Here is a 66064-nt window from a genome sequence, read left to right as displayed (position 1 = left end):
AGATGAGAGTTTCTGGAACGTTGTGCGGCCCGGGGACCCAGGGGAGACCGTGAGGCCCAGGTAGGGGGGTTCCCAGAGGACGGGGGGGAGGCTGGTCTGAGAACTGCTCACCAAGATGTGCGGGGCTCAGGGGTCGGTTAGGGACAGGTTGGAGGGTCCCCACCTGCTGCTGGGGGCCAGCCGGTCTACAGTCCACGTGTGCCTGCCCCCTCTTGCAGGGCGCTCCACCTAAATGAAGTGTCATCACCCACCCAGGAGCCAGGGGGCATCCTGACAGCTCCGAGCCCACCCCGACGTCACCTTCCCCCGCTGCGCCTTCCCCTACACCCCAGCGCCTGCCCCATCCCAGCCCCTTGCCACGCCTGTGCCTTCTGCCTGCCCTGGGCCCTGGATTCTCCCCACGCCTCAGCTCATTCCCCAGGGGCCTGCGGGTCTCCGGAGGGCTCGGTCCGCCTGCTCCTCTTGCTGGACCTCCAGGGGTGAGCTGGCGGAAGTCGCTGAACGCGGGTCTGTTGGTAGGACGGAGCCCTCCTCCCAGGACCGAGCGACCCTGCGGCGCGCTTGGGGTTCTCTGGCCACCGAAGTGCCCCCTCCTGTCTCTCGCGGTTAGGACGGCTCCGAGCGCCGCGATGGGGGCGGGTCCCGGGGTGGGGAGGCGCCCAGCCAGCTGCGTCCCCGCCTGGCCCTCAGCCGCCGCGGTTCCCGGCGCAGCCGGCAGGGGGCGCGCCCGGCCTGGCGCCCGAACCCAGACCCTGGAACAGGCTTTTTTTTCTCTGCTCGGAGAGAAAAAAGTGTTGTGTTTCGGGATAAAGCAAAGAGCTTCTCCCTGGGCTCCGCATCCGAGCCGCCGCCGCCCCGCATGCCGTTCCCCGACGGAGCGCGCAGCCCGGGGGGCTCGTACAGGGGGGCGCGGCCAGCGGCGCGCGGCGGGGGCCACACCAACCGGACCTTCGTGTTCGACGACGGCCGATGCGCCCCCAGGTAGGGCCGATGCGCCTCTCCCCAGGCGGAGGGAACCCAGTCCCCGCTAGCGCCCCCTCCCAGGCCCCTCGCACCCCACAACCGCGTGCCCCGGGGCCCCTCATCTCCCAGAGCCCCACACCCCAGGTGCCCATGAGCGCACCCATGAGCGCCCTCCCCCGCACCACAGGGAACAGGAGCGCCCCACAGGACCAGCCTCCGCGGCAGGTGCCTGGGGCCGGCGTCTGTCTGTCTGCCCCCTTGGCGCGCAGGTGCCCCCAGTGCGGCCATTTTTGGGTGTGGGGCTCCGAGCAGCTCCGGGGTGCCGGGAGCCGGGCTGTGCCAGCCTCCCAGCCCCCCTCCACCCAGCCTGCAGGAAGGGCCCACTGGGGTGCTCCCGCGAGGGGGTGGCGGCGGGCACAGGGGCAAGGGCACTCCACGTGGAAGCGGGTGTTCCAGGGCCCTGACTGCGTGTGGGAGGCAGGTGGGCTGTGTCGCACAAAGGGCAGGGATTTTGGCTTTTAATGGCTTGGTATTTTTGGCTTGTCGTTTCCCTTTTGGGCGTTTCCATTTGCTCACCCCTGTGAGAAGAGGGCCAGCTGACCTGGCTTCTAGGTGACCTGGGAGTCAGTCGTGCTGGGCCACCTCTCCCTGAGCAGTGTCCCGGGATGCCATATGTCCTGTCCATCCAGGTGACTGGAGCTCTGGCGGAGCCCAGGAAGGAAAACAGACCTGACCCGCTTGTGTCCCAAACCAGGGGCAGGCATGCCGGGGTGGGGGGAAGGTCAGGCTGGATGGGAAGCCCCCCCCAGGGAAGGGTGAAGACTCACCCCCACCAGGGAAAAGGAGGCTGTGTGAGGACCCCCACCCCCACCCCCCCCCCCACCCCCGCCGCCCAGGGAAGGTCAGGGAGTGTAATTCGCCTGGGCTGGAGCGGGAGCGTCTGAGGCCAAGACCGTTAGGTTAGGGAGGCTGCCCTCGGCTGGGAGAGGGGAGACCTTTCTCCGGGCAAATGAGGGTCTGGTGGGGGTGGGGGGGACTTCTGCGGCGCCGGTTCCTACACTAGGTTTGACCGCAGGGGCAGCTCTGGAGTCTGGTGGCCCGGGTTTCCTCCTTCCCTGGAGCTTGGGCAGGCTCTGTCCTGAAAGGTGCTGGGTGATCCTAATAACGATGCTGGGGTTTCCTGCAGAGGTGAGGGTGGCCGGACACCTCTGCCTGCTGCTGGCGGGGGCAGCCCCCAGGCCGGCGGGTCAAGCACTTGGGGACCTGGGAAGGGTTCCTGGCTCTCTGGGCTGCAGGAACCTCTACCTTGGTGCCTGGGCCCTGTGCCTGTCCCCGGGGGGTGAGGCCCCAGGTCCTAGCTGCCCCCGAAGATCCCTGGGCACTGCCTTTCTTACCCTGTTCCTTCCCTGGGTGCAGATGTCGCTGCCATGCAGGTGACAGTTGTTATGGAAGGGGCAGGGGCCTAGGGAGGGCCGGGCTTGCCCCAGAGCAGGCCGGTGCTGGCCTTCTGGTCAGAGCCCTCTGGCCTTTCCCCGAACTGCCGGTTCCCCACAGCCCTGCCCCTCCCCCCCCCCCCACTGACCCCGGGGACTGGTTTGGCACCCTGCAAGCCCCGATGGCAGAGGGCACAGAGAGCTGGGGATGACGCCCTGCCAGGGTGCATGCCTGGCCGGAGGTCTCGGCCCGCCCTCTAGGCCCATATTAGGGAGCAGTGCATGCAGGGCAGCAGGAAGTGGCCCAGGCCCTGTGGGAAAGGTTCTCAGGGCCTGAGGCACAGCCCAGGCCTGGCCGGCACAGGGGTGGCTTCCCGGTCCGGGGACTGGGAGGAACTCAGAGCTCTGTTTTTGGCCGGGAGAGTCTACAGCAGCAGCTCGGAAAGACAGGGGTGAGTGGAAAGGGGAGCAGAGGTGGGGGGACCCACCTGGGGCTCCGTGTCAGAGTGCAGGTCCACGGGTGTGACCGTGTGTCCACACGTCCAGCTGGACCACAGCCTCTGAGTCCCCCAGCCAGCTTGTCCACCTGCCCGGGTCTCAGCAGCCCGTGAAGTTACTCGGGATAGTCACGGTGTGGCCGACGCCGGACTCTGTCACTTGACTTCCCCTCCCTACGGAGGGTCAGTGACCGAGTGCAGATTCTTTCCTGAGGCTTCTCTTTGGGCTCCCCGAGGACGCAGGGTTTTGTGGGCTGTTCCCAAGTGACTCCTGCCTCCAGGGGGCGGCGGTGCCTGTGTTCTCCTCCCAGACAAGCCCCCGGTTTTCTGAAACGGGGGGGGGGGGGGGGGGGGGGGGTCTGCCTGAGCGTGTCCAGACCACAGGTGGGAAGGGTGTGTACCTGACTGTGACGCGCCCCTGTGCACACCCCTGCGTTCCACGTAGGAGCGCTGTGCTGGACGGAGTGGGGGCACCCGGAGTGTGCAGGAGGGCCCTGCCCCTGCCTGGGGCTGGAGAGGGGGGCGATGGGGTGTGTGCGAGTCTCTGGGTGGAGCCCCAAGATAGGTGTTGGCCCAGGAGCAGCCTCTGATCACACAGGTATTTTTAAAGTCGGCTTGGGAATTCTTTAGTGTGCGCGCACGTGTGCGTGTACGTGTGTGTGTGTGTGTGTGTGTGTGTGTGTGTGTGTGTGTGTGTGTGTAGATGAGGCCGCCCACACTGACCCAAAATCTTTTTCTCCTCTGGAGCATGGAGATGAGCCAGGGGCCTTGCCTTGGGGCGTGAGGCCCGTACTAGCTACTGGAGAGCTTAAAATGTTTGCAAGGGGTGGAGGCAGGACCCGGCCTGGTCCCTGGGCCAGGACCTCTGGAGAGGCCTTCCAGAGAAGTCCGCCGTGCGGTTTGGTTGGACCTTCCACAGGCGTGCTCAGGGATCCACTGTGCGGTCGCTCTGGCCTGTTCTGTGCGGGGCAGTGAGGTCTGGAGCTTTGGACATGCCAGCCACCCCCGGTGCCAGCTCTTGTCGGCCTGTGACGTTGCCCCACGTATTTATGGTGACTTAATCAGAGACTCCCTGCCGGGGACCTCGGCTGGCGCTCGTCAGGAAGGGCAGCCACCGTCTCCTGGCTAGCGGAGGGGGTCCGGGAGCCCCTGGGGACCCAGCTCTGGGCTGCTGGGCAGCGAGGGAAGGGGCTGTGGCTGGGACCCAACCAGTGTGCGACAGTGGGCCAGCTGCCCGCCCCGTGGCAGAAACAAGTCCCGGTGGCTCTGGTATGTTCCTCTTGTCAGCATCACCCCTGCCGAGCAGCTGGAGCCGCCATGCCGAGACAGAACATGGAACCACGTTTCTGCCGTCGTGGCCACCACAGGAAGCTGGGGTCGGAGGGCAGGTCTAGCTCAGCCCCCTCGTGGGGCATCTGTAATCACTGTGCTGGGCGAGGCAGGGAGGCCGGCCACTGCGCTGTGGCTGCGGGCACCCGTGGTCTCGGGGCCAGCGGCTGAGGACCCAGGGGAACCCAGTGGCCCGAAGAGGTCCTCCCTGACCCTGTGGATTGTGGGGTCAGCAAGGCTCGGGGAAGTTGAACAACTTCTCTACCGTTCTCCTGACCGCCCCTGTGGAGACCTTGGTCACAGCTGGGGGTTTGCACCGGCTCTGGGCATGCAGGGGCCTGGGGTCCTGGAGAGGCCGATAGCCTGGTGTGGAGCCCTTGTGGGAGGCCTCAGGGTGCTGGTAGGGATGTGACCCCGGACGTGTTGGCAGGTGCCGGAGGTCAGAGGACGGGGAAGCCACCAAGTTGAGCTGTTTGGACACCGGGAGCACGAGGCTCTAAGGCCAAGATCTGCCAGGTAGAAGGCGTCACGTGTGGGCAGATGACATCCCACCTGGGCTTCCGTTTCCACATAAGGCCCGCAGCACCTCTGCAGGCCACGCCAGCCTTCAGAGCCATTTGGTGCGGCCAGCATGGGGAGCTGGTGCGGTTCTCGGAGGGCTGAGTAGGGGTGTGGCAGGCCGGACAGGGCAGTCTCCTCCCAGTGGAGCCCCCGTGCCCTGCTGTGACGGAGGGGACGCCGTCTGTCCTGGCAGGCTCCCAAGGGCCCCCCACCTCCATGCTGGCTCCGGCTGCCCCCAGCTGCACCTCTAAGCAGCCACCGTGTGTCCAGCCCGAAGGGGAGGGACTTGGGCGTCTTCAGCCACAGGATGGGGTGCAGCTCGTCAGCAGGACCAGCCAAGGGTCGTGGGCACCCGGGGACTGAGTCCTGGGCCTTGCAGTGGGGACACAGACCCACCGCCCAGCGGTGGGTGACCCAGACATGCCGCGTCCTTGGGGTGTGCAACGGGGGGGTTTTCCTGAGCCTTAGGTCCCAGCCCAGGTGGGCGGGGCGAGAACTGCAAATCCCTGTGGCTTCTGCCTCCCCTACGTCGTCGCGGTGGGGCTCGGGGAAGGGCGGGGGGGGGCCAGCCCTGCGTCCACACCTCTACCATCCCCTTCCTGGAACACGGGTTTGACGGGTGCACGAGAACCCCACTCCAAAGCGTCGGTTCTGATGACTCTCCAGTTTGAATCCAGCTCAACGACGGGTTCTCAGCTGTCACCTTGGAACCTGATGCATCTGGGAGACGGCGGCCAGTGGCTTCCACAGTGTGGACTCAGAGTCCCTTCCCCTGAGGGGCGGGAGGACGCTCCCCGGAGACGCCTGAGCGAGGGCAGCTGAGCAGCTCGAATGGCTCTGGCTTTTTAATTATTGTGCAAAGGAAGCACTTAGCGTTTCTGTTGTGGTCAGCAGACAGGCTGCTTTCCGCTTCCACTGGGCGCCAGGCCCGCTCTCCGCGGCCCCCCACCCCGGTGACGCTGCACTGTCTTCCGGACTCGCCTGCATGCTGAGCGGGGATGCGCGAGGGCGTGCGCACGCATGTGCTCGCCTACGTGCCCACGTGCACAGACATGCTCGCACACACGTGCGTATGTACATCCGTGCGCACGCGTGCGCACACGCGCCCCCCGTCCCCAATTCCTCTGCAAACGTGGCTCTCCAGGCTCCTTGGGAATTTAGGACTGTGAACCTTGAGGGACACCTCTTAGGAGAGGGACCGGGTCCCCTCAGTGACCTCAGGCCACGGGACGGCCAGTTTCAGCACTGCTAGCAGGTAGGGAGACGCACTGTTTTCCCAGGATGCCACACGCCCGGCCTGAGGAGACGGGGGGCCCCTCCCCAGTGGCCTGCCCAGAGGTGGGCCCAGGACGAGAGGGCTAGGAGACTGTGGTTCTGGCCTGGGGATGCCGGTGGTGGGCGTGGTCCCCTGGCCTCCTGGCCCCCAATGACGAGGCCGATGGTCTTCTCACGTGGCACCGTGGGCGACACATGGCCTTTCTCCCCTGCCGTCACCCCCAAACTGAGGTCACTGTGCAGTGGGGACAGTCCATGAGTGGCATGCAGGCTGGGTGCCCAGAGGAAACTTCCTCTCCAGAAGGGTCCTTTGGAGTGGTGCCGTGCTTGGATTTTGACACGGGACCCCACAAAGTGTGGTTCCGTGCTGGGTCACACAGATTGGCCCGTTCATAGCACAGAACTGTCCTGAGTCACTGGTGTTCGGACTGTTGGTGGCAGCGTCCTGAGGCTGGGGGGGTGGAAACCTGGGCCCGGGCGGGCTTTGGCACAGGTGAGGGTGTGCGGGTGTTGGCTGTGGGTGGGCCAGCCCTGCTGTTACTTCTCAGACCACGCGAGGCTCCCCACAGCTCCTCTCGTGTCTGTCCGGCAGACACGGACCCTGAGGCCGGATCCACGCCCTCCCTGCTCTGGGCCTTCCCAGACCACACGTGGCCACCAGCGCGCTCCCCCCCTGCTCCCTGGTGACCGGCGAGGCGGGAAGCTTTTCCTCGTCCGCGCCGGCTGGCGTGCGTGTTCTTGGACCTGCCACTCGCCCATCCTTTGCCGCTGTGTCTTTTCTACGAGACCTGCGGACATTCTTGGGGGGACCTGACCGTGGTCATCCCCGCAGGCGCCTTCTCCCTGTTGAGCGCTGTTCTGTCCTTGTCCTTGGCTCTGTTCCTTTGCATGCTCGGGTCTCTGCACATCAGATGCCTTCCTGATGCCAGATGGCTTCCCCCTGTTTCTCTCCCAGCCTTTTCCTCGGTGGGGGCTGCGAGGTGGGGGCCGGCGCTAGCCGCAGCGTAGCCTCTGAGTAGGTGGGTGTCAGCCCCGCCCAGGCCAGGCACGCGCCTCCTGTCCCGTCAGCGCGGTGGGGGGCACATGGTGCCCACCACCCCTCCCGCGCCCTCAGGTCCCTGCCGTGTGTCCGTCCTTGTGCCAAAGCCTACGCGTCCCGTGGCTGTGGCGCTTGGTGGTGACGGCGGCAGGCACGTCTTGGCTATCGTCACGTGTGTGTTTTTCAGTTTGAGTTTTGAAAACAATGTGTCGCGTTCTGAGAAAACGACGGTGTGTGCTGACGGGAGCCGATAGCCTCTGCCCTTTTGTCTGGAGAACGGACTGCTGAGCTGTGGGCGCCGTGACCTCCTCGTGCCGGTAGTGACAGCTTCCAGCCAGTGTCTGGGCACCACGCGGTCTCCCCGGTGGCCCTGTGAGCTTCGTGGCAAGGGCGGCTCGGGGCGTGGGGTTTGCACGGCTGCGGGTCTTCCCGAGGTGGGTCTTCCCCGAGGTGCTTGTGCTGTGCTCCTGCTTCTGCCCTGGCTCCTAGGGTGCGCTCAGGTGGGGCTCGCTCACTGAAGCTCTCTCGTCTCTTCTAACAGCTTTCGGTCGGTTCCCTCGGGTCTTCTAGGTGAGCGGTCACGCCGGCCGCGATCGGAGCCGAGTTGTCGATGTTCATGGCTCTCCTTCCTCTCTCTGTCTCATGTGGCGGCCGTGATGCCCATCGTGGTGGGCAGACTCACGTCCCGGGGAATGGCAACCCTATTTCGCAGATATGATGTTGGCCTAGGTTTCTGGAAGATTCCTTATGTTGTTGGTTATTAAGAAGGTGTTTTCTTGCATTTAATTTATCAACGGATCTTGAACACTAGCGAGTGCTTTATTTGCGTCTACCGGTATGATCCCGCTGGATTTCCCCCTCGAATTTCTTAGTATGATGAAGCATATCGCCCTTTTTTAAGATAAGTTTTATTCCACGTTGTATTTCGGCAACGCAGTGTTAATACACCACTGGGTCCCACCCGCCGATGGTTTCTTTGGGCTGTTTGTACTTAGAGCCACAAGGGACGTCGCCCGACGTCAGTGTTGGTTCTGTGCACATGTGATTTCAGTGACGCGTTCGGGCCGGCCTTGGGGACCAGGGAGAGCAACCCTTCTGTGCTTGGGCATCGGGTTGACCGAGGGGGCAGAACGCGAGTGTGAAAGCTCCCAGTGCCTTTGGTGGGAGGAGCGTGTCCTTGCCTATTTGCCTTCCTGAGGTCTTGCTGACTGACCCCTTGAGCACCAAGGGGGTGGTAGTGAGAGGGACAGAGAGGCACAAAGTCCTGGTTCTCACCACCCGAAGGCAGCCGGCACCGGCACATCTCGTACTCGGGACGGCTGCAGCATCAGCCCGGCCTGGCTTCCCAGCGCCCTGGGCCTCTCCTAAGCTTCAGGACCTCGTGTGGCTGCTTAGGCGCCATGAGCCCACACGTGCTCAACTCAAGTACAGGAATCGTGCGTCCTGGCTTCACCCAGCTTGTTCCCGGGATCCCGTGCCACTGTCCTGCGGCCACAGTGCCAGGCGTGCCGCTGGCACTCAGCCGTGGCTCTCCCTCCCACGGGGTTGGGGCACGTGACTGCGTGTGCACCAGACTGCCCAGGGGACTTCCCTTCGTGCGCGCCAGGCTGTGCGCTTCCTGTCATCCTTGGCCTCTCCCGCTGGATCCCGTAGGTCAGCGGCACAAATTGGAACTCCCCAGAGGGGCCTCCAGCTGACCTGGAGAGGGCTGGATGGGGACTTGGCCATCCCAGGAACTTGACACTTAGGGTCAGAGCCTTCATCCGGTGGAACGTGGCCAAATGTTGTTCAACGGCCCAGCATTAAAAGCCGATGCTGACTGAGCCCTCTTGGGCCAGGTATTATGCTGAACGTCTTGCATTTTCCCTTCTTTCACCTGCATCCAGTCTGCTCATGAGGACGGAAGGCGTCCTTGCTTACAGAGGAGGAAACTGTGGCTCAGAGACGGGAAGTGACTTCCCTGGGCCTCCGGTGTGAACTGATGGGACAGGAGCAGGCCACACTCGAGTCACCGGGACCCTCGGGTGCTGCCTGAGCCTCGTGTGTTTGTGCCGACAGGGCCTGCAAGTACCCAAGAGGAGCAGGGCCTCCCCCACCCTGCCTGGAGGCAGGGGGCCGCCCGACCCTGGCTCTGGAGGTTGGCAGGTCCCACAGATGAGGCTCCACGTCTCATCCCGAGGGTGTGAGGGCTGGGGGGGAGGGACACCTTAAGCTGCCGAAGCACTTAGTTCTCGTAGAAATCAGTTCTCTGGTGCGCCCATCACAGGAGATGTGAAAGACAATGAGTATGGTCTCAGGGGCCCCAGATTTCCTCCCCAGCCCCTCAGGTAGGCAGGGAGAAGGCGTGGGAAGGGGCATGTAGACTGTGTCTGGGCGGTTGAGCCACGGTCACGTTCTTGCCCCCCCTTGGCAGGGACTCATGCCCTGAAGCTCTCAGTGAGACACGCCTTGGGTTAGGGAGAGGTCTCGGCCAGATCCCGACGCCTCAGGGGGCATTGCTCAGCCATGTGTCTCCTACGGTGGACCCAGAGACCCTGGGGGCCCTGCCCTCAGCTAGCACAACAAACAGCGTCCCTGGGCCTTCCACGGTGCTGGGGGAGCGTGGCAGGACGCCAGGAGGCCTGCGGGGTTTCTGTTTACCACCCTGTGCTCGCTCGAGTGTCCAGTGTCACAGCAGCACCACGAGGGACGAGGGGCAGCACAGCCTTACCATTCACCCCGGGGCTGGGGCGTCGGCCTCCCACCCCCTGGTGCTCTTCCCGCCCCCGGCGTCCCCTGAAGCCGGAGGTCATCCGCAGACGCTGCCAGGTCTGAGCCTTCAGACCGCCAGAGAAAACCCAAAGCAGCTCAAACTGGGAGGGAACAGAGGCAGCCATGGTCTTGGGGTTCTGCCGTGGAAGGAGGCTTTTAGCAAGAGAGGGGCGACATGGCCCCAATCTCTGGCCACGTGGTTTCCCCTGCGTGCGCCTCCCCGCAGTCCCGCTAGCTTGTGACTAAGGAAAAACATGAGGGCACGCTGATGCAATTAGGAAAATGTTATTTTTCAAATGCTGCCAGATCCTCAGGGTTGACCCTGTAACCTGGAAAGAGACTGCACGGGCGTGTCGGGCCTGCGTCTGCAGGGACGGTCCTTACGCAGCTCAGCTCCGGAGGCTGTAGGCTCGCGGTGCGGGACCTGCCTGTTGCAGGGGCCGGGGAGCATGGGGGCTCAGGGAGGGCTCCTGCCCTTCCCAGTGTGAGAAAGGAGAGGAGGGTTTCATAGCACCTACCCCCCCCCACCTGTGTGAACCTCGAGCTCCAGGTGAGTGCCTGACCCCCGCCCCCGCCTCGTGCTCCCAGCCTCCAGGCACAGCCTGCCCTCAATTTTCCAGCTCCAGGAGCTGAGTGTGGTCAGCAGACTCCTGGCCCTGCCCGAAGGCCAAGCCCAGCTCCTCTGTCCCCCTGCTGCTCTCCTGTCAGTCAGGCTCAGCCTGGGGAACGGACCTGCTAAGGTGGAGAACGCCCTCCCTCAGTGCACACTGCTCTCCCTGCAGCAGCTTCGGAGGGGCCAGGGGGGCCCAGCGCAGGGCCCCCCCACTCTCAAGTATCAATGCGGAGGTGCTGTTCTCCTCGGGGTCTTGGCTCTCAGAGGAGCCTGGTGAGCGTGAGCCCAACAGGTGGAGAATTCCTGCCTTCTCACAAGCATGCCCTGAGGGCTGTCTGGGAAGCAACCCTGAGGGATGGCCTGGGGCTGGACGCACCTAGAAGGTTAAGTGATACCAGAGGACCAGGAGTCCAGGGTGCTGGTTGAAGTCAGGAGCCTGGGTCTCTGTCTGCACACCGGTGACATTGGCAGTCTCTGTTTGCACACCTGTGACATGGGTGGTCTCTGCGCATCTGTGACATGGGTGTGTGTGTTCCCAAGGCATTCCATTAACAGATGTGCGGTTGCCTTGCTGGGTCAGGTGCTGCCACGCTGCTGTGGGGCTCACGGGGTGGCTAGTGGCCCTATGATATGGGGAGCAGAGAGGTGCTGATGTGCTGAGGGCTTTGAGGGCTGCTGGCCCCTGCCCCACACTTGTGCATGGGTAACTAGCCAAAGTTCACTTCCATGTGGCGATGGGGGCGGGGAAGGTGCAGGAGCCCTGGAACACAAATCCTTGCCCCTCAAAAAGCGGTAGACCACCAGGGTCTCTCCTGGGGCCGGCCCCCACCCCTGGTTCCACCACTGCCGGTGTCTTTAACTCATGTGATAGGGGCAGGGGTCTCTGTGGTCTCAGAATCCTGGTGACAACAGGTAAGGGCACTCAGCCAGAGTTCAAAGAGATCCTGGCACCTGCCCCCTCCCAGGTTCTGATCTGACCCAAGCCGCTTGGCCCCAGGCAGGCCAAGGACAAGGGCCTCTTCTGAAGGCTCCTGGTCATTCACCCCCACCCGTCCCCCAAGAGCCTGAGGGTCTGGGAGGAGGCCTTTGGGTCAAAGATGGGTGTCCTGGACCCTGAGGAACCCCAAGCAGCCAGCCTTAGCAAGAACTGTGGAGGGGAAAGCAGGAAGGCTTACAGGGCCCTGAATTGGCCTTGACAAGCCTCCCGCCATGCCCTGGAGGTGCGTCGGAGTGAGCCCCAGGCAGGGGCAGTGAGTGCATCTCAGTGGCCACAGGCCTGGCGGTCTGGGTGGGGCTGCTGGGGGCAGGCCAAGGGCTGTGGGGCTTACAGTGTGTGCGTGTGTGTGTGGGGAGGGGGGGGGTTCGTGCAGGCAGGCCCTGGGGGGGGGACTGCAGGAAGCTGGGCCGGGCAGAGTGGTTTGGGGGTGCAGGCGGGAGGGGGGGGGGTGCTGGCCAGGGGCTGTGTGGGGCTGACCAGGCAGGTGGCAGGTGGGTGGGGGGCGCAAGAGTCCGGCTGGGGTGGAGTGGGGGGTGCAGGCGGGAGGGGGTGGTGCTGGCAGGGGGGTGGGTACAGCGCGGGGCTGACGGGGCGGGGGGGGGGGGGCGGCGATGGCTGCAGGAGGCGGGGCCGCGAGGGGTCCGGGAGGGGGGGCGCGGGCACAGCGCGGGCGCGGGCTGAAGGGGCGCTGGCGTGTGCCCGCAGGCAGCCCGGCGCCGGGGACGGCGTCCGCGGGGACGGCGCGTGCCTGGACACCGCCAGCCTCAAGATGAGCGACCTGGACACGGAGGTGCTGCCCTTGCCGCCGCGGTACCGCTTCCGGGACCTGCTGCTGGGAGACCCGTCCTTCCAGAACGACGACAGGTATGGTAGGGAGGGGGTCGCGCCGCGGCGCGCTCGGAGCTGTCCGCGGTGCTGAAGGCCGGTCCGCTCCGCTGCCCTTCAACTTTCCCGGGCTTCCGGACGGGAGAAGTTTCGGGTGGGGGCTGGGCGACGTGGGAAGCACCTTCCGGGAGGGGCTCCCGGAGGGGGTGACGGAGAGCTGTGCGCTGGGGAGTCTTCCCAAACACCGGTCCCGGGGCCAGGCGTCCCCGCGTCTGCGCCCAGCCCCCCGCCCCACTCGCAGCCCTGCCGATTTGGGGGACAAGCCAGCGCCGGAAGCAAGCCGGTGGTGGAGCCCCACAGCCTGGCTGAAGGCTGGTGTCCTCCAGACTCTGGCTGTGGCCATTTGTCACTAACTGAGCGAGTGCCTTTCGAGCTTATGTCGTGGGTTCTTACGGAGGGGGACAGCATTCCCTCACCTCAAATTCTCCTGGGTGGACAAAAGCAGAATGAACTGGAGTCTTTCGGTAAGAGACCAGCAGAACCTTGGGAATAATTCATGCGCCGAGGGAGCTGGCAGGAAGCTGCAAGCAATGTTGCTTTTCTCTGCCTTTTCCCCAAATAGCTGTCTTGGGTAAACAGCGGCCCTTTAGCGCTGTCAGCCTCAGGAGAGCTGCTTTCGGGCCTGCCAGTGAAGGCAAGTGCAGGGACTCACGCGGGGCTGGAGCCTGCGGGGCTTGGGAATGAGCCCGTTTCCTTGCCTTGTGTGTTGAGGGGCCTTTGGTACCTGCTGGTGCCTCCCCCCTCCCCGCCCCCTCCCAGCCCCGGACCCGGCAGAGCGAATGTGCATGCCCCCTCCCCCCAGCAGTGCAATTATTCCAGGTGGCACGTGAGGTGTCCAGGTTGAAATGGTCAGGACGCAGACTGAGCCTCCAGAGGATCAGTTGCTGGAGCCGCAGCTGGGAAAATGACATTAGTGACTGAGGTCGGTGTGTAAGGACAGTGCCCGTGAGGAGCTGCCGAAGCTCGCTGTGCCGACCCCTGAACACAGAGCTTCCTACCTGCCCACGCCACATCTGGTTGCGTCCTCCGAGCAGGGGACAGAAGACATAAACCGCCGTGTTCGCCCACTCATGGCCAAGTTTGTGGGTTCAGCAGAGGGACCTTCTGCATTCTGTGTTCTCTCTTGTCAGACTGAGTGCTGTGGTCATAAGTAAGCTCACCCAAGGGCTCACACCCGGGAAAGAGCTGAGCTTCACTCTCTGGAGAGGCAGCGGGGTCAGGAGGGTCCTGGTGTATGCGGCTGGGGGCTCGCCTGCCCTCCTGGAACGCAGGAGGCCGGGGGCTTTCCCGAGTCAAACCTGTGTGCTGAGCGTCCTCCTACGGCAGCACCAGCCCCTCAGCGCCTAGTCCCCTAGGACCTGCTTAATTCTTGAAAACAGCAGCTCTGGAGATTTTTCCAATGTGGGAAGGAATGGCGTCTGTCTCCCTGGGCAGACCCAGGGCCTCTGGACGCATCGATAAATGCCAGTGTCTGTGGTTGATAAAATTAGAGTGACGCACCCCTCCCCTCAGTTTTCAGGAGTGGATGGCACTCACCCCAGAGAGGAGGCACCGGGCCTGGGTGGACATGCCTGGCCCTTGGAGCGTCCAGGGGCCTCACAGGTGGGGAGGGGGCTGCTGGTTTGCGCGTCAAGACAGGTTCCTGGTGATGTTACCCCCGCTGGCTTGGGGGCTGGAGGGGAGCCTGTGAGGCACAGTGCTGGCTGCCCAGGGTTCCAGGAGCAGCCACCTGGGGCGGGGGTGGGGACCTGTCCCGTATCCCCTGCCAGCCACTGTATCAGGAGCCCAGTTGGAGAAGTCTCTCTGTTTTCAAGCTTCTCTGGCTCAAGTTTGGTTGGTCCCTCTCATGAACCCTCTCGTGCCCATGGACATCGGGGCAGGCAGTGCAGGAAACCAGCATGGTGTACGAAGGGTGGGGTAGGGTACTGAGATCACCGGACACCCCCTTCCATAAGGACACATACACAAGGAGGCACGCGCTGGGCTTTGAGCTGGCATCCAAGCTCAGGGAGGAGACAGTGAAAGCCTGGCTATGGGAGGCCCCCTCCTCGATATTTGTGGCCCCTCGAGCCTCTCCCTCTGTGCTTGTCTCATCCTTGATGTCTGTGCCCCTCCCTCATCACTGATTCCCAAAGTGGAAGGTGGAAGCAGGCTTCTCCCCGGCCCATCAGGACCCCTTCTGCACGTATGGGGAGCCTGTAAGGATGTTTCCGGGGGCACGGGGCCGGCAGGGGGCCTGGGCCTGTGGGCTGTCCCTCTGTGCCATGAGGTTGGGAGCTCAGGAAGACCCTGCCACCAGCACAGGGTTGGCCCCCTGCCCCCCCCCCCATCAGCAACATTCTCCCGGAACCCTTTCCGTCCCCCTGTTTTCCACCTCCAGCTCACGGGCCCCAGGGCAGGCTCTGGCGGGGGGCGGGGGGGGTACTGATGCCCTGGCGTTCGGCAGGCTGTGAGTGGGCGGCCGGGGCTGTGGGCTTCCTGCTCTCCAGAGAAATAAAGCCACGAGCAGTGAGTCACTGCAGCCTCACACTGTGGCCTTGGAGGGAGGGAGAGACTCAGCCCACGTGGGCCGTGGGCCAGGCTGCAGCGCCCTCTGGGGAGAGGGGGGAGGGGGGCAGGCGGGGGAGGAGGGCGGAGCCAGAGCTCACAGACCTTCCAGGGAGCAGCTGAGGTCTTAGGACGACCTTCACCGCTGCCTGCGGGACCAGGTCTTGGGGTCCCAGGGGGCAGGGCTCTCGGCAGAAGCGCACCTGGACCCTCCAAGGCCTGGAGCTCAGGACTCCCTGCCCCACCCTGGGACAGCCCGCTGCCCGTGTGCCCAGGGCCCAAGGAGCCGCTGAGGAGGCCCCTCCTGTCCCCTCCCAGCCCTGTCCAGGGCTGACCCTCCTGTGCTCCCGGGGTCTGAGTCACAGCTGGAGGCTGCAGGCCCCCCCACTGTGAGCCCTCCTCCTGAAAAGGTGATGACAGCCCCAGTCACCTTGAAGAGCACTGTGATGGGACCTCGCCTCGAGTGACACGAGGGGGAAGGGGCTCTGCCACTGGGCGCTTTGCCGTTAAGAGTGTTTCTCCCCCTCCTCGCCTGCAACCCGGACAGGAGGCTCTCAGCCCCACTCCCCACCCCCGGGCTCAGGATGATGCAGGTGGGCTCTGTGCACTGAGGTACAAGGGGACACGGGGGCTGTCACACCGCAGCCTTGTCCCCCACACGGGGCACAGCTGTCAAAAGGCTGGGGTGGGGAAGCCACCGGTGAGGACAAAGGGCCTGGCATGTGGCCATCTCCCCGACTGCAGGACCCGGACCGCCTGCTCTCCGCAGCTGTCCGCCAGCCAGGACTGGCCCGGCGGGGTGGCCGGAGCCACAGCTGGAGGCAGTGTCGGGGTCTGTGCCCTCCCCTCTCCCAGGCCTCTGAGTGCAGGACACGTGCACACGTAGAAGCATCCAGGGCCGAGGCTCTCGGGGGCCCTGGGGGCTGGGGATGGGGGGGACATCGGCCTGCTGCAGGAAGGAAGAGGAGGCCGGGCCTCAGGGGTCAGAACGCCACCCCCGCGGCTGTTTGCCTTGGCCCCTCTGACAACAGAGTGTGGAGCTGATGTGTCTCTGCAGTTGAGCAGCACCGGATAGTATTTCACACAACAAGCTGGGAAGTGGGGACAAGGCCAGTCCTGCGTTGCAGGGGCAGGGGGGCCTCAGACCCCTGCCGGCCTGCGGCGGGGACAGGGGACAGCCACGGCCCCCGGGGCAGGGGCTCCTCCTCGACCTCGGTCCACGGGGCCCCTCCAACCTGGACTGGGTGCAGGCAGGGCTGGGGTCTCTGCGGGAGGCGTGCCCCTTCCCTGCCCCTCCCCTCAGCCGAGCAGAAGGGGATCAGGCCCCTGGAGCGTGCGCAGTGAAGCCCCCCCAGGAGTGGGGGTCCCATGGAACGGCTCTGCCCTCAGGGCCATTCAGCTGTAACTGTTAATAAATGGACGTCACTGAGCCGCACTGGAGATGCCACCAAGCCCGTGCACGGCTCCGAGTGGGTTCTGACCCCTCAGGGTGCTCCCTCCGCTGTGCTCCTGCCCCTCCCCCAGCCCTTAGCCTCCCTCTTCCCTCCTCCCTCCCGCCACCCAGGGCTCCTGCAGATGAGGCAGGGGTAGCCTGGGAGGGCAGCACGGTGCAGAGGGCGGGACACTGTTCTTGCTCACTGGTACAGGACCCAGGACCCTCCTGAGAGCCGCAGAGGGCAAGCGTTGGCAGGGATCTCTCGTCTGGAGGGGCGTCCGGGACAGCTCGGGGGCTGTGAGGGAAGCCAGGGCCATGGGGGCCGCAGGCTGGCCCGAGCCTCGCACACGTGGGTTCCGTGCGTACCGATGAATACGGAGGGCGCTTCACGGTGGAGGGTGGCCGTGGACGCGCCCCAACCCGTGGCAGTCCGGCTGAAGCAGGGGCGGCGTGACGCCAGAGGAGCCCCACTGCTCGGCCCCGTCCGCTGGGGCCCTCCTGCGTGGGGCTGCTGGGCCCAGGCCTCCTGGGGGCCTGCCTTCTCCCTGCGGCCCGACTCCTGGACGGGGCCGACCCACAGGGTGGACAGGGTGAGGCCCCAGCTCTGCCCCGGCACCTGCTCCTTGCCCAGCCCTGGCTGGGCGCCTGTGTCCACTGCCAACCCACAGGCCTCGGAGGACACAGCCTATCAGGGAAATGGTGGAGGGCCAGGCTGGCGTGGCCCCGATCAGGTTGGGGGGTATCCCACCACCTTCAGCTCCACAAATAGCATTGGATGGTGCCCGGGCAGCGGGGACGTGGAACGAAAGCCAAGCCCCTCCTCTCCCCGCTCCCCAAGACCCCATTGGGCCCGGAACAGCCAGCTAGGTGTCCCGCCTGCTGTCACACCAGCCTGTTGGATGAGCCCCCACCCTCCTCGCTCAGGCATGGCATCCCTGTGTGTGCTGACCGCAGCGTTGTCCTGCCTGTCAAGCCCCTGCATGGTGGCTGGGTGCTTTCTGGCTTCCCGCGGAGCAGGGCCAGGGCGCGGGCGCGTGGGCTCCAGGAGCCGATGCTGGACGCCTGGAGAAGGCTGCTTCTCCAGGATTCTGCTTGGGGCTACGTGACTGAGTCAAGGAAAAGCCTCCGGTGGTGCCAGGTTCTGGGTAATTCCATGAGCTTTAAGGTGTCCTTAGGGAGTAAAATTTGTGTCTTGATTTTTCCAGTCACTTTCTGGACCCAGGGTTCCTCTGCCTGCGTCTCCCTCACTCCACTGTGGGCCGGCTTGGGCCGTCCGTTCCCTGATCCTGTTCCCCGGTCACCTGGGGCCCCCCACAGGGAACAAGGGCCTGGGGGGTGGCTGGCACAGGGCAGAGACAAGGGCGGACAACTCCCTGTGGAGGCTGGGATCCTGGGGGCAGGTCAGGCCTTCCTCCTGCTGGAGTCCCTCCCTCCAAGTTGGGGTTCTGGGGACTTGAGTCACCTCTCCCCCAAGCCCGGGAGGCCAAGAGGGGACAGGGGGAGCTGCGAGTGGATGGACAATAAAGGGACACCGCAGACAGACAGGAGAGGGGCTGGGGGTGGAGGGGCACAGGCACGCGTGTGCTGAGATGGGTCAGCCGGGCTCGGGGACCTGTGTCTGCACTTGTGAAACAGGCGAGCTGCTCAGTCTTCTGGGGGCCAAGGGTGCATCAGCATTCCTGGCTCCCCCTGCCCGTGCCCTGGGGGCATCTGGGACTCTGCATGGTGGGGAATCAGGTGTCCCCGGGAGCCCCGTTCCCCATCCTGCCCCGGGACTGTGCAGGTCAGCGTATGTCTCCGGAGACTTGTACGCGTGACTCAGAATTCAGTTCCTCCTCAACCGGTGCAGAGCACGGCACAGATGCCCAGTGAGGGGGCAGCCGGCATCCTTCGGGGTCACAAAGACCACGATCAGTTTTGGTTTCAAGTTCTAATTCCCGTTGGTCCCTTGATGTGCCACTTACTGCTGTAACGGTGTCGTGCAGGGACCATCCCGCCGCCTCCATCTGAAGCGAAGCTAGGGGGCGGCAGTGTTCAGGTTGTGCTTCAGTCAGCTGAGCTGTGTAACAAAACACCACAGCTTAAACAACACATTTATTTCCCGCGGCTCTGGAGACCGTGGGTCTGGGAGCAGGGTGTCCGCACAGCCGGTCCCGGTGACGGCCCTCTTCCCGGGTGCAGGGGTGGTGTGGGGCTGGAGGGAGCTCCCCAGTGTCTTCTCATAAGGGCACCAGCCCCATCCCCGGAGCCACCCTCATGACCTCAGCTAACCCTAATCACCCCCAAGACCCCCCACTCACAGCATCACACCGGGGGTTAGGGCCTCAACACACGGGTCCACGGCAGGCTTGGAAGGTTGAGTTGACGCCACAGAAGGAACGGCAGTTCATCCTTCCCGGGACTGAGCTGTGCTTTGACTTAAACTCCTTAAGCTTTGAGGGCGACCCAGGAGAGCCTGGAGAGAGAGCCCGCTTGGAGCCTCCTCTCCCCTCCGGGCTGGGCGTGTGCGCCGGCTGAATGGAGGCAGTTCCTGCAGCAGAGGGACCTGTCCAGGGTCACAGCGCTGCTTAAGGGGGGCTTCAGGAAGAGCGGGTCTCCAGAAAGTGCCCCAGACCCCTGTGGTGTTTTGACTGAGCCTCCACCCGGGGAGCGGGCCTACCTGGAGCCCGTGCGTGTGATCTTACTTGGAAATGGAGTCTTTGTAGCTGTGGTGAAGGTGAAGCTCTCAAGGGGAGCTCATTCCGGGTGAGGGCAGGCGCTACCCTCTGTGAAGAAGGTGTCTTACAAGAAAAGACACACAGGCAAACCCGCGTGAAGGCAAGGGCAGAGGCTGCAGGGACGCGGCCACAGGCCGGGAGCACTGGGGCCCCCAGGAGCTGGGAGAGGCAAGAAGGACCCTCCCTGGAGCTTCCGGAGGGAATGAGGTTCTGCCCACACCTCGATTTCAGACTTCTGGCCTCAGAACTGGCAGAAAATAAATTCCTGTTGTTTCGGGCCTCCCGGTTTGTGGCACTTTGTTACGGCACCCCAGGACCCTGACGTCCCCATCACAGGGTACGAGTGTGGTGGGGGCAGGCGGCCCCGAGAAGCTAGGGACCCAGGGGCCCGGCACCCGCCCCCTTCTCCGGTCTCTAAGGAAGTTTCCAGTGTGGGGTTGTGGAGCGCGTGCTGGGCCCGCAGGGTGGTCACTGCCCGTGTGGGGTGGAACCCCTGGTCTGCTGAGGCTGGACGGAGTCTGTGAATAACTTGGCCTCTCCTTCTGCTGGGGCGTTTTCCGGGGCAGGGCCTGAAGTGATATTGAAAATACACTCCCAAGCGGAAATGCCGGAAAAGAGGCCCCCTCCCACTGGGCCGCGGGAGCCAGGAGCAGACGGACACCTCCCCCCACCCCCGGACAGCAGGAACGATGGCTCCGGGCCCTGAGGACTCCAGAGGAGGGGCTGTGGGGGCGCTGCCTCCTTCGTGACCTTGACCCCCACGATAGCCCAGGGAGGAGGCTGCTCCTATGGGGCAGCAGGAGCAGGGAAAAGGCCTAGGGGTCGGGTCGTGGGGAGGGGACGGGCGGAGCCAGGAAGGTGCCTGGACTGGGCGGGGGCTCGGGTTCTGGTGCAGGTGTGTGTGTGGGGGGGGGGGAGTCTGAGGGAGCAGACGTGGGTGCCCCCAGCCTCTCTTCACAGCTGTGTGGTGGGCAAGGGCAGCTCCCCAAGCATGGCAAGGCCCTGGCCAACCCCACCGCATCTCTGTCCCTGGGTCCGGGGACAGGAGGCCCCTCTGGGGGCTGAGCCGGCAGCACCCTCCTCCCCAGGCCCACGGGGTAGGGGGGCCGGGTCCTGGCTCCTTCCCTCCTCCCTGCCCGCATTCTGAGCCTTTGTGGGCTCCTCACCACGTGCCCGCTTCGGGGGTCCGGGGGTCCAGAGGGGCTAAAGAAGCGAGGCCATCTTGGGAAAGCCCCTCCCATCCAGCCCCTGGAGCCCAGGCCCTGCCCCTGCCCGCATCTCGCTAATTAGCAGCTCATTCTCTCTGTGTCTTTGTCTTTCTCTGCCTCTCTGGCAGGTTTTCCTGTGTTTTGGGCCCCCTTTCAGAGCACTTAACCAGGGCCCAGGAGCAGGGAGAAGGGCCCTGACCCTGTGTCCCCTTCTGGAGGGGAGGGTGGGCAGGGACTCCAGCTGAGTCTGGCCGTGGCTGTAATGCCCGTGTGTGGGGAGATGTGGCACCAGGGCAGGGTCGGCCCCCCCAGGCCAGCCGTCTCACATCCTTCTGCATCCTCTGGGCAGGAGTGGACACAGATGGGCTGTCTGGAGCTGCCCCAGAAAGACAGCCAGACTGTGACTCTTTGCGGGGGTCCAAAGGATTTTAAGATGGGGAGAGTACCCTGGTAGCCCCAGGTGCCATCGAAGTGCCCTCAAAAGAAGGAGGCAAAAAATGGTTAAAATGCTAAGCTGTGTTATGTATACTTTACCCCAAGTTGAAAAAGAGAGAGAGGCGAAGGGAGATTTAACACAGACTGAGGAGCCCACTTCAGGACAGGGGCAGAGATCCGAGGGACGAGGCCACAAGCCGGGGGACACTGGAGCCACCAGAGGTGGGAGGGGTCCCCTGGAGCGTCCAGGGGACGGCAGCCCAGCCGTACCGACCGTGGACTTCTGGGCTCAGAACTGGCGGGACCGTTTCTGCTGTTGGACCACCCAGCGTGCGGTCCCCATTAGGGCAGCAGCGGGACCCTCGCGCGAGCTCTCCCAGCTGTTGGGGGAGCGGAAACGTCCGGAGAGATCCTCTCACTCCCGCTGGGCGGCAGGAAAGTGCCAGCTGTCCAGCCGCCCAGGTGCCCAGGCCAGGCCCCCGTTGGGAAGTGAGTGTCTCAGGGAAGCAGATTCCGAGCGGCGTTTGTGGGGCATCTGTGACTCACGCCCTGTGCTGGGGAGGCGGCAGGGGGAGAACGGGGGAGACTCTGGTGGTGCCCAGGAATTGGTCAAGGGGCGTGGAGGTGAGTGAGGGGCCGGCGGGGTCGGGGGAGAGTGGCAGCAACCTGGCCCGGGGAGACCCCACCCGGTGGCCCCCAGCCCCTCGCAGCTGGTCTGCTCAGCCCAGGGGTGTTGTGTCCTTCTGGTTATTAGGGCTCAAACTGCTCTTGATCCAGAATGGCTCCCGCCAGGTGCGGCCCCTCGGGATCTCCAGGCTGCCCAGGACCGTGAATACGATGAGACGTCCCGGCCACGGCCAGGATCAGGATGCGTCGCACGGTGTCGGGGGCTGAGCTTCATCTCTCCTAAAGTCATGCGGTGGACTGTTGACCCCCTGAGCCTCCCCGCCCACCAGTGCCTCAGAAGTGACCTCGTCTGGAAACAGGGTCATCGCAGGTAATCAAGTGAGCATGAGGTCGTCAGCGTGGGCCCTGATCCTGTACGACTGGAGCCCTTTCGCCAAGGGGGATCTGGAGACAGGCGCAGAGAGAAGACAGCCGTGTGCGGGACGAGGAGGCGGCCTCGGGAGCACAGCCCTGCCAGCGTCGTGGTCTTGGGCGTCCGGGCTCCAGGACCGCGAGGGAACGCGTTTCTGTTGTTTGAGCCGTGCGCCTGTGTGGCGTGGCAAGGGACCGTGCGTGGTAATTCAGGTTACCGGTCATCTGAGCGGGCCCCGTCCGACCACACGAGCCCTGTGGAAGCAGAACGTTTTCTCTGGCTGGAGCCCAAGAGGCAGAGCTTTGGGGCCCGGGGGAATTTGGCGCACCGTTCCTGGCTCTGAGGACGGGGGAGCCACGCGCCAAGGCGTGCGACGGCCCTTCACAAGCGAGCCGGTGACAGCCGGCGGGAGCAGGGGCGCGTCCTGCAGCCTCCAGGAACTGAGTCCTGCCGGTGGCTGGATGAGCTGGCGGGCGGAGTCTTGCCCAGAGAGTCCGGCCCTGCCTGACACGCGTCGGCCTCGCCAGCCTCGCGAGGCCCCACGGAAAAGCCGAGCTGAGAAGAGCCAAGCTAAACCCTGCTCCGACGTGGCGCCAACAGCACCGTGAGATGATAAAGGAGTTGCTTTAAGTGGCGACGTTGGCAATGACTTGTTACACGGCAACGGCAGCCGAGACGCCTCTTTCCTGCAGAACGGTCGCCGTCTGTGTGTGTCTGGGTGCCTCTTCCAGAGCAGCTCAGTCTGCCCCTCTGCCTCCGGTGCTCCTCACGGGCTGGCTGTCGGGTCCAAGGACCGGGCAAACGATTTAGGTGAAGGGACATTTTAGGTGACATGTGGTCCCACGTCTCCTGGTTTTCCCTCCACTGCGAAGATAGCTGGGTTAGGGACAGCAGCACAGCCCTGCACATCACCCCTGCTGGCAAGAGGGACTTTGCAGATGCGATGCAGGTAAGGCTCTTCACGGGGGGCAGGGGACGCTCCTGGATGGTCGCTGTGGCCCAGTGCTGTCACAGGGTTCTCGGAAGAGGGAGGGGGAGGGGCTGAAGCAGAAGTCACAGCGGCGTGAGGAAGGGACCCCGAGAAGCTGGCAGAGGTGGGGGGTGTCCTCCCCCAGAGCCTCCAGAAGGAACCAGCCCTGCCCACACTTAGATTTTAGCCCTCTGAGCTCCGGACTACGAGACGGTAAATGTGTGTTGTTTTAAGCCACTAAATTTGGGGTGATTTGTTACAGCAGCAGCAGGAAACCCATCCACCCTGTCGTAATCATTGCCCATCCTGATGCTCAGCTGCCCCTGCTGTGTCCGCTGAGAGCCCTGCCAGCTGGGTTCTGTACCTTTCCTCCCCAACTTTTTTTTTGTGAAAAAAACACATAACGAAATTTACCACCTTTTAAAAAAAATTTTTTTAAGGTTTATTTTATTTTTGAAAGAGAGAAAAACAGAGCGTGAGCAGGGGAGAGGCAGAGAGAGAGGGAGACACAGAATCCAAAGCAGGCTCCAGGCTCCGAGCTGTCAGCACAGAGCCCGACACGGGGCTCGAACTCACAAACCGCGAGTTCGTGGCCTGAGCCGAAGTCTGACACTTAACCGACTGAGCCACCCAGGCACCCCTAAAATTAATCGTCTCAAGGGCACAGTCCAGGGGAGTCAAGTGCATTCACACTGTTGAGCAGCCGTCCCTGCTCTGTCCCCAGAACGTGTTCGTCTTCCCAGACTGGACTCTGTCCCGTTACACGTGGACCCTCCCCTCCCCCAGCCCCACCCTCCCGCTCTCGGCGTCCGTGGCTCCGACTCCTCCAGGGCCTCCGGCGAGCGTCCACTCCTACAGGACGTGTCCCCCTGTGACGGGCTGGCGTCACTCAGCACGGTGCCCTCCAGGTTCGCCCACGTGGCAGCAGGTGCCGCGATTCCCCTCCTTTTTGAGGCTGACGTTCCCTGGTGTGGGCGGACCACGTCTTACGTACCCATCCTTCTGTGGTCCATCTGATGGACCCTTGGGTTGCTTCCGTGTTTAGCTGTCGTGAGTGACGCTGCCATGAACACGGGTGTGCAAATATCCGTTCGAGACCCTATTTTCAGTTCTGCGGGCATACACCCCAAAGCGGAGCTGCTGGGTCACACGGTAACCCCGCTTCTCGGGAAGCCCCAGACCCTCCCACGATGCCTGCAGCGTCGCACGCTCCCGAAAACAGCACACGAGGCTCCCATGCCCCACACCCGTGCTGGCACATTTATTTTCCGTTGGTTCCAGAGCAGCCGTCCTGGTGAGTGCGTGCTGGTATCTCGTGGTCGTCTTGAGGAGTTTCCCCAGTGTTCGGTGGCGTTGAGCATCTCTTCACGGGCTCACAGGCCCCAGGCCGGAGCCTGGGAGGTCTAGCTGTGGTCCCGGGGACAGCCCGGGCGCCACCCCAGCCGGGCGATCAGCACACCCTGTGGCTCGCCTCTCGCGGAGCGGGGCTGCGGGTGAGGACTCCCAGGACACCGTGGGCACACACCGGTGTGGCTCGGGAGGGTGGAGGCAGGGGCCTCCCCTGGTTCCCCTGGGCACCGCTTCAGAAAGTCCGCGATGCCGGGCCTGCGCCCTAGGCCTGCTGCTTCAGGGTCGCCCCTTGCTGCCTTCTGCCGTTTCCACATCTTCCTGGGTTCCGGAGGCTCCTGGGCCAGCCTGCCCACCTGCCCTCACACCTCCAGACATCATACCCGGAACCCGTGGGCCGTACCTGCCCCGGGGCGCCCCTCCGGCCCAGCCGCCTGCGGAGTACCAGGCATGGGCGTCCAGCCCGCCCCCCGCCCCCCCCCCCCGCCACGAGACGGCGGCGTCTGGTCGGTGCGTGAAGGACGGATCGGTGACCACCCCGTCTGCTCCTCCCCGTCTCGGGTGTCACCGCCCACCCATCCCCTCAGCCTTGATTGACGCCCCCCATCCAGTCCTCCAGAAGCCTGGCTGCCTCCACCTCAGACACCCTGGACTCGGCCTGGCCTTGTACCTATCGTCACAGGGATGTGAGGTGACGCCCCCCACCCCAACCCCCCAGGACAGCCGTCCTGCAGCAGGAGCCGAGCGGCGTTTATAGCGCTCCAGGCCAGGGCGCTCGCCCTTGTCCGCCCTCCCACCACGGCCGTGGGCCGGAGGTCGCCCGACCCCAGTGGGAGTGGGCAGTCTGCGGCTCTCCTCACGGCGCGCCACGGCCGGGGAACGAGGCGCCTCGGGCCGCTGCCCGTGCCCAGGGCCGGCTCTCCTCCACGGCCAGCGGACGCGGCACCGGCCAGAGGCTAAAGTGGACGACCGTTTTCCAAACGAACCAGTCCTTATGTAAGTGACACGGCGGCCAGCTGGAAAGGCCTCCGCCACCAGCTCCCGGACGCAGCACTGACGGCTGTCTGGTGGTCCTTCCACGCACGTCAGCCGGTTTCTCTCGTTAGGGCGCGTCATACAAAATGTTGGAGAAGCCTTGCCTTGTCACCTGACACTTATCCTGGACCCCAGAAGCCATCACTACTCTCAGAGTCCAGGACTGCAGCAGCCACGGCGGACTCGGCAGACGGGCCGGCCCGAGAGGCGGGCGCCGCCACCTGGAGCCTCGGGTGGGCCGCAGCAGCCGTCGAGGAACATGAGCTCGTGTCTGTCTGGGCAGAAGTGCATCCCGAGGGCCCTGCGGCTCCCGGCACCTCCTGGGGAGCCCCGCGAGCAGCCCGGACGTCCGGCCCTTCTCCGCTACTGACCGGACCCGGGGAGCCTGGCCCTGCCCGGGGACGGTGCCCGGACCCCAGAGCCACAGCTGTGGGGACGCCACCTGTGCCCGCGGCCCCGCTCGCCGCGTGCCGCGGGCACCACCACGTGTGGCTCGCCCGCCAGCGGGCCCCGGAGCTCTTCCAGCCGCTCCGCGTCCCTCCACGGGAAGGGGGACAAGCGGCCGCCATCTCCTCGTCCCCTCCTCACGCAGGCAGGCAGGGGGCTTTGCCCACACAGAGCCCTCATGTCTCCAGGGCAGATTCCTAATGGAAACGCGGTCGGGGGGATGCTGCTGTGGGGGTTTGCTGAGGCCACCGAACGGCTCCGCACCAGCTGTCCCTGCCTCGCGATCTGGGGAAGGGCCAGGCAGGGGCTGGGTGCCCTGGGCCCACCTGCCTCCCACAGACCTTCCGTAAGCTCGGGCCCTGGTGGTTTACTGGGTCACGCAGGTGGGGTGAAGAAACGGGCAGGCCAGGCAAGCTGGAGCCTCTGGTCTAGATGTCAGGGTTCGGGCAGGTCAGGAGGGCCTGGAGCCGCTGGCCGCTGCGGGGGATAGCCACGCATCTCCGCACCCCTGCGCCCAGGGCACCCAGAGCCAGAGCCTCGGTACCCCCAGCACCAGCACCCGCTGGCTGTTACCCGGGTGAGCCACCTCACCTCCCGGGTCCTCGATCCATTTCTCCCCGCCTCGGTCTCCGGGGGAAGCCGCCTCCTACTTCGGTGCCTCAGTCTCCCCACTCTGCAAAAACGAAATCTTCACTGTCTCCTTGAGTTGCTCGTGTTCAGTGAGGTGATCAGAGCCGTCCCCAGCCGGGCATGGGGTGCAGACAGGGCTCCACAAAGCGGCCGCTTTGTCCAACATGAGCCGAGCTTGGCAGATGAGCACTGCTTGCTGGGTGAGTCCCCCCACGGACTTCCGGATAGCCCTGGGAGGTAGGGAATGGGGGCGCGGGGGGTGGACCCACCCAGCCTGAGCAGGCACCAAGAACGGGGCCTGGAAGGCGGGCGCCGCTCTGCGCAGGCCATGGGAGCCCCACCTGGGTCCCCTGGACCCGGAGGCCGGCTGTGACTTGGGCGCGCGGCTGCGCACCGAGGCTCCCTGGGCTCCGGCAGCGCCTGCCTGCGGAGGTGAGTGGCCGAGAACCACCAGCTGTCACCGCGCCACTACTGCTCCCCTCCCCCAGCGCCGCCGTGACTGTCGTGATTCTTACTACTACTTCCGTTATAAGGCGGCCCGGCAGCCGGCACCGAGACCCCCCTGCCGGGGCTCCGTGCGCGTCCGCCCGCCCCCCGCCCCCCCCCACCCCGCCTCCCGGCGCCCCCCGCCCGCCCGGGCCGATCCACTGCGGCGGCGGCGCGGGGAGCGCGGGGCGGGGCGCGGAGATGGGAGCGCCGCCCCCGCCGCCTCCCGCCCGTGCGCTCCCGCAGGATGGCGCGGGCCAAGCTGCCGCGCTCGCCGTCCGAGGGCAAGGCGGGCCCGGGGGGCGCCCCGGCCGGCGCCTCGGCGCCCGAGGAGCCGCACGGGCTCAGCCCGCTGCTGCCGGCCCGCGGCGGGGGCTCCGTGGGCAGCGACGTGGGCCAGAGGTAGGGGCGCGCGCCCGGGGGACCCCGCGTACCGCCGGGAGGGGCTCTGCTTCTCTGCCGCTCGCCTCCCGCACCGGCTCCGCTCGGCTGCACCTGCCGCGTCGCCCGCAGCCCCGGGAAGGGGGCGGGGAGGGCCGGGTTCTCCCCCTCCGGACCCTCACCCGGGCGCAAGGACCACCCGCTGTGCTATCAGCCGGCCTCTGGGAGCCTGTGCTCTCCCCCTCCCTCCTGCTCTTAGAGGCTGGCACGGTGGGCCTGCAGGTAAGACCGGAGGGAAGCAGGGAAGCCGACCGAGGCACCCGGCCAGGTGGCTCGGGGACCCCTGCCCGGCCCTCTCCCACTGAGCCCACACTCCGGGGGGTTCCAGCCGCCGCTTGTGGGGAGGTGAGGCCAATATCCGAGTCCCCACTTCAGAAGTGGGCAGCATGAGGCTGGGGGGGGGGGGGCTGGCTGAAGGCTGCATAGCAGATTGGAGCTGGGACGCGGGTCTGAGGCTCCCTGGGGGGCTAGTGCCCGAAGCCGGTGGCAACCAGGGTGCAGCGGTCCAATTTCCTGGGGAGGGGCCCGCCTGGGGAAGGGGGCCTCACCGGCCCTTCTCCAGCTCCGCTGAGCGCAGGGCTGGACGCAGCACCCCCATTCCACGGATGAGGACACTGAGGCTCCGTCTGCGGCACTAGTCCTCCGCCAGCAGCAGTATTTAGCCAGCACCTTCTCTGTGCAGGGAACCCTTCTAGATGCTGCGGGGGAAACGGAGATGAATCAGATCCGCCCTGGGTGTGGGCACACGTCGTGGGCACAGAAACCTGTGCCTGGCAGAGAGGTGCAGGCTGGGCCGGGGTGAGGCGAGTGGGAGCTTCCAGGGCCGCTGGCCCTACGGGGAGGGGCACAGGAAGATGGGCAGGGGCCCTCCAGGCAGAGGCGACAGCCAGGGCCAAAGCCCGGGGAGGGTGCGATGCCTCGTCAGAGTTGGGGCCGAGGTTGGCAGGGACTCTCGGCCCGGCAGATGGTAGGATGAGGGGTGCCTCGGGAGCCTCTCCCCTGCCCCTCCCCTCTGGCCACAGGCTACCCAGGCCCCTCCTGCCCTCACACCCTGTTTCTGGCTCCTCCGAGCACCCCTGGTGGAAAGCTGGTGCCCGGTGGTTATTCCCATTTGCCAGAGCGGACTGCTAAGGCTGGAGATTAAGTGCCTCCGAGAGGCGCCGGAGCAGCTAATGGGCAGCCCGGGCGGGAAGGCAGCAAGTGCCGGCCAAGGCCCTGAGGACAGAGTCCTCTCCTTTCCATCCTCCTCCTGCGCCGCGGGGGGCAGTGGCTCCGGAAGCTCTGGTTACAGCCAGTCCAGCCCCTGCAAGAGATCGGTTCCCCTTGCTGTCCCTGTTCCTGCAGGGGTGCAGAGGCAGGTCCTGCCCAGCCTGCATCTGAGCCTGCAGTGCAGAATGGGAGCTGAGATGGCAAGGCCACCTCCTCCAGGAAGTCCTCTCCCCTCCCCGCACTCTTCTGCCCCCAGTTCTGTGCTGACCCTTATACGGGTGGCCTCGCTCTATCCCCAGCAGCCCCTGAGGTACAGGTATCAGCCTCCTTGTGCAGAGCAGAGAAGGAGGGACTGTCTATAGCTGCGTAGCTGGCCCGTGGTGTTAGGGCCTGGAGCCCTGCAGCCCCGTATCCTCAAATGCTAGATGCACACCATGGAGTTTATTCTGGACAGGAGCAGTAGAGAGCCACAGCAGGTTCCTGAGCAGAGGAAGGCATACAGGGTTTTTGCTCCTTGGAAACTCAGATCTGACGGAGGGTCCTGCACAACCAGGGCAGGGTGATGGGGACCTTCTGTCAGAGGGAGCCAGTGGCCAGAGCTCCTGAAGCTGGCCCCATCTGCATGCCGGGCCCCCTTCTGGGGCCAGCCAGGATCAGCGCTCCTGGACCACGAGGCACTGGCCTTCCCCAGGGTGGCCCACTACAGCCGGGGAGGCAGCAAGGCACCGGGAGGTGCCTGCTCCCAGTGCCAGGGCTCAAGCCCCCCCACCCAACACAGTGCACCCCAGTGGTGTGGATGCTGGGTGGGCCAGCACGGGTCCCTCCCCCACGCCGGCCAGCCCCAGCGCCCTGGGCTCTGAGCTCATGGGTCTCCTCCTTCCCCTCCCCCATGCCTCGTGGGGCCAGGAAGGGGAGGGGCAAGGCTTAGAAATCACGACCTGGAGCGGGAGTGTTGAAGACCGTCGTTCAAGAGCCTTTGAGCAAGGGGTCCGGTGGACTCTCCCCGTGGGTCGGGGCTGCGCTGGGGCCCCTTCCTGACCCCAAGAAGCCCGGGGCTGGGGGGCCTTTGGCCTTCCCAGGTGCTGCCGCATGTTTGGTGTGCCACCCTGGACGGACGGACAGGGCTGGAGAGGAAGGGGCTGGTTGCTGGGCACCTCCCTCCCGCCCCTTCTCCGCCCCCCACCAGGTTTGGGTTCTGCACCAGGTGAGGGGCTCACCGGTGTATCCTCGGAAGGGACGTCTGAGTGGGTGGCCTGGAGGGCACGGGAAGACCGCAGAAAGATCTAGGAGGCAGAACCCAGGGGTCTGGGAGTGGTGGGGAGTGGTGGCGGGGTGCGGGGAGCACTGCGGACGGCCGCTTGGGGTACCTGGAGGCACAGCCAGGCTGGCCAGTGGGACGCTCCCGTCGGTGTGGATGCCCGGAGGGGAGGAGAGGGGCAGCAGGCCAGAGGCCAGGATGGAACTCTGAGGTCCTGCTTGAGGCTGTGGGCAGAGGCCACTGTGTCCCCGGGACAGACAAGAGAGTCCTGGGGAAGAGGGGGGCCAGGAGGAGGGCCTGGGCGGGGGAGGAGTCGCTGCGACCAGATGAGGCCGGTGCCCCGCCATTGGTAGCTTCAGGGCAGGGGACATCCGCGGAGGGGCCTCACTCAGAGGTGGGCTGACAGGCAGGGTTTGGGGAGTAGAAGGGGAAACTCCCGCTGAGGGGCTCCTCGGGAAGCCCCGGGAGGGGCGGGGCCTGGGGCGGGGCCTGGGGAGGCGGGGCCGGAACAGCTGGAGGCAGTGCCTGGCCGGGGATTGGAACCCCGGTGAGCCCCAGTTTGGGGCTGCGTCGAGGGGCCCCTGGGGGCAGCGTGTCCCTCCTGCCAGCGGCCCTGTCCCCTGACGACGGGTGTGGAGGGGCAGGGCGCACCTCTGCGTGCAGGGTCCCGGGAGCTTCTGTGAACTCGGGGGCCGAGGCAGGAAAGGGAGCGAGGGCGGCAGGAAACACCTTTCAGCGGCGGCCACTTTGCTCCGCTGGTCCCCCTGCGCACCCACGCCCACCCCCCCCCGCCAGGTGCTCCGAGCCCAGCGTGCAGCTCCACACCTCGGGGTTCTTGGGGCTCCAGTGTGGTCCTGCTCTCCTGCTGTCCTTCCCAGAGTCCCGCGCGTCTGCCGTGACCCCAGGCTTGCCACAGCCAAAGGCAGTAGGCGGAACCCCTTCCCCACAGGCCCGCTCGCCCCCCTCCCCTTTAGGTGGCCCCCGTGGTCCTCCAGGAACCCGGCCGCTCTCCTCACCCACCCTCCTTGAGCTCCACCGCCACAGCCCCACTGCAACAGCCTGGGCCTTGCCAGGCTCCTGCCCAGCCCCCTCCTCCCCACCCCTCTCCGTGCAGCTGTCGCCCCAACTCAGAGCTTGGGGCGGTGCCGGGGCCAGGACAGGAAACCTGAGGTGGACAAACATGTAGAATCTGCCAGAAGCTCCCGGCAGAGCCCTGGCCTCCTTTGCTCCTTGCGGAGCCCGGCCCCTGAGCACGCCCCCTCCAGTCCCTCATCGTCCCGGACCTCCCCGCAGCCCCACTGTGCCGTCCCGGGCACGAGGAGCTGTAGACCGGGGCACTCGGAGGGGGGCCTGCCCACCCGGAGGGCCCTGCACAGGCGGCGGGCGGCCGTGTGCAGATGACCCGGCCCGTGTGAGGGGCTGGCCCAGCCCTGCAGGCCAGCTCCTTCCTCCCTGCCATGGCCTCTGGAAGGCAGTGGTCTTCCCTGAACGTTCGCATCCTCTTCTGGAACATGGCAGCATCGAGGGTTAAGAGAGGGTCCCTGAAGTCCTCTGTGCACCAGATGGGTACGTCATCAGCAAATAGACTTTCTGCATATACACGCATACACACATCCCTCCAGAGCCCCCAGGGGCCAGTCCTCAGAGCCCCAGCTGCCACCAGCACCACCCCCCTGCCGGCCTCCCCTCCAGCCCAGGCCCAAAGCTGCCACCAGCCCAGGCCCGGCCATCATGGTGTCAGCTCTTGTGGCCAATCTGGGAGAATCCCAGGGCAGGCTGCCCAAAGGGTAGCAGGTGTGCGATTGCTGACCCAGTGGAGGGGTGCACCGGGCGCCCCCCAGGAAGCCTCAGCTCCCTGCCTCGGCCTGTCCTCTCCCTGGGAAGCCAGGGTACGGGGCTGGTGGGCTCTGTGGCCGGGCCCGTAGAAAGCAGGGGAGCAGAGAGGAGGCAGACAGACTTGACGACGAGGGAGCCCTGGCTGTTGCGTCCGCCCTGTGGCCTTGTGTGGGAACCGCCTCTCGCCACATCAGCTTCCTGGGTATAAAGCGGGGCTGATGTGGCCCTCCCCTGGAGCTGGGGTCGCGGTGCCTGAGGCGGGCTTGGCAGGAGCAGGGACAGTGACCGCGCGCCGGATAGACCGATTCTTGCTTAGTCCTTGTGCCGAAGGCGGGCGTCTGCGGCCTTGGCCTTGTGTGCCGTCTGGCCTGGGCAGGGGGTGCATGTGCTACGGCCGCTGTGCTGCTTTCTTGGGCGCCGAGGGGGCCAGGCCCAGTGAGCGCCTCACCACAGGCTGCCTCCCGTGGGCACCTGGGCACCTCCGCCTGCCTGGGGGCTCCGCGGGTCTGGGGGTGTGCCCAGGGGTGCCCCCCCCCGACCCCGCCGCTTCCCTCGGACCCTGCCTGGAGCTTCCTTGAGTGTCTGTGCCCCCACCTGGTCCAGGAGCCCAAGCCCTCCGTCCATCCGTCTTCCATGTTGACGTGACCACCCGTGTCTGTCCCCAGGCCTCATGTGGAAGATTTCAGCCTGGACTCCTCTCTGTCTCAGTAAGTGCTTGCAGGGAGGGGGCCGCAGCAGGGAAAGACAAGTGGCCTCCCACCCCCAGCAGACCCTGGGAGGAGGGGGCTCAGAGTCCAGTCTGCCCTGCAGCCAGGCGGGACCGGGCACGAGCCGGCCCTGGCCACCGCCGCCCCGTGCCATCAGGTGCTGCTGCTGGGGGTGGAGCTGAGGCCGGGGATGGGACAGTGGGCGGTCCTCTGGGGAGGAGCCCTGGACTAGCAAACAGGGCCATCCGGAGGCGGACACCCACAGCCCTCAGGAGAGCCCAGCGGGAACGGGGACCCCCACCATTTGCGTGTGTGGGGACAGGCGTGCGGATGACTGCTGGGACCCTCCCCCCTCGGCCTAGCCCCCAGGCACATCCTGGCTTCCGTTAAGATCCAGGTCAAGTGGACGGTGGCTTTGAGGCTGGGGAGACCGACATCCTCCTCGGAGCGGCCACGTCCTGTCCAAGCCCTGGGCGTTCAGCGTGGCCACTAAGTGGGACCCGATGTCATTAATTACCATGGTCAGCGGCGACAGCCGCCGCTCACTCAGCTTCCAGCTGCTGCTGACGCTCGCCCCCGCCGCAGCCTGTGACCCGGGCCTGTGATTACCCCGGCAGGTGTGTGGGAGCCGGGGGGGCTGGGCCACAGTCCCGGGCCTCTGGCTCCCCAGCCCAGCCCCCTGCGCTGCGGTGGTGGTGGGGCGGAGGGCCCCTCCAGCACCCGCAGGGCTCTCTGGGGCACCTCGGGCTTCCCAGGGGGAAACGGACGATTTGCGGCCACCCCAGCGTTGTCACTGGTAGAGCAGACTCTCCGTGCCCACCAAGGCCCCAAGAGGCTCTCCCAGGCCCCCGGCCCAGCCGAGGGTGCCAGGACAGGGGTTCTCTCCAACACGTGTGCAGGAGGTCCCAGGTGGGGCCGCCTCACGGGGGACATGCGGGCTGGGGTCACCTGTCCGTTGGAGAAGCCACTGGCCACCGTGCCTTTCCTCGGTCCCCCAGGCTGCTCTGCCCCTCCGGGTTCCCGACACGGGATGTCCCTGGCAGCGGGCCACCCTGGGGCAGCAGGTGGCCTGCAGGAGCTGGCCTGTGGCACTGGGCAGGAGCTAGAGGAAAGCCTTTCAGCCCTGGTGGATCCAGAGCCCCGCCACCCCGCAGGAGGGTCGTGGTGCCTGGAGGGGTGTCCCCCACGGCGGTCTTTGCCCACACGGCCACCAGCCCCCCATGGGCGAGTCTGCGAGCCTGGGGCTGGGAGTGGTGGGGACAGCGCAGCCTTCAGCCCTACCCCACCCCCCACCCCCGGTGCCTCACTACTCAGCAGACACCCCTGCCCGTCCTCTGCCCCAAAGCCCGGCCCTTTGCCCGCACACCTACAGGAGGTGCCAGTGTGTGGGGGGTGGAGCAGGCCACATGTCTGTCCTGGGCTGGGTCCCTGGGCTGGTCACAGGCTCTGCCCTTGCTCAGAATAGCCGGCCTCGGGGTTGGCAGTTAGGCCGGGGCCCTGCCCTTTCTCTCGCGCGTCAGTCTGCGGGTTCCTGTGTGGAGGGAGTGAGCCACACGGCGACACACGGAGGGAAGCAGACAGTAGGACCCCGGCCCCATGTGAGTGCACGGCTGTCGTGGCCCGGCGGGCCGGCCTGCCGTGCTGTGTGCTTAGCGTCCGGCCACCCTCCCCGCCGCCGCCCTCCTGACTCTGCCTACGGAGCTTATTGGCACAGGCCATCTGTGCCGGGACCACCTGCCAGGATTCCCTGGAAGGCCTGCTCCCCGGGCCTGCCTGCCCGTTGGCCTCCGGGTCAGCCTGCCGGTCAGAAGGCAGACGTGCAGCCCAGAGTCCGCCTGCCCGGCTCGCCCCAGGGCGGCCACCCTCGCCTGGCACGTCCTGTCCCGGTTTCAGGTTGGGGAGGTTGCAGCTGCTTTGCCGGCACAAGGGGGACTCTGTGGGTCCCCTCCAGCGTGGACAAGGCCCTGGCACAGGCAGGCGGTCGGCCTGGGCCCACTCAAACACAAGCCTCGTGGGGATGGGGCAGAGGCAGCCGGGGGCTGACCCTTCCACCCCAGACATTCGAGAGGCCCTGGTCCCATGCAGAGCCCCAAGCCCCCGATGCCTCTGACCCCCTGGGCCAGCCTTGGGCCTTGGCGGGCCTTATTTTCCATGCGTGTCGGGATGAGTCTGGCTGGAGCTCTCCGAGGGGCTCCAGGGCAGGGCTCGGCAAGAAGGCCCTTTTGTCTGTTCCGTCTGGACCCCTGTCCTCACCAGCCTGAGAGCCGGCAACCTCCGAGGACAGAGGAGCCTGGGGTGGGGCCCAGGTGGGGCCTGTCCAGTCCCCGGGGCCCACGGCCTGACCCTGGGCGTTACACCCAGGGCTTTCTGAGTCCCAGGCTCCCCTCAGGCTCTGGGCCCCGAGACCACGCCCTTGGGGCACCCTGGCTTTAGACCTTCTTCCTGGGCCCCTGGCGGCAGGGGGCCTCGGACCGAGTGCACGAAGGAGCACAGACACCGACGGGGGGAGGGGAGTAGACCCTCGGGCTCCACCGTGGGGTCTGGGGCAGCTCGATGTTGAGGCCGAGCTCCGGGGCCACGGCACCGTGTGTTCTCAGGACCCCTCCCCCGGCTCGCGGGGCTTCCCGCTCAGCCCTTCCCTCACTCCCCAGAGCGGCTTCCGTGAGCCTGGTCACGCACCCCAGGCAGGGCCTCGAGCCGCGGCTGGACCGGGATCCCACCCTGCCCCCTGCCCGTGGAGGGCATCAGCGGTGGATTTGTGGCCCGGGGGCCCGTCCTTTCTGGGTGATGGGAGCGACGGAGCCGGCCACCGTCGGGACCTAGAAGGAGACCACGGGCACCAGCTGAGCTGATGGGTGCCAGGCCCCGGGCCACGCGTTGCGGCGGCCTCTCACTTAATCCTCCTTCGGGCGCGGGCACTTAGCAGACTTGAGAGGTTGAGGGTCAGATGCAGAGGGACAGGCTGACTCTCCCCAGGGCCAAAGCCCCCCCATCTGCCACCCTCCAGACGCCTGTGGTGGACCTTTCCTGTCACCGCCCGCCCCCCCAGGTGAGGAGGCCGGGGCTCGGACGGGTGCAGGGGCCACGGAGCAGCCGGGCGGGGGAGGCACAGGGCTTCTGTCTGTCTGGCCAGACCCGTCCGTGACCCCGGGGCCACCTCGTCTTCCCGTGAGCTTGCTGAGCCGAGAGTGTCCTTCAACCGGGCCCAGGCTGTGCTGCGAACCTCGGGGCCGCGGGGGTCCGGAAGCCCTCCAAGGTTTCCTCCTGCGTCGGCCCAGCACCCCGTGGGGGTCTAATTACGCTTGTCGCCTCGACCGTACTTCAGGCTAAATGGACAGCTCGTAACCTGCTGTCTGTGGTGGTGTCAGAAGTGGGCAGCCGCAGCTCGTGAAAAATTAAGAGCGAGAGAGGCTTCACGAGGCTCGATTCACGCGGCCACGTCCGCCAGCCCACGGCTTCTCCTTCACCAGCCCTCTCCCTCCGCGGGCCCCCCGCCGCTGACCGCCTTGGGGGGCTGTCCCGATGGGTGTCTGCAGCTGACCCCGGGGGACAAGGGCTGGCCGAGAAGTGACCGGGGTTCCGTTTCTGGGGAGCTGGGAAGGGGCCGGGTGACCCGGAAGCAAAAGTGTCCAGGCCCGACCAGTCCCAGGTCAGCAGGCCTGACCCCTTGGGCCTGGGCAGGGGCGTCAGGCTGCTCTACGTGCGGCAAGGGGCCGTTGGCCAGCGGGGGCAGGGGCGAGGTTGGGTCAGGTCGGGGGAAGGAGCTGGGGGTCGCTCTCTTTTGCCAACAGAGAGCACAGGAAGGAGCCAGGGACTCCGGCTTCCTGCTTCGTCTCACCTGCTGGCATCTAGCTGTCCAGCAAGGATAGGCAGGGGACCCGGGGGGAGTGGAGCGGGGCTCTCAGCCGCATAGAGCGTGAGGTCCAACGTGGGGAGAGGGAGCGCCTCCGGCTCCTGCTTGGTCTGGGGAGGGTACCCCAAAGGGCAACGTCGGAGGGCAGCCGGGGGCTCAGAGCAGGGCTGGGGTTTAGAGGTCACCTCGCGCAAGCGGGCCAGGCGGGTGTCGAGGGGGGCCCGCGATCAGCCCTAGGGCGTCCCGCATTCAGAGTTGAGATGGGGGCAGCCGAGGAGTCTGGGGGGTGGGGGTCGACCAGAGGGGGGTGGGGGCAGGGAGGCCGCATGGTCGGTGCCCTGGGAGGCTCAGGAGGAAGGAGCAGGGCGGGGCCTCGCTGGCCAGATAAGGGCCCCGTCAGGGAAGCGGCCCGAGCGGGTGGCCCGCGTGGGGTGGGGAGACCCCTCTGTGGAGGCTTTGCTTCGATGGGGCCGGAGGGTGTCGGGGAGGGCTGTTCCCGGGCTGGGTGCTCTTCCCTCGGGCTCACTGACTTGCGTCCATCTGCCCCCCTGAGCTGACCTCACCGGGCCCCGGGCCCGGGCCCAGCCAGGCTTGTTGGACCAACTCCCCAAAGAGGCCCTCAGGAGCCCCCGACACAGCTCCAGGCGGCGCCTACAGAGAAGGGTGGGATTCGGGGCTTGAGGAGTAAGCCGGGAAGGCAGGGAGAGGGCTCCGAGGAGAGAGAGGAAAGGGGTCTGCGCTGGGGTGCAGTGGGGTACAGGGGTGTGCTGGGGGAGTGGGGGGGTGCCATGAGGTACAGGAGTGTGGGGGTCTGCTAGGGGTACAGTGGAGTGCCGTGGGGCACCGGGGGTGTGCTGGGATGTGCTGGGGTGCCGTGGGCACACTGGCTGTGGTCTGTGGGAGGCCCGTCCTGCCTCTCTGGCTCCGGGGGTCCAGGCTGTGGCCGTGTGACCCCTCCCTGCACCAGAACCCGAGGGAGGGGAAGAGCCCACGGCGCCCAGGCCTCCTCTGGGAGCCGTGGCCAGCGGAGCCCATTGTGGCCCAGGTGGAGGTCCCCCCCGGAGCAGGTCAGGAAGGTGCCGGCGCCCCGGCCGAGGGCCTGCTGAGGCATCGCCCTCTCACACCGTCCTGTGCCCACGGCAGGCTGTGGGGAGGAGGGCCGTCTCGCGCAGCTTGGAGACGGCGCAGCCAGCCCCAGGCAGAGCGCCCCATTCAGCTGTCGGGGGCAGAGCGGTGCTCGTTTCTGCCCCCAGGGGAGCCCGGCCCGCCCGCCCGCGGGCCGGAGCCCCCTGCCCCGGGGGACGATGGCCGGGAGGTGGGACCCCCAGGACCGCGCTCCGCCTGTCCTACTGCCGTCAACGCCAGGGTTTCCGTCCTAGGGGGACACCGGGCCCCCGCCGGGCCAGCGCGCAGGGCACAGCGGCCACCGCGGGCCTGTGTCCAAGGCTGGGGCGGTGCTGGGCGGTGGCCCATTGCCCCAGACCCCGTGTTACCCCCAGGGACCCGACGGCCCTTCCCGACTCCGCCTCCTTCCCTGACACGCTGGGTGTGCCGTGGCCGGTCCCCGGGAGGCTGGGAGCCCGGGCAGGACTCAGGGTGCCTGGGGATTGGCCAGGGGCACAGGCGAGCCTGAGGGAAGGAGAGCAGCCTGGGCTGGAGGGGCCACGGCGGGCCTGACGGCCGGTGCCTACGTGCCCGACCCTCTTGCAGGCTGCAGCAAGCCTCAGGGGACAGCCCCGGGGCCAGCAGGCAGAGCAGCCGACCATCGGCTTCCGCTCCTACTTAGGGGACACTGGTGTTTGAGCCCTGTGCTGAGGGCCATCAGGGTTTGTTTAATGCTGGTAGCGGGCTGCCGGTGACAGTCACGACTGAGGGCCCATGGCTGTCCACCTCTGGTGCCCAGAAGGTAGCAGACGACTGGCCCCAGCTGTGCCCCGTGGCTTTGGAAGGGCTGGCGGGCAGGTCTGCCGGGACTACGCGGGCAGGCCGGACACCGGGGCACCCTCCCGGTCCTGCTGTCCCCGCGGGTCTCTCTCGGCTCCTGCGGTGTGGGGGAAGCCGGTCCCGCCCTGGGCTTCGGGCTTGTCTCCCTGCTCGAGCCCCCACTGGCCGGAGCTCCCATGCCCCTCTCCCCTGCCCCCAGGGTCCAGGTGGAGTTCTACGTCAACGAGAACACCTTCAAGGAGCGGCTCAAGTTGTTTTTCATCAAAAACCAGAGATCCAGTGAGTGGGGGCCTGCAGGGGGAGCGGGGGCACAGGCTGGTGGGCGCGGGGCACGGGGGGCGGGGGGAGGCCCCTCGGCTTCAGGCCACCTACCCCCAGTGGGAGGGGGGACCCGGGACGTGCGGGGACCCTGCTCCCCTGCTGGACCCCGGGCTGGGCCGTGGCCGTCCAGGGCACCGGCACAGCCTCCTCCCAGGCGGGCCCAGCCCTCCTACCTGCACCCTGGAGGGATCTCTGGCCACCTGCCACCCTTCGCCGCTCCCCCGCCTTCCCAGCAGGAGCTTAGCTCCCTGGGACCCCATCTGGGGTGCAGGATGGGGCACGGGCCCTAGTCCATCAGTGTGCTCCCCAGGCCCCCACCCTTCCGTCCCAAGGAGTGCGAGGCGTGGGGAGCGGTCTGCACCCCATCTGGAAGGCAGGACGGGGTGGAGGGTCTCCCCCCGCGGTGCGGAGCACCCCTCAATCCTTGGGGGCAGCGCAGGGTGTCCCGGGTACCCAGGAGCCCTGACCTGCATCCCCCGCCCGCAGGCCTGAGGATCCGGCTTTTCAACTTCTCCCTGAAGCTGCTTACCTGCCTGCTGTACATCGTCCGCGTCCTGCTGGATGACCCGGCCCTGGGGATCGGATGGTGGGCGACTGCGGGGCTGGGGGCAGCTTGCCGGGACAGAGGCCGGTGGGGTCAGTGGGGGGTGGGGGGGTGTGCCCAGCCCCCGGGGACTCTTTCCTTCCCAGTGTCCGCCCCCGCAGAGCGGGCCCTGGATGCCACTCAGGGTCCTGCTGACCGACAGGCTTGGCTCGGGGAGAAAGGTGCCCAGGCCGCGCACTGCGGCTGTGCATGTCCAGCGGGGCGGGAGCGGCATTCCGCTGCCTTCAGCGGGGGAGGGGCGGGGTGCAAGCCGGGCAGGGCCACCCGCACCTCCTGGGTCCCCTCGCTGGCACAGAGCTCGCGCCGCCTGCCTCCTCCGGGTCTGACTTGACCGCGGTGGAGTCGGTCCCTCTTGCTGCCTGGCCTTCCTGCCACCGGTCCCGCCGGTCGCCCGTGCGGGAAGCACACTCTTCCCCTGGAGGCCGTTGCAGTCTCTTCTCCGTGCCCATGTCCGGCAGCCTCCGCGACGCCTCGGCACGACCCCTTCCCTCCCATGCTGGAGACCACACTTCTCCCCTCCGCTGTCTCTGGGCTTCCGGTGCCCGGCTGTGTGGTTCTGGACAGTCCCGTCTGCCCCGTCTCTCCTCTCGTGCCCCCTCTGGGTGACTTCCTTAGCGCTGCGTCCGGCCCTGGCTCAGTCCTTCTGCATCACGCTTTAATTTCGGAGACTTCCTTCTGGCTTTCCGCCTCTCCGGAGGTGATGTCTCTAACCCTGCCTTTCTTACGTGTTTCTCTTGGGCTCAGTCTCTGCTTCTCCCGAGCTCACACTGGGTGGGTTTCTTCAAACGTCCAGCAACTTGGGCTCTGCTCACACTAAGAGTGGGGCACTCAGAGGCTGAAGTCCCATCAGTCAGGACAGGCAAAGCCTGGTCACCAGTGTCACCTGGGACAGGCTCAGTCCTCAGAGCGGATCCGTCCCGCCTCCTCCCTGAGGGCGAAGTGTGGCCGCTTGACTCCTGGGGCCGAGCCGGGAAGGAAGCCGGGGCCGGAGGACAGTGCAATCTGCGGAGCAGCGGGGGGGGGGGGGGGGGGGGGGGGGTCCCCAAGCCAGACACCCTTTGACCCTCCCTTGGGGCCCCTCGTGTCTTCATCCCAGGTGGGGCTGTGCAGACCCAGCCGCGGTGGTTTGAGAAGGAAGACTGGGGGTCCTAACTGACTCTCAAACCGCTTTCGTCCCACCTTCTCTCTCCAGAGGCTCCTGGGACATCTGGTTGCACATCCCTACAGGGACCAGGGCTAGGAGTCGTTGCCAGTCCCCAGCACGTGGATGGGCGGGTGGGAGGGCGAGTGGCCGGATGAGACTAGGGAGTGGCTGGGTAGAACGGATGGGCAGGTCGGTGGCTGGATGAGCTACGAATGGGGGGCCGGTGGCTGGGTGGGTAACGGGTTGATGGTTGGAGGACGGTGGTAGGTGGATGGGAGGACAGCCGGCCACTTCTGTGGGCAGCGGGTTTGCAATAATAGCCCCAGTAAGGCTCGGGGAAGTGGGTCAGCTGGAAGAAGAGTGGGAAGGAGCTGCCTGTCACGTTGGGGCTCCGTGACAGTGGGATCCTCTCGGTCCGTGACCCTGGCATTACAGCTGGGGCCGAACGAACAGGTCTGCCCCTACCACCTTCCGGGAGGCTGGGCATCCGGCGGGCTGAGAGAGGCTCGTTCTTGGGGTGACTTGGGGTGCCCCTGGGAGTCGGCACCTCGGGGTGGGAGCCCAGCTGTCTCTCTCCCTGGCTCGAGAGCATCGTCCAACCTCGTCTGCGGCGGCTCCGGCCTCCGGGAGGCACCGATTGCCCCGGGGTCCGCTCTGACCTCGCACGGCCCTCCCCGGCAACCTGCCGTCAGACGGGGCAGGATCCCCAGCTCTTTCCCCGGCTCTGCCTTTCCCATCCCAGAGTGCTGTGCTCTCCCGCCCAGCCTGTCTGCCCCTCCCCGCCTGGGACCCTGCCCGGCGGTGTGCAGGGTGGGGGCAGGCCGTAGGAGCGCAGACGCCTGTCTGAGATGCCGGGAGTTGGCCCTGGGTGGGGGAGTGGGTGCCCGCCCACCGGGCTCCTGAGCCCTCGGCAGCCGTGGGCGGGGTCTCTTCCGGGGCCGGGCTGGGCCAGCTCTGTCTCTCCACAGCTGGGGCTGCCCGAAGCAGAACTACACCTTCAATGCCTCGTCCTCCGAGATCAATTGGTGAGTTCCCGGCCCAGCCCCTCCGGCCGGATGCCCGGCTTTGGCCCGTGCAGTGGGCATCGCTAGGCAGTCCCCGCAGAGCACCTGAAGCAGCGGACCCTTTCAGAACTACGGGTGTCGCCCCAAGTGGCTTGACTCGGCGTCCCTCCAACTCCTGGCTCAGCCCTCAGACCGAGGGTGGGGAGGGGGCCCGCGGACTGACGGCGGGTGGGGAGGGGCCCGCAGGGAGGGCCCTCCAGTGGGTCACCGCTCCTGTCCGCACTTGCACCAAGGAGAGCGGTGCCCCCATCAAGCAGTGCAAGTGACCCCAGGATGACCGTGATGTCTGGCCCAGCATTTAGGACGCGTCCCCAGGGGCCAGCCACCTCCTGCCTCACTCGGCTTGTCTGTACAGATGGCCCCGGTCCTTCCGTTACCCGACGGAGCACCGGCGTTTGAACAGACCCTGCCCCCGCCCCCATGTGCTTCACCTCCCGGGAGCCCCCCACCCCCGGCTGGACCGGGGAGGAAGGGAGGCCCCGCGGCTCATCGCACTTGCCCAGGGAGCCTGTCCAGGGCGGGGGGGCCTCCCGAGCCTGCAGCCCTGCCCCACGTCCCGCAGCTTTGGGCCTGGCCTCACCCTGACCTCCCAAGAGGCCTCCTTTCCTGGGGGACCTCTCCCTCCCTTCATGTCCTTGTCCCCACGAGGGGGAAGGCAGGTACCCTCCACCCGCCTGAGGAACGGCTCAGGTCAGGGGAGGCCTGGGGGTGGGGCTGGGGGACACCAGCCCGAGGCTCACCTCCCTCCCTCCCCAGGGCGCCCATCCTCTGGGTGGAAAGAAAGATGACTCTGTGGGCGATTCAGGTGAGTGGGGGGCATGGCTCCGGGTGGGCCTTGCTCTCCCCCCGTCCCACTCAGACTGCGCCCCTCCTAGGTCATCGTGGCCATAATAAGCTTCCTGGAGACGATGCTCCTCATTTACCTCAGCTACAAAGTGAGTCCCCCCCACCCCCGCCTGGCCTGACCCTCCCCTCTGACCCCCCAGCCCGTTCCCTGACCTCCTGGCTTGCCTTTCTCCCCCCTCCCCGCCCCCCACGGCCCCCAGGGCAACATCTGGGAGCAGATCTTCCGAGTCTCGTTCGTCCTGGAGATGATCAACACGCTGCCCTTCATCGTCACGGTGGGTGAGCGGCCGGCCGAGGAGGGGGACACCCCGGCCCCGGCCCCCTGACCCGGCTCCTTCACAGATATTCTGGGCGCCCCTGCGGAACCTGTTCATCCCCGTGTTTCTGAACTGTTGGCTGGCCAAACACGCTCTGGAGAACATGATCGTGAGCTCCCGTCCCTGGTGCCGTGTCCCCCCCCTGGGAAGTCCCCGGCCGGAGGGAGGAGGGGTGAACGTGCGCGCGGGGCGAGAGACCAGGCCCGCGTGACCCGGGCCCCTGGACAGACCCTCCGCTGAGCGTCAGGCCCACGTCCCTTTCCGGGGCCTGAAGCGGAGGCGGGAGGGGGCGCGGGGCCGGGGGATGGGACCCGCTCACCCGCCTGCACCCGTGCCGCCGGAAGGGCCAGGCGCCGCCCCTGACAGCCCTTGTCCCGCAGAACGACTTCCACCGCGCCATCCTGCGGACCCAGTCGGCCATGTTCAACCAGGTCCTCATCCTGTTCTGCACCCTGCTGTGTTTGGTCTTCACGGGGTGAGTGTGCCCCCAGGAGCCCCGCCGCCCTCTCCCCCTCGGGCCGCAGCTCAGGAGGGCCCCGCGGTGGCAGGGGGCCCAAGGACGGGGGGGGGGGGGGGGGGGGACGGCCCGGAGCCCACAGGGAGACCTAGGTCTGGCTTCCGGGTCCGCACCTCGGAAGGCTGGGCACCGGCCTGAGCCCCGTGGGGACCCTTTGGCACGAGGTCCAGCTGAGAACGAGGTCTGGGAACGGCCAGGGTGAAGAGTGGGGGGGAGGGGGTGTCCCCTTTCGTGCCCGGCTCCCGCCGGGGGTCCTGGGGTACCGGCCCTGCCCGCTGCTGGTGAAGGCGGCCACCACGTCCCGTTGCCCCGGCAGGGATGTGGGGCGGGCACCAAGGCCGGGGAAGGAGCGAGGAGGAGCCACGTGCTTCCTGCCTCCCCTCCCGCACGCCTGCCCACACCACGCAGACCTCAGCAGAGGGGGACGGGCAGCCACGGGGTCCAAAGCTCAGCCTGCTTTCCTCCCGGCAGCCAGTGTGTCCTCCCATCCCCCTGGGGGAGGGTCTCGAGCACCTCTCTGTGGCACCCCACGCTGTGTGCCATGGGCCCCCTAGGCCCTGCCGTCAGCAGCTTCCGGTGTGGGGCGAGGACTTGGGGTCACAGGTGCGGGAAGCGGGGCCGTCGGGCTCTGTGCCCCGTAGGGGGCTGTCCGGCCTCCTGCCCGACCCCCTGGGTGAGGATGAGGCTCCAGGCGGGGCGCAGGCCCACCCCGCTGACCCCCAGGCCCACACTCCACCAGTGTGGGTCCGCATCCACTCAGGGCATGTTGCCCAGGGGCCTCGAAACAGCCACGGGTTGGAAAGGGAATATCCAGGGGGAGATCCGAGGGGCTGGGCTGTGCCCACTCTGGCAGACCGGGATGGGAAGTCCCCGGAGCCGTCGCCCACCCCAGGTGTCCCAGGCCCCTCCCACAGCCCAGCGATGCCCGGACTTCCAGGACCTGCGGCATCCAGCACCTGGAGCGCGCAGGGGACAACCTGTCCCTCCTCACGGCTTTCTACTTCTGCATCGTCACCTTCTCCACCGTGGGCTACGGTGACGTGACGCCCAAGATCTGGCCGTCCCAGCTGCTGGTGGTCATCATGATCTGTGTGGCCCTCGTGGTGCTCCCGCTGCAGGTGAGCCCCCAGCCCCCACACAGGCCGCCTCCGCCCAGCCCGGAAGCGGGCAAAGCCGGAGGCCCGAGACCCGAGGCCTCACGGCAGGGCGAGGAGCCAGGGGTGGCGTTCTCGACGGGGAACCACAGGCCGCTGGTGCCACGCCTGCCCCCTCGGCCGCTCCCCCGGGGCCGGGGACAGATGCCCAGGACCCCGGATGCCCCCTGGTTATTCGGGAAGAGACGGAGCGCCCGTTCCCTCCCCGCGTGCTTCCCTTTAAGCCCGCTCACTAGTTAGCACCGTGGGAGAAGCGTGGAGATGGCCACACGCCCGCTAAGCCTCCCTCCCAGGAGGCAGCAGCGGGGTCCCTGACGGTGCCACAGACTGGGCCTTGGAACGACAGAAATGTGCTCTCTCCCGGTCCGGAGCCTGAGTCCGAGGTGTCCGCGGGGCCGGCCCGTCCTGGAGGCCCCGAGGGCGGCGCCCTGCACCCTCCCAGCTTCCGGGGCTGCTGGCCCTGGGCCCCCCTGGCTTTTGGCTGCGTCCCTCCCGTCTCTGCCCCGTCTTCACGTGCCTTCTCCCCGTGGGTCCCTCCGTGTCCTCTTTTGAGGACACCGGACAGTGGACAAGGGCCCACCCTGACCCTGTCTGACCTTGTCTCAACGAAGCACGTCTGCAAAGACCGTTTCCAAATGAGGTCCCAGTGGGAGGTTCCGAGTGGACGGAGTCTCAGGGACGCAATGGGATCGGCTACGGTGAGGCCGCGGAGCCCCCACCTCAGCTGGGGGGCACGTCGCCGGGCCTCCTTGCAGATGCCCAGGCCCAGAGCCCGTAGCACAGCTGTGGTTGGTGGGGTTGCAGCCGAGCGCCTGTGTCAGAGTCCCCGTCCTGCACAGCAGGCCCCCCACCCCGGGCCCGGCGCCTCCGGCTGTGGAGGCGGGCCTGTGCTTCAGGGTCACGGGGCCTGGTCACCGCAACCGAGCAGGTGCTCCCTAAATGCGGTGAGCTGCTGGCACGTGGCCCGGCACGGGCGAGCACCAGACGGCGTCCTCTGCTCTGTTAAATACACGAATGGCCTCGATGCTGCGGTGGAAACGGCCGGGGAGCCTCGGGGTCTGGCCGTCACCTGCCCCCGAGTCAGGCTGCAGGGGGCGCCCCGGGCGGGCCAGCACCCCCCGGGCGGCTCCCGGGGGTCCCGTCACCATGACGCTTTTATCTGTCCTTTTCCTAATTTAAAAGGACTCCCGACGCCCCAGGCAAACATCCGGGCAGCGTGGGCTGGGCGGGTGGCATCCCCAGACCTGCGCTCAGCCCTGACACGGGCTCGTAACCACTCGGACTGAAGGTACCCTTGCCGTGTGCCCACTTCCGGCTCTGGCTGCCAATTCCCCAGGGCGCCCTCGCGTTTCTCTGGAAGGGAGCTCGTCGTCAGCTCCGTGTCCGGGGTGCGGGCTTCGGCGCCGGGTAACAGTCGCTCGGCCTCCTGGGCCGGGAGCCGGGGTGTCCGTTTCGCCCCCGCGTGGCCCCCCCACGTGGCCTGTGGCGTTGGGGGCCGGGGGAGGTCCACGTGTGCACTCCCACGGGGGGCACCGGGGCCCCGGCGGCCCCCTGAGCCCCAGGCCCCCCGCTGTCCCCCGCTGTCCCCCGCAGTTCGAGGAGCTGGTGTACCTGTGGATGGAGCGGCAGAAGTCGGGGGGCAACTACAGCCGCCACCGGGCCCAGACGGAGAAGCACGTGATTCTGTGCGTCAGCTCCCTCAAGATCGACCTGCTCATGGACTTCCTGAACGAGTTCTACGCGCACCCCCGGCTCCAGGTGAGGCCCCCCGGGTGCCGTGCGCCTCGGCTCCCCCGTCGGCCCCCGCGCCACACAGGCCGGCACGGGCAGGTCGGGGGGTGCCGAGCGGCGGCAGAGGTGAGTCCGCACGGGGACTGACGCGGCCCGGCCTGCAGGACTATTATGTGGTCATCCTGTGCCCGACCGAGATGGACATCCAGGTCCGCAGGGTCCTGCAGATCCCCCTGTGGTCCCAGCGGGTCATCTACCTCCAGGGCTCCGCACTCAAGGACCAGGACCTCATGCGAGCCAAGTGAGCGCCGACGGGGGGTGAGGGTGTGGCGCTGAGGGTGGGAGGGCACGGATGCCGCCGTGGGGCGTCAGGGCGGGCAGCGGCCCCGGCTCCCTGCCCGCCACTCACCCGGCCAGACGGGCCCCTTGCTGACCTCACCTCGGGCACCTGGCCACACCCACCTCACCTGTCAGTCTCCCCCCCCCCCCCCACCCCGGGGATGCTCTCAGGTTCCAGTGTGGCTCCACGTGCAGCTGGGGTGGGAAGACGGGCTGGGGGCCAGTTTTCTTTGAAAGACGAGCTGACAGAGTGAGTTAAGGAGACGATGTCCTTACATGGAACTTTCTAGAATGTGCCGGCGCACACCCCAGGAGACCCCCCCCCCCACCGCCACCACATTGTCATTCCAGAAGCCTCTCCTCCTCCTTTGTGATGGAATGTGGGTGGTAGCCCGAGGGGAAGCAGGAGTGCCCACCTCCTGAGCCCTGGGCCCCACTATCTCACCTATAAAATTTCAGAAGGGAATCCAGCATGGAGGCGGCAGTGGCCAGGGGCCCAGCCTGTGACCCAGGACCCAGCTGCAGGCCAAGGGGCTGGGAGAGGCACGGGCCTGGCAGAGACAGATGATAAGCCAGGGTGGGTGGGGTGCAGGGTGGAGGGGGGGTGAGGGTGCAGGCCTCCCCACCCTGGGGGGAGCGAGCGTCAGCAGAGGCTCTCCCGGCGAGAGAGGGACCAGAACAGGTCAGCCGGGGGCCCAGCCCGTGGGAGGGACAGGCCAGCGGGTGGGCACATCTTCACCACCGACTGCCCCAGCCCCGCCCTGGCTTCACGGGGTCACTGCGGCTGGTCAGTGCCCCGACACCGGCTCAGAAGCACAGAGTGAGGTGGGGTCTCGACGGGGCCCCCCCCTTCCAGCTTGTGCCCCGAGCCCCCGACGTCCGAGATGGGAGCGTGGACGGGTCCAGGCAGCGCTCAGACCCGGTGCTTTGCAGGATGGACAACGGGGAGGCCTGTTTCATCCTCAGTAGCCGCAACGAGGTGGATCGCACGGCAGCGGTGAGTGCTGCGGGCCCCCCGCCCCCCCCCCCGCCCCCGCCAGAGACCCTCCCCTCCTCCCGCCCGTCAGCGCTGACCCCGCCCCCGCACCTCCCCCCTCCCCGCCCCAGGACCACCAGACCATCCTGCGCGCCTGGGCCGTGAAGGACTTCGCACCCAACTGCCCCCTCTACGTCCAGATCCTCAAGCCCGAGAACAAGTTTCACGTCAAATTTGCAGGTACGTTGGGGGCCGCGGGCGTGCACCCAGCTGAGTGTGCACCTTGAGGGCCGGGGCCGTAAGGGGGGCTGGAGCGTGGGGAGGCGTGGCAGGAGGCACAGCTGAGTGTCCTCGCCCCGGCGTGGGGGGCGGTGGAGCCCATGTAAGTCTAGCCGTTTGAGGGGACAGTCCTGCACCCGGGGCCCGGGATCAGCGTGGGCAGGAGCCCAGGGCCGGTGCATCTGATAAGCATCTCTGGGGCGTGCTCCAGCCGGGGGTGCCAGGGGGCAGGTGGGCGGGCCCCCGAGCTGGGCTCCGGAGCACAGGCGAGCGGGTGCCACCAGCCCCGGAGTTCTCACCACGCTGGGAGTCGAGCACGGAGGTGCTGGGGCAGACGAGGTCGGGGAGGCGGGAGCTCCAGGGAGGGCGCTGGGCGGGGGGCCGCCTGCCGTGGGCCCGGTGGGGCCTGGGCGGTGACCCGGCCCCTCCTGCCGCAGACCACGTGGTGTGTGAGGAAGAGTGTAAGTACGCCATGCTGGCCCTCAACTGCATCTGTCCGGCCACGTCCACACTCATCACCCTGCTGGTGCACACGTCCCGCGGCCAGTGAGTGCTGGGGAAGGGGAGACACGGGAGGGGCGCCCAGGGAGGGTCAGGGCAGCCAAGAGGGGGGGCCGGAGTGGGGAGCCACCAGGGGTCTGCTGGGAGTTGCAGGCAGGGACCAGGGTGGGGGTGCCCAGAGAGCCCTGGGTCGAGGGCACAGTGACAAGGGCAGGTGGGGCTTGGTTTGGGGGAGAAAGTACATTTGGCTCCCCAGCGCTGGGCCGGGGGGGTGGGGGGCGGGCAGCGTCGGGGGCCGGGGGCCGCCCGGGGACAGAGACCAGGCTGGGGGCCCCCAGGGCGGGTCCTCCCCGGAGGCTCGGCCATGCAGGGGGGGGGGGTCAGGGGTCAAAGCGGTGACTCCGGCTGCCCGCCCCAGGGAAGGCCAGGAGTCCCCAGAGCAGTGGCAGCGAATGTACGGACGGTGCTCGGGCAACGAGGTGTACCACGTGCGCATGGCGGAGAGCAAGTTCTTCCGGGAGTACGAGGGCAAGAGCTTCACCTACGCCGCCTTCCACGCGCACAAGAAGTACGGCCGGGCGGCCGGGCGGGGGGCCCTGGGCCGGGGACCGTCCCCCTGGGCTCTCCTCTCTGAGGCCGCTGGGGGTGCGGGCGCTGCCCCCTCCAGCCGCCCGCGCCCCCACCCAGGTACGGCGTGTGCCTCATTGGGCTGAAGCGCGAGGACAAGAGCATCCTGCTCAACCCGGGGCCCCGGCACACGCTGGCCGCCTCCGACACCTGCTTCTACATCAACATCACCAAGGAGGAGAACTCGGCCTTCATCTTCAAGCAGGAGGAGAAGCAGAAGAAGAAGGGCTTCTCGGGGCAGGGCCTGTACGAAGGGTCCGGCCGCCTGCCCGTGCACAGCATCGTCGCCTCCATGGGTGAGGCCGGGCGCGGGCGGGCGGGGCGGGCTCGCTCGCGGGGCCTGACCGACTCCGGGCCCGGGGCCCCTGGGAGCCTCTGTCCGCCTCTGACCCGGGAACCAGCCGCCCCCAGGAGGGCCTGGGGAGGGGCCCGCCGGCCAAGCTCAGCCGCTCTGTTCCAGGGACCGTGGCCATGGACCTCCAGAACACGGAGTGCCGGCCGGCGCAGGGCGGCGGGGGCGGCGGGGGCGGCAAGCTGACGCTGCCCGCGGAGAACGGCTCGGGCAGCCGGCGGCCCAGCATCGCGCCCGTCCTGGAGCTGGCCGACAGCTCGGCCCTGCTGCCCTGCGACCTGCTGAGTGACCCATCGGAGGACGAGATGACGCCATCGGAGGACGAGGGGCTGTCCGTGGCGGAGTGAGTGCCGTGCACCCGCACAGCCGCTCTCGACGGGAGGGGGAGGGGCAATGGGCGTGGCCTGTGGAAGTCGCGGGTAGGCCCCCCCCCCCCCCCCCCCGGGTGCGGCACCGGCCAGGCCTGGACGCCCCTGGCCCTTCCTGAGTTCCTGAGCCCTCCGCCTGCCCTGGGTTGGGGCCCAGGTCTTCCCGCTGCCCCAGCGTGTCCTCGGGGCTCCTCAGCCATTTGGCCTCGGGGCGGCGCGCTGACTGTTGCCATGGCCGGGTGCCTGCGCTCCTGCAGCGAGCCTGTGACCACCGAGGGAGCGGACGCGCCCTGGGGAGGGACCGGCTCTGAGATCCAGGGGAGTGCCCAGGGCTGCTGGACACTGGGGGGCAGGGGTGGGGCTGGCCTCTGAGGCCCTCCCTCCCCGGCACTGCTGGGGGCCGCCCCCGGGTTGGTGTGAGCCGGGCGCTGCTGGGGAGACTGGCCCGGCGCTGCGCAGCCAGCGGAGAGGGGCCGGGGGCCGGCGTCTGCCCGCTCGCTCGCTAGGGTGCTGGGGGCTTCGGGGAGGGAGGACCGGCCATCAGAGCCCCTCAGGGCTTTACCCGTGGTTTCGGGGCCTGGTGTAACTCGTACGTGTGTCCATGTGCGTGTTGAGCGGCTCCTGGCCTCGGACCCCAGGGAAAGGACCGTGCCCTGTCACAGCTATCCTCCCACACGCAGGCCAGGGGCACGGACGGGTCCGCGGGGTTTGGCGCCTCCGTGTGGCCGCCTGGGACGAGGCCCCGCCGTGCTCTGGGCCCCGGGCAGAGGGCTGGGAGGTCCCGTGGGGGGCGGGCTCAGGACCACCTCTTGCGGGTGGCCGGTGGCCGGGGTCCGTGCTGAGGGCTCCTGTCCTCCCCCAGGTACGTGAAGGGCTACCCCCCCAACTCGCCCTACATCGGCAGCTCGCCCACCCTGTGCCACCTTCTGCCTGTGAAGGCCCCTTTCTGCTGCCTGCGGCTGGACAAGGTGGGTCACCTCCCGCCACACTGTGTGACGTAATCACAAACCTACGGAAAAACTGCCAACGCAAGAGGGGACTCCTGGCCCTTTGCCCAGACTCCCCGTGTCTTGCCCTCGGTAAACGTGCTTCCGCTTTGGAGGAGTGATTTTCCCTGCCACCTGAGGGCAGATGGAGCCCCCTTTCCACACCCCTGCGTGTCCCCGAGGGCAGGTGGAACCCTCTCCCCACACCTGTGTGTCCCCAAGGGCGGGTGGAGCCCCCTCGCCACACCCCTGTGTCCCCAAGGGGGTGGAGCCCCCTCCCCTCACCCCTGCGTGTCCCCGAGGGCAGGTGGAACCCCCTCCCCACACCTGTGTGTCCCCAAGGGGGTGGAGCCCCCTCGCCACACTCCTATGTCCCCAAGGGGGTGGAGCCCCCTCCCCTCACCCCTGTGTGTCCCCGAGGGCGGGTGGAGCCCCATCCCCTCACCCCTGCGTGTCCCCGAGGGCAGGTGGAACCCCCTCCCCACACCTGTGTGTCCCCAAGGGGGTGGAGCCCCCTCGCCACACTCCTATGTCCCCAAGGGTGGGTGGAGCCCCCTCGCCACACCCCTGCGTCCCCAAGGGGGTGGAGCCCCCTCCCCTCACCCCTGCGTGTCCCCGAGGGCGGGTGGAACCCCCTCCCCACACCTGTGTGTCCCCAAGGGCGGGTGGAGCCCCCTTGCCACACCCCTGTGTCCCCAAGGGGGTGGAGCCCCCTCCCCTCACCCCTGCGTGTCCCCGAGGGCGGGTGGAACCCCCTCCCCACACCTGTGTGTCCCCGAGGGCGGGTGGAGCCCCGTCGCCACACCCCTGCGTGTTCCCTGAGGGCAGGGGGATCCCTCAGGTAATCTCAGCTCCTTCTCCCTACACTACACACACCCCTGCACACACATACCCCCGTGCACGCACACTACACGTATGTGCACACTCACACACGTACGTGCACACAGCACAGATCTCGTTTCTGCTAAGGGGCGGGTCCCCACAACACCTGCCTCCCTTCCCTGACGTGACCACCCCCCGCCCCGTCTCCGGCTCGCGCTCTGCCAAGGGGACAGTCTCACGGCAGCCGCGTGGGGCAGACGGGCTTGACGGGCCGTGACAGGATGGGGCCGGTGGCTGTCGGCCATCCGGTGAGGGGTCCCCGGGGGAGCCCGGCGTCACCGCAGCGGCCCCTGTGTGCAGACGCGGGGTCAAGGGGTGGCGGGGCTAGGGGGCTCCCGCACTTGCCGCCAACCGCAGGCCCCGTGGTCTGCTCACCCATGGGGGGGGCAGCCGAAGAGAAGCCCCCAGGCCGCGGTCCTCCATCCTGAGGACCGTCCCCGTGTCCCCGCAGCTGGCCCTCTGGTTCCGGGTGAACCGGTGCTCGCGGGCACGGTGACCGGGGGGACGGCGGCTCTATCTGCGGGGCTAACGCTGGGCCCGCCCCCGCCCCGCAGGGCTGCAAGCACAACAGCTACGAGGACGCCAAGGCCTACGGCTTCAAGAACAAGCTGATCATCGTCTCTGCGGAGACGGCGGGCAACGGGCTGTACAACTTCATCGTGCCGCTGCGCGCCTACTACCGGTCGCGCAAGGAGCTCAACCCCATCGTGCTGCTGCTGGACAACAAGTGGGGCCCGGCCCGCTCCCGCCCACCCCCCCGCCCGCAGATGCCCCGCTCCTCCCCTGCCCCGTCCCCAGGCCCTCCGGTCCTTGGTGGCACCTGACCTCCCTCCCTCGTGGAGTCCCCGGGAGGCCTCGCCCCGGCCCCGGCCCCCGTGCCCGCAGAGCTCGGGGTCTGACCTGGGCGGGTCCCGCCCTCGGCCCGCGGTTTCCCCTTGGGTGAAATAAAGAGCAGCCCCGTTGTCTGATGTGCTGCGGCCCTGGGGGACCCCCAGGCAGGGCCAGGCAGGGCACGGGGGGCACACGGCCCAGCAGGACGGCAGCCCCAGGACCCGCCCCCCCCCCCAACAGGCCCGACCACCACTTCCTGGAGGCCATATGCTGCTTCCCCATGGTCTACTACATGGAGGGCTCCGTGGACAAGTAAGGCGCCGCCTCCCTGCGGAGCCCAGAGCCCGAGGGGTGGGGGGGGGGGCGCCCGTTTCTTAGCAGAAGCCCCTCCCCCTCCCTCCTCCAGAGTCTCCTCCTACCCGGTGGTGGGGGGCCCAGGCGGTTGAAGACCACCGCCCGTGGAGGGGGAAGGAGGGCACCCGAAGGGTGCTCCCGGGATCCCCGACCTGGCCCTGAGGGACCCCCCGCCCCCACGTGGCCTCTCCCCACCGCCCCCTGCAGCCTGGACAGCCTGCTGCAGTGCGGCATCATCTACGCGGACAACCTGGTGGTGGTGGACAAGGAGAGCACCATGAGCGCGGAGGAGGACTACATGGCCGACGCCAAGACCATCGTCAACGTGCAGACCATGTTCCGGTGAGGGGCGGGGGCTCACACCCCGGGCGGGTGCGGCGGCGCCGAGCCGGGTCCCGAGCCAGCCCCCCAGCCGTCGGGGAGCCCGTCCCGTGGCTGCCGCTGCGACCGGGGGACCCCTCCCTGAGCCCCCTCCTCCCCCCAGGCTCTTCCCCAGCCTAAGCATCACCACGGAGCTCACCCACCCTTCCAACATGCGGTTCATGCAGTTCCGCGCGAAGGACAGCTACTCTCTGGCTCTTTCCAAGTTGGAGAAGGTAACGGGCCCCGACCTGACCCGCCGCCCCCCCCCCCCCGGCCCCCGCTCGACCTGCTGTCAGGGTTCGGAGCCCAGAGAGAGTGGGTGAGGGGCCTCGAGCCTCCTGACCGTGTCGTCGGGAGCCTTCAGGGTCATCGGCCAGAAGCGGACAGTCGTACCTCTGCAGGCAGGGTCCGGGGCTGGGGCCGAGGCTGCCCGTCGTGTCCGTAAATACCGACACGGGGGGCGCAGACTGCCCGTTTCCTGCGCCCCCGACGCTGTGCTCAAACCGGAAACGTGGCCGGTCTCGGAGAGGGGAGGACCCCGTCTCGGGTCACACAGCACGGCGGTGGCCAGCGGACTCCGCCTTTCGCTCCTCGGGGCTCCAGGAAGGGCGTCAGCCGGCGTCGGCGTGACGCTCTGGGCCCACGGACCAGCCACCGGGGACGCGGGCCCTGGCTAGGGCACAGGCGGCTCGGCCCGGGTGCTGTGGCCCCCGCCCCGGCCGCTGGAGGCACCACTATAGGCTGAGGGCACCACACAGGCAAGACCAGGGAGCCCGGGGACGACACCGCCGTGGACGACGCCGGGAGCAGTGGGCCCTCCCTGCGGGCCCGGAGCCGCCGTCCACACCAGACAAGGGAGGAGCTTCCCCCCGAACCCACGCGGATCGTGGACCGCGAGGCCACCCCACGTGTCAGAGGGGCGAGCGCGAGGCGGGCAGGAGGAGGCGGCAGCGGAGCTCCTGCCCGGGCCCTCCCTGGACCGCGCCCTGCCCGGCGCCCGGGGCCGCTCGGGGCCCGCGCAGCGGCCTGTGGGCCGAGTCTCCATCCCCCGGAACGACCGGAAGGCGGACGCTGGTCTCAGCAGGCCCAGCGTGCCGGGAATCCGTGTCCAAAGGCTGGGGCGGCCTTCCCAGCTCCGGGAACGGCAGTCTGACCGAGCACGGCCGGGGTGACTGACCGGCACGGGATCGGGCTCCGGCAGACGTGCACCCGGCGCCCCTGCCCCCCTCTCCTCCCGTGGTGACCCCAGCAGCCGACCCTCCTTGCTGTGCGGCGTGGCCTCCGGGGGCAGGGCCGGCCTGCCCAGCCCAGGATGGCGAGCCCGTCGCGTGGCTCCGAAGTCCGGGCCTGGAGTGAGCACGCCCGGGCGTGTGACCCCGGGAGGTGCCTTGAAAAGCGGATCCGCTGTTCCTGGCCGATGTGGCCTGAGGTCCCGCGGCACTGGCAGAGCTCTGGGACCCCACCCACCCCCCACCCACCCTCAGAGACGGCGGAGCCCATGCCCCGCCCGCCCCCACGAGTGCCGGGCCTGGAGGCCACGGAGGCCTCGTCTGGATGCCAGGCACGTGGGCTCCTGACGGCTCAGACGGACGGTCCGGCGGCGACGTCCCCCCACAGGAGCAGCCGAGCATTTCCTTGAAGCGCTGACGGCGACTTACTTTTACGAAAGTGGGCGTGTCTTCCGCTTCAAGGACGGTTGAAGGTGTTTATAAAGGGGACCCAGGCGGGCACCTGACGGGCGGCCGCTTCTCCGAGTCCCGTTAAAGGCGCCGTAGCGCCGTGCCTCCCCTGCGCCCTCCGCGCTCTCCGAGGCTCACCGGTGCCACTCGGGGTGAAGGGACGTGACGTCTGTAACGGCCGCTCACCCCTGTGACGCGCCCCGAGAGCCCGAACGCAGACGCGGCTCACTCCACCGGACAGGGCGCCGCCGCCAGAACCGGCTTCCTGGCGGCCCGCACCCGACGCCCTCGCCCTCTGGGTCCCTTGCCTGCCTTCTGCCTTCGAAGCAAGTCTGTCCCCGTGGGAAGGAGGGGGTCCTCTCCGGCCGTCGGTCGCGGACGGAGCTCGGCCGCCGGGGATAATGGCCCCGAACGCGCCCACATCCTACCTGCCAGGGCCTGGCCAGGGTGCGGGGGAGACCGAGGGGCCTTCTAGACGGGAGATGGTCCCGTGTGGGCCGAGTGGGCCTAGGGTCCTCACCGGGGACCTTGCGGGAGGGAGGGGCGGGTCAGGGGTTGGCGGACGCGCTGCTGGCTGTGGGGGCGAAGGGAGGAGCGCAAGCTGAGGGAGGCGGTCAGCTTCTAGAGACGAGACGGGCCTCGCAGCCACAGGAAAGTCCCCGCGGACGCCACAGAGAACGGGAGGCAGGCGTCTCCGTGGTTTCCGCGTGTGGAGCCCACGCTCCACCGGCCCGTCCGACTTCACTTAAAACCACCAGCTCGGTGACAAAGTGACTCACATTAGTCGGAACTCTGGGCAGCGAGACCCAAGCGACACCCGCATCCCTGCTCCCGGGCTCTGGCCTCGAGTGCGCCGGCGGGGAGGGGGGACGCGTAGCTGGCGCGGAGGCCTGAGGTCGGCCGTCCGCTGCGGCACGCACGGCTGCGCTCGCGTGCGCCCGGCCACCTGCCCTGCGCCCCTGAGTGCCCCTTTCCTGCAGAGGGAACGGGAAAACGGCTCCAACCTGGCCTTCATGTTCCGCCTGCCCTTCGCCGCGGGCCGTGTCTTCAGCATCAGCATGTTGGACACGCTGCTGTATCAGGTCAGCGGGGCCGGGAGGCAGGGAGGCCCCGGGACGCCCGGCCGGGAGCCTTCTCTCCACCTCCCGCCAGCGTCCCGGTCCCGGGCGTCCCTCCCTGGGTCCCGTCCGAGTCGTCTCCTCCCGGAAGGGCGCCGCCCTGGGCTCCGCTCCGGGCGGCCTCTGGGCTTCTAATCCCTTTTGACCAGCTGGACCGCGGCGGCCAGGAGGGGCTTCCCCGCGGGAGGCTGAGGGCGCCCGGCGGCCCCCGGGGTGCCCGGCCTCACTGCGGCCTCCCTGTCCGGCCAGTCCTTCGTGAAGGACTACATGATCTCCATCACCAGGCTGCTGCTGGGCCTCGACACCACGCCAGGCTCCGGCTACCTCTGCGCCGTGCGTCACGGGCTGGGCGGGCGGGCGCGCCATTCTTGGGGGCCCCCGGCGGGCTCCCCGCTCAGACCACCGCTCGCTCTAGATGAAAATCACGGAGGAGGACCTGTGGATCCGCACGTACGGCCGCCTCTTCCAGAAGCTGTGCTCCTCCAGCGCCGAGATCCCCATCGGCATCTACAGGACCGAGTGCCACGTCTTCTCCAGCTCGGAGGTTCGGGGCCGGGGGTGCTCCCGATGCGGGGGGCTCCCGTACAGCAGCCCCCGGGCTGTGGATGCGTGCCCCTCCCACGTTCAATTCTGGGGATCCGGGCCTCTGCTGTCAGGCCCTTCCGGGGTCCAGGGCACGCGGCCCTGCGCGTGGTCGGGTGGCGGTGGCCCCCGAGTGGGGCAGGGGAGGCCGTAGAAGGCGGGCGGCCTGGCGTGCTGGTCCCAGCCCACAGGGGGCTCAGGCAGTGCCGGGGCGGGGGGCAGGGGCAGAAGCGCCCACGGGCACCCAGGCTGCCCCCCGTTTCCTTTGCAGCCACATGACCTCAGAGCCCAGGTGAGCGGCCCCTCAGACTTCACGTCAAGGCGTGCTGACGTGTACACCGTCCCGCCTGAACCCCCCCCCCCCCTCCACCGCCCCGAGTCCGGAGGGGCACAGGGCCCTGGGCTCTGGGCAAGGGCCCGGTCAGGGAGTGAGTCCCCGGGATGCGGGGGCCGTGGAGCAGCTCAGGGCGCATGGGATCACCCCTCCCTTACACGAGGGGAAACTGAGGCCCGGGGTGGGAAGCCCAGGCTCCTCCAGCCCCGTGTGCCATCTCCGTGTCCCGCTGTGGCCCCCTCCCTGACGGTCTGGCCCAACCTCCACACCCCCAGCCCCTTCCCGGGTGCCGCCCGCGCCCCGCACCCCTCCGGCGTCCCTGCTCTCCCCCGCCCTCCAAGATGGGGGAGACGGAGGTACAAGAGGGGTAGCGCAGGGCCCGGTGGCGAGCCGCGGACACAAGGGCCCTGAGAGCTCGAGGGCGTTGCCCTCTTCCACCCGGCACACTGGGGCAGACCCGGAGGCTGGCGGTCTGGGGTTCAGGAGGAGGGCCTGGGCCCTGGGGTCCCCCGGCGCGGGGCGGGGGAGGGGGGGCGCACCTCCCCGTCCCGTCCCGGCCCTCACCCTCCTGCCTCGGCCAGTCCCAGATCTCGGTGAGTGTGGAGGACGGCCCGGACACGCAGGACGCGCGGGGGCCCTGGGGCGCGCGGGCGGGAGGCGGCGGCGGCGGCGGCACCCACGGCCGGCACTCGGTCGGCGGGGACCCCGCGGAGCACCCCCTGCTGCGGCGCAAGAGCCTGCCCTGGGCCCGGAGGCTGAGCCGCAAGGGCCCCAAGCCCGCGGGGAAGGCGGCGGCCGCCGAGTGGGCCAGCCAGCAGCGGCTCAGCCTGTACCGGCGCTCCGAGCGGCAGGAGCTCTCCGAGCTGGTCAAGAACCGCATGAAGCACCTGGGACTGCCCACCACCGGCTACGGTAAGGGCCCGGCCGCCCGCCCGCCACCGGGCCCGGGGCAGCACGGGGTGGACCGCGGGGCCCGTCGGAGGAGCCCCTCTGGCGCGAGGAGGGCGCCCCCTTGCGGCTCTGGGGCCTCGGCCCCCCCCCCCCCCCCCCAGGGGTAAACAAGGGACCGGAGCGGACGGCCCCGGCACGCAGGACCGGAAGCGGTGCGGTGGGGCGGGGCGGGGCGGGGCGGGGCTCCCCGGGCGGGGCTCCCCAACGCCAAGGGCAGGGTCCTCGCTGGCGGGCGGACCAGCCGCCTCCGGGATCAGACACACGGGGGTGCGCTGTGCTCTCGTGGAGAACGGGGGGACCCCGGGCCGCCCCTCCGGCGCCTTCCCAGCAGCCAGAGCATAGGGGGCGCGTCAGGGGGCAGCTGGACGGATGGCCCGGTGCCGGGACGCCCTCCGTCGACCACAGCGGACGCCACAGCCGCCTGCCCGCCCCGCTGGCAACGCCGCCCCAGGCGTTAAGTCTTTGCCGGCAGCCCCCTTCTCTCTGGAGCTTCTCTTGGGGAAAAGCTCACGACCTTGACCACGGGCGGGCCCGGAGGAGAGCAGACCTTGCTCACCCTCTCTCTGGAGCGGCTGCCTGGCGGTGGGGCTGAGGGGGCGCCCCTCCCGCCGCTGCCTGTCTGCGCCCACGGCCTGCGCCGGTTCCGCCCTGGGGACTCTGCGCCCCAGCGGGCGCCCGCTCTCCCCACCCTGCTTCTGCCATGTTGCCTGGGACGGGACCCTAGAGCCCCCTCCAAGAGGGATCAGAGGCCAGAGTCTGGCAACCCCCGCCAGCCCCACCAGCCCCGCCCCCCGCTACACCGAACCTGCACCAGTCACCCTCGTCTCTCCCGGGGTCCCTGCCTGGTCGGGTGCTGCCACCCCTTTTCCGGGGCCCTGATGCCAAGGCTCCGGGCAGGGCACTCCGTGTGCGTCGGGCCCCACGGCCAGTACCCACACTCGCAGATTCCAGCCCGCTGACTCCCAGAGCCTGGCAGAGAAGGGACCCCCCTCGCTTCCCGGGCGGCGGGCTGGCCGGTGCCCGCGTGGACCCCCCCCCCCCCCCCCGGGTGCTGCTGCCTGCCCTCCCCCGCTGTGCGGCCGCTGCCTGCTGCTTGCTGACCTTTCTCTCTCTCTGTTTCTGTCTGTCCCTCTTCCTGTGTGTTCCGTAGAGGATGTAGCAAATTTAACAGCCAGTGATGTCATGAATCGGGTAAACCTGGGATATTTGCAAGGTAATTCTGCTCCGGCTGCCGCACCAGGGGGCAGCCTAGTGTCCGCCCCAGCCAGGCAGGTGGACAGGACAGGAGATAGGACAGGGTCCCTGCAGGCGGGGGCTCACATGCTCCCAGAGCAGCCCGTGGCGGGGACCTTGACAGCCCCCTCCTCCTCTGTCTGCGGAGGACGGACTGACCCCAGGAAGGCTCGTGGTTTGCGTGGCCCCTGGCGGTCACTGCGCAGCCCTTGGGCTCCCCCCTACTGACCGCCAGTTCAGTGAGGTCTGCTGTCCACGTCTGTCCTCGCACACTGGTGGCTGCCGGCCCTCAGCTGGCCCCAGATGCCCCGCAGCCCTGAGCCCACCCTGCTCGGGGGAAGCATCCGGACAGACAGTTCCAAGCCTGGGTCCCACCTCCAAACGTGGCGGGGCCGCCCCGGGCCAGGTGGACAGGTGACGCCCACACCCCAGCAGGGGCTTCAGGCGGGAGCTCCCTTTCCAGTTGGGGCAAAGCCTGTGCATGCTCCATTTCTCATCCAGGGGCTCTGGTTTCCTCCAAGAGGTCACCCCGCAGCCCCCAGATCAGCCCTGGGACCCCAACAGAAGTCAGAGCAGAGTCTGGGCCACTGGCCCCGCTGCCAGAACCCCTTCCCTCCCCGGGGGCTCCGCGCAGCCCTAGGGAAGCCTCAGAGCCCGCGTGCCCAGGCGCCTTGGGGCGGCCCCTCCATACAGGGCTCACCCCGGAGGGGACACACCCAGGCTCAGGAGAGAAAACCTCGTGGTTCACAGCCCCGTCGGGGGCTGGCCCAGCTGGGCCCGTGCTGGCGAGTCACTGGCATCTCCTGGTTTCCCGCCCTTTTCCCGAACCTGACACCCGTGATGGTGGTCACGGAGGGCCCACGGGGTCGGTAGGGATCCCAGTCCGGCAGCTTCCACAAACGGTGCCCGGCTGCAGTCTTGCTTCCCCCCGAGGCTCCCAGGCAGGGGCGGGCTCACCTGCAGGGTCCCCAGAACTTGGTGGTGTTTACAGAGGCCCCTGCGTGTGGTCGCTGAGAGGTGCCCGCGGCAGGACGTACGTAACACCGGAGGAGAGGGAACCACGTTAGCCGGGGCTGCAGGGTGGTCCCCGCCCCCAGGGAGGGCACCATCACTAACTGCCGGTACAACTGTATGCCTCACCCCTGCTCACCGCCTGCCCTGGAGGGTGGGTGCAGGCTCGGTGAGGTGCGGACCTCAGGGGACGGGGCCAGGAGTCACAGGCCCAGGTTGGGGACGGGAGTGGAAGGACCTGGCCTGCAGGGCTGGGGGGAATGGGGTGCGAGGATGGGGTAGAGAAGGTGACTCTGCCTTTGCTCATTTGCCAGAAGAGCCACCGTCAGCCACCCACCCCCCCCCCCCAGCACGGTGGTCACGGTGGAACTGACCTGTCCTGTCCTGGGGAAACCGGGGTCAGCGACTGACCACCCCCCAGCCCCTGGCACTGAAGCTGGAGCCGCACCCCTGCCCACCCCCCCGCTCAGCCTGCGCCCCCCCGCCGAAGCACAACACCAGGCCTGGCTCGGGCCAGTCCCAGGCTCTGCTAATTGCATCCACCCGGGGGGGGCAGCAGGGGCCCAGGCCGGGTGGGGAGGGCCCCACGGGCCCCCCAGCAAGAGAAGACGGGCGCCCGGCTCTGGCTGCTCGGCCACCGAGGGGTGGAACCAGCCGGCTGCCCGGCCCCCACGCCGACCTCTCCCCTTACCGTGTCCCGACCCGGTATGCCTCGGCACGGCCAGCCCGCTGGCGCCCGGGATCGGAGGGTCTCCCCCGCACCGCCTCCCCTCCCCTGCACGCCCCGTGAGGCCCACTGGGGAGGGAGGCGCCTGCCGGGCCGGGGCCGCGAGGTGCGCCGACCGAGCCACGCTGCTCGCGGCTGGCAGCTCCCACCAGAGGGCCCCCGACACGGGCGTGGTCACCAGGCAGAGCAACTCGCCCTCCAGCGGTGGGAGGGACAGGCTGGGCAGGCTGTCCCGTTCCGGGGTGGACCCGGCTGGCTGTGCATGTCCATCGGCCCCCCCCAGTCCCAGCCTGGGGCCCCGCCCGCCCCCCCACAAAGCTGCCGCGCTCGACCTCTGGCTGCAGGGGTCAGACTCCGCTCCGCTCAGAACTTCTGGGTCCAGGGCCGAGACGCGGCCCCCCGCTCCAGCTAAGGGGCCCCCCTTAACGCCTGCTCTGGGTCGGGAGGTGCCTTTAGACCTCACCACAGGGCTAAGCGGAGGCCGAGAACCATTCGTTTCCCCGTCCGGGGACACGGGGCCTCTGCCAGGACGTGCCCGCCCCCAGCCCTGCATGCGGCCAGGCGCCATCTGTGGCGGGACCGCTGTTTCTCCAGAGCCCACTCTCCCCACCGCGGGCTGCGTCCCCACGGCCACGCGTGAGCCGGAGACGGGGCCGTCCCTGCGCCCCCGGGGCCCCGCGGGTTGACGCGGCAGGAGCAGGTTGTGGGGAAAAGGACGCGCGTCCAAAGCGCGGAACTGAGCCGGGCGTGTGGGCGGCCTGCCTGGCGCGGGGGGGGGGGGGGGGGGGGGCGGGGTCAGGCGTCAAGGCGCGTGCGCGCTCGTGCAGGGGGCCGCAGGTGTGCTCCGTGCCTCTGATCAGGGCCGCCACCTCCGTGACCGGCCCCGCGCGGGTCGCCGCCGGCCCCTCGCGGCTGACCCCGGCGGCAAGCCTGGACGGGCCGGGAAGACTCCGTGGCCGGGCCCGGCGGAGCGGACCGGGGCGGTGGCCGGCGGTGACCCGCACGGGGCCTGTGTCTTTGCAGACCAGATGAACGACCAGCAGAACACGCTGTCCTACGTCCTCATCAACCCCCCGCCCGACACCCGGCTGGAGCCCAACGACATCGTGTAGGTCCCGCGTCCCCCCGCGGGCGCCCGGCGGGGGGCGGGGGCGGAGGCCGGCACCCAGGGCTCTCCCCCTCCCCGGCAGGTATCTCATCCGCTCCGACCCCCTGGCCCACGTGGCCAGCAGCCCCCAGAGCCGGGAGAGCAGCGTCGGCAACAAGCTGGCCTCGTGGCACCCGGAGACGCGAGACGAGACGCAGCTCTGAGCCGGCCCGCGCCCCGTCCCCACGTCGGCATGCATCGCGCTGCATGGAGCGCGGGGCCCCTGCCACGCCGGCCCGGCCCTCGAGGAGTCCTCCCACGGCGTGAGGGCGGACCGTGCCTCCGCGTGCCGGGAGGAGCTGGCGGCGAGGCCTTTTTTAACCTGTTTTTACAGACCCATCCGATCCGCGTCCCCACACGTACCGCAACTCGTGACGGGGCCCGGCTGCGTGGGGAGGGGTCCCGCCGCCCTGGCCGCACTGCGGGCTGAGGCCGGGGTGCGTGGGGAGGGGAAGAAGCTGAGCCCGACACTCGCGCGCACTCACTCGCGCACCCGGCTCACGCGGGAGCCGTGTTTTCACGGCCACGGACCGAAGGCCCGCTCACGGGCTTGCCCGCGGCTCGCGTGTTCTGTGGGTCCCAGCTGGCCTCGGCCACACGGTGGTGAGGGTCTGGCCCCGGGGGGCTCCCGGCCGGTGAGCTCTCCAGCCCCGTGCGCTGGGCGCGAGAGGGAAGCCGTAAACACAAGAAAGTTGCAAGCGTCCAGCTTGGCCGGGAGCCCCTCCGGAGGCCGGGCGTGCTCGGGGGACGTGGAGGGGCCTGGCGAGACCCCCGCAGGGGCCCGGGGACACCTGAGAGTTCCTGCAACCAAGGCCTTGGTGACGAAAAAAGAGAAGACGTCCTTCCCCTCTGGTTTTACGTGACCCGTCGCACCCAGGCCCCTGGGCGTTGGGCAGGGGCGGTGCGTTGGCACAGGGTTCCACGCCCCTTAGCGCCCGATGGAAGCACAATTCACCGCGGGATGCTGGCCCCGGTTTTCTCCTCAGCAAGGGAAGGAGCCTGGGTGGTGGCCGTTGGGGACAAGCCGCCCGGGTTCCTTTGTGACTGTGGCAGGTGTTGCACGGTCAGTGCTGGAACCTTCTATTAAATGGATGCTTTCTGCAAACGTGAGGGTCGTGTATAAGCCATTTCCTCCGTGGTGCCACCCACCCGGTCGCACCCCACCCCACCCCACCCGGACCCCACGGGGAAGCCCCCACCCCGAGGAAGGGCCGCTGGCCTGAGCCAGAGCAGGAGGCGTCGGGCCGGCCCGTGGGCACTGGCCGCTGGGAAAGCACGGCTGGGGCGAGGGCTCCCTGGCGAGCGGCCCGGCGGGTGTTGGGGTCCGCCTTCAGAGGGCAGGGCCGCCCCAGGGGATGTGCGCCAGCCCAGGGGCGTCCAGGTTTGCGTCCTTCCTGTTCACGGAGAGCACCCCACGAAGCTGGGTGAAGGGGAGGGGTCAGCACGGCCTCCGGATGGCGGCAGTGGGCAGAGGGGCCTGCCCGAGGGAGGGCTGTGACCCCGGCACCAGTTCCTCCCCCGGCGCCCCGCTTGCCTGGGACGCGCCGGCCCGGTGGCCCCCAAGCCCTCGGTGTGCGGCAGGGCCGGGAGGGCGGGCACTGTGGACTGGGTGGGGGTCGCCCGGGGCCCTGGACAGTCCGGGCCGGCACACCGCGGGCCCCGGATCCGTGCCAGCGGGTGTCGGCGGCTCACGGGGCCCTGCCGGCTGGCATCCCCTCCCATACCAGCATCCGGCCGCAGGGGACCCAGCCCCTCCTCCCGGAACCCACTGCCCGGCTCCCTGAGGGAGCGGAGGGGGAAAGGACGCTCCCCGCCACCAGGACCGGGAGGGGCTCGGGGCCTGCAAGTCTGGGGTCACCGGCCCAGGTGGCGGGGACGGCACCAAGACACTGGGGGCAGGCTTCCCAGTAGGGGTCCTCAGACACCAGCGGGCGCGCCTCCGGTCTTCTTCCTGAGCCAACACAACTGCCCGCGGGGGGGCGCTCCAAGTCCGGGATGGCAGCCCGCCTGCCTGGGGCTGGGACTGGGCAGCCCCCGCATTCCCGGCCCCCAGGGGCAGCCGGCCGGCCAGGACCACCTTCACCCCCCAGTGAGGTCAGCAGGAGCCCGGGGACACCCAGAGCGGGGCCGCTAGCCCAGGACCGTCCACCGACGGAGCCGGGCCAGGCCGGGCCCTGCGGGCGTCTCCCACGGGCACCCACGGTGTCTCTGGACCCTCTGCCTTGCCCTGGTTGCAGAGCACTGAGCTGGCGGTGAATGCCACCATCAGGTGTGGCCTGACCGTCCAGCCTGGCCCAGGGCCCGGGGTCTTCGGGGGAGGGGCCACCCCCGCCCAGGGCGCTCTGCAGGGGCCCCTGCCTCAAGGGGGCGGTGGGCACGGCCTCTCGGCCACACAGGCAGGCTCCTGGGGTCCCCCGGCTCCACAAGTGGACCCCTTCTCGGAGGGGCTCGTCAGAGGGGCTTCCCGGGAGGTCCGCAGAGTGCCTGGCTCCCGGGTCCTCACAGCCACTGGCCCTGTGCTTCTGGGGTCCGTCCGGGGCTGTGCCGGGAGGACTGCTCGCCCAGGCCACCTCCCCGTGGCCCCGTCCCACGTCCAGAGCCCGCAACTGGGCATCTGCCGCAGCCCCATTCTGTCCTATCTCAGGGTCCTGGACCTTCAGGACAGTAGGGGGTCCTGGGACGCTCGTCACCCACCTGGGGCTCTGAGGTGGCCCGGGGCGGGGAGGGGGGCCTTCCGAGGGGAACCCCTTCCCCTGGTGCCTCCTCGAGAGCTGGTGCTGAGATGCACGGGAGGCACCGGGCGTCTCAAAGCCCCTCTCCAAGCCTGAAAGACAGGACAACAGCACAGGCACCTTTGTCCCTGGTCCCCAAATCCAAACCCAGGAGTCAGCTGACGGAGCCGCACACCATCTCCAGAGACTTGCGCCTGGGGCTGTGCTCCGCCCGTGGACTCACCTGGCCGGGAACCCACCCGGGTGACCTGGGGTCTCCCCAGCTATGTCCTGGCCACGCCCCGCGGCCTCGTGCTTCCCTCTCCCCCCCCACCCCCAGCCCTTCCGCTCAAAACACTTCCCGATCGGCTTGTCCTCCAGCCCCCTCTCTGGGCTCCAGGACCTGTCATCTGCTCCTCCCTGCGTTTCTGGGAGGACTTTCTCATTTCTGCAAATAACGATCATTTGGGTTTTTACCTTTTACTGACCTCTTAAAATTTACCCGCAAGATGACTTTATTTGGGAACGGAGGACGCGTGCAACTCAGAACAAGCAACCTGCGGCGAGCCCCGGAGGTCCAGAGCGCAGAGCAGGGGAGAGGCGGCCGCCAGGGGCTGTTTCTCCTCCCTCCCTCCCTCCCTCCCTCCCGCGGGCTCCCTTCCTCCTTCCGGGCTGAAGGCGACTGCTGGTGCGCGGGCTCCTCCTTCTGGATGCCGCTGGTGACGCGCTTCCGGTCCCCACGCGTCACACCTCCTCGGTCCTTCCACTGTTGCCACGGCTCGGGTGTGCGGTGAGCCCTTGGCTGGTCCCTGGGGCCCAAGGCCACCTGGCCTCCCCCCGACCCGACCCGACCCAGACGGGGATCCTTCCAGCGTCCCAACTGCTAAGCGTGGGGTTTGCCGGAGGTCTCGGCAGGTGTTGCCAAATGGCACGAGTTCCAACTGCAAAACGTGTCGTGAACACGTGCCGATGGCCGCCAAGTACTTTCCCGTGGCGTCTCTTACGCGTAGCGTGAGTCGCCCCAGGACGGGGGCGCGTGTGCACTCCTGACCCACCGGGCACGGTGCTTACCGTCCCGCGCCGCCGCCGGCCTCGCTTCTCGGCTTCAGCTGGCCTGCGGCACGTGCACTCAGCAGGGACAAGCCGACCGCAGCTCCCTGTTCTCGGGCTTCTCCTCGCGTTCCGGCACGCCGCCGTGCTGTCACCGGCCGGCTCTCCTGTGTCGTCTTCCCTTTCGGCGGTGTCCACTTCTGACACGCGTCTGTCCCTTCCCCCTTTTACTACTCTTTCAGCCTCCCCGCTGAGAGCTCGTTTCGCTGGTTTTCCATCTTTCTTAACGTTTTCAAAGTTTATCTACTTCCTTAAGCCATCTCTACCCCCAACGTGGGGCTCGAACTCACGACCCCAAGACCAAGAGTCGCGCGCTCTGCCGAAGGAGTCAGCCAGGCGCCCCCGCTCTTTCTTAATTTTTAGCAAATACGTTTAAGACTACAAATTTCTGAGGGTGGTTTTGGGGGCATGTAGGTGGCGTCGCACAAAAGTACGCAAGCCACCCTTGACGGGGGCACCTGCTCTCCCAAATACCAAGACTTGTGACCAGGTCACAGGACGCGACCGGGGGCAAGGTGCCGCAGAGACGGACAGGTGGACGGGGTGCTCCCTCCTGTCGCCGCACAGTGGCTGTGGACGCGAGCGCGCCACCTTCATGGTTCCGTACGTCGGAGACACGAGGCCGGTCTCCCTGCGTGACGACCACTCCTTCCAGGAGGCCCCCCCGGGGGGGGGGAGGGTCCGTCCGCTGCCTGGCCCCTTCCTCCACCGTCAAAGCCCTTCCGCTGCTGCCGCATCTCTCTCTCCCGCCTCCCTCTCGCACCTCTGAGGACCCGTGAGCACACGGGGCTCACGGGGCGACCCGGGTCGCCTCCCATCTCAAGGTCGGCTGCCTTGTCCCTTCCACCCCCTTGCCACCCAGCAAGCACGGTCCCAGGGTCTGGAGGGGAGGCCGTTACTCTGCCTCCCACGTGGACCGAGAGGCCAGGAGAGACCATCGCGGCTGCATCGCGGCAGAGGCAGGATGCCGGGGAAAGGGGGTGCGGCGAGCTCCGAAGGGCTCTGGGTCCTCAAGCTC

General features: G+C 68.0%; 1 protein-coding gene across 2 annotated transcripts; it reads left to right on the top strand.

Annotated features, from left to right (window-relative positions):
- Nucleotides 1–12171: 12171 nt before the first annotated feature.
- KCNT1 (potassium sodium-activated channel subfamily T member 1) lies at nucleotides 12172–61476 on the top strand. 2 transcript variants are annotated; one of them, XM_042964740.1, is made up of 31 exons: nucleotides 12172–12322; nucleotides 38087–38166; nucleotides 38695–38794; nucleotides 40925–40981; nucleotides 41777–41825; nucleotides 41896–41955; nucleotides 42067–42141; nucleotides 42209–42292; nucleotides 42564–42658; nucleotides 43638–43818; nucleotides 45448–45612; nucleotides 45750–45886; nucleotides 46858–46921; nucleotides 47032–47140; nucleotides 47617–47725; nucleotides 48099–48248; nucleotides 48368–48603; nucleotides 48768–49002; nucleotides 49890–49995; nucleotides 51450–51622; nucleotides 51967–52038; nucleotides 52288–52422; nucleotides 52565–52676; nucleotides 55103–55204; nucleotides 55490–55573; nucleotides 55656–55784; nucleotides 56094–56114; nucleotides 56738–57068; nucleotides 58258–58320; nucleotides 61102–61186; nucleotides 61269–61476. In XM_042964740.1, the coding sequence occupies exons 1-31, from the start codon at nucleotides 12228–12230 to the stop codon at nucleotides 61387–61389; spliced, it is 3615 nt and encodes a 1204-aa protein (XP_042820674.1). In that variant the 5' UTR covers nucleotides 12172–12227; the 3' UTR covers nucleotides 61390–61476. The 2 variants fall into 2 exon arrangements, with proteins under 2 accessions (XP_042820674.1, XP_042820675.1); XM_042964741.1 differs by lacking the exon at nucleotides 58258–58320.
- Nucleotides 61477–66064: the final 4588 nt, after the last annotated feature.

Source organism: Panthera tigris, chromosome D4 (genome assembly GCF_018350195.1).
Source record: "Panthera tigris isolate Pti1 chromosome D4, P.tigris_Pti1_mat1.1, whole genome shotgun sequence".
In the NCBI taxonomy this organism is placed as follows: domain Eukaryota; kingdom Metazoa; phylum Chordata; class Mammalia; order Carnivora; family Felidae; genus Panthera; species Panthera tigris.
This window is presented reverse-complemented; position numbering and strand designations above follow the sequence as displayed.

Excerpts from the sequence above, each read along its gene's own strand:
- KCNT1 (XM_042964740.1), top strand. The coding sequence starts at position 12,228 with ATGAGCGACCTGGACACGGAGGTGCTGCCCTTGCCGCCGCGGTACCGC. Across the intron at positions 43,819-45,447 it reads TCGTGGTGCTCCCGCTGCAG|TTCGAGGAGCTGGTGTACCT; the intron begins GTGAGCCCCCAG and ends TGTCCCCCGCAG. Across the intron at positions 48,249-48,367 it reads GCCTTCCACGCGCACAAGAA|GTACGGCGTGTGCCTCATTG; the intron begins GTACGGCCGGGC and ends GCCCCCACCCAG.